Below are 71,513 nucleotides of genomic sequence, written 5' to 3'. Positions count from 1 at the left end.
CACCTCTCGGTGCGGGAAGCATGACGCCTTTTGAGATATATGTGTAAGTGTCTCACACTCACCTCTCAAGGAACAAAGCGGTAGAGAGAAATAGTCTTTCCACTGCCATCTACAGGGAAGAAGACGCAGGAAATTTCCAACGTTAAAAGCGAAGGCACAACTACTGTGCCATATACCACTGCTTGAGAACGAACTTGGGTCGAAAGCTTCTCCCAACTCAGATCTTGTTTCGGGAAGATAGAAGCGTTGTCAGTACGTTGTTTGAAAGCGCAAGGAAGATGCCACACGCTGATTTGTGAAGAAAAATGGGGCTCGAATGGGACAACCAACACACTAGTTGTCCCCTAGAGAGGTGTGTGTCTGGAAAGGGGAGGAAGCGTAAGGGACGTGCTATACACTTAAGTCTAAGAAACAACGCTGCTGTGGAGGGGCGGTCCTTCGACTGCCATCGGCTTTGCTGAGGGACGAAGCGGCTTGAAGCAAAGTGCGAAAGAAAACGGAGGGGAAGGAAGAGTGATACACCATACTCGCGGAACAACTTCTTCTGGGGGGGCTTTCCTCAACGAACACCATGTGTCACGAAGATAGAAGGGTTTTCAAAAGGATGTGACTTCGCCCAAGGAAAGGCATACACTAATCTCTGCGAACCAAGTCTGTGTCAAACGCGACTTCGAGCTTCCATCTGGGTTCCCGAGGAATCCAGAGTCACAAAATGTACGTGTCGAATCCTAAACAAAGGAAGTACTCTTCAGTCTGAAGAAACACCCCTGCCGAGAAACGAACTACTCACTAACATCTTCCCTGAACATGGTAGACTTTTCCCATGTAAGGGTGAAATCGCAAGGAATGTGCCCCATGCCTGTGCTACAGAAGTAATTAGTGTAGAATGTCTGCCGCAATTCAAATCCTGTTCCGTGGGAAGTGTTTCCAAGAGTATGAGAGAGCAGATGGAAAAGGTCACGGTTTCAAGGGTGAGAAGGAAATCCGTCAGGAAAGCCATACACGTAAGGATGAGAAGCACTTAGCATGAAATGGTGAAAGCATCTAGAATGTGCCCTGTGACGGACGGTGCTTGAGAAACCACTTGTGAAGAAGGCTTCCCTCAACTATCATATCGTTTCAGGAAAGAGGAAAGTGTTTTCCGTATTGGGTGTGAAGGCGTAAGGGACATAGACTAGACTTAGCTCTCCGTTTCGAATGTGCCTACCGTCGTGACATGAAGAAAGATGTGTATGGAAATGTATGATGTGCGGAAGCACAAGGAAGATGGCATACGCCTGTTTCCCTCTAAGAACAAATCTCGAGGGTTGGCGTCCTTCGACTACCGTCTCTTTTCGTAAGGGTGGAAGCGGCTTGTTAAACCGGGTGTGAAAGGAAAGAGATGGAACGCGCGATACCGTCCAGGGAGGAACACGTTGGGCGGAGGGTTTCTCTCCATTAAGTCCTGTGTCGTGGAGGTGGATGGGTCTTCCAATGTACGCGGGCTAGCCTCAGTGGTAGTAGCCTTACACTGAATTCTGAGAAACGAGGCCATGTCCATCAGGCTTTCGTGCTAACATCTGGGTTCTTGAAGAAAGAAGCCTTTGGAGGTATGTGTGTGTTGCTATAGAAGGTAAGTGTCTTACACTCACCTCTCAAGAAACGAAAGTGTAGGGAAACAGTCTTTCCACTACCACCTACAGGGAAGAGATGGAAGAACTTTCCACCGTTAAAAGTGAAGGCACAACTACTGTGCCATATACCACTGTTTGAGAAAGGAGTTGTGTCCCAAGCTTCTCTCAACTCAGATCTTGTTTCAGGGAGAGACAAGCGTTTTCAGGACTTCGTGTGAAAGCGTCAGGAAAATGCCATCCGCGGATTTGTGAGGAAAAATGTGCGTCGAATGTGACCACCAACGAACACGTTGTCCCCTAGAGCGGTGTGTGTCTGGAAATCGGAGGAAGCGTAAGGAACGAGCTCTACACTTAGGTCTCAAAAACAATGCTGTGGAGGAGCGGTCCTTCGACTCCCTTCTCCTTTCCGAAGGATCGAAGCGGCTTTACGCCAAGTATGAAAGGAAGCAGAGGAAAAGCCCGATAGGCCTTCCTCGTGGAACAACGTGGTATGGAGGGCTTCGCTCAATGAACACCATGGGTCACGACGCTAGAAGGGTTTTCCAAATGTACGTGAGTTCGCCAAAGGAAAGCCCCAGACTAAACTGCGCGAAACAAGTCTGTGTCGAAGGCGACTTCGAGCTGACCTCTGGCGTCACGGGGAGAACATAGTCACAACAGGTATGTGTTGAATCCGAAACAGGCGGCGTGCACTTCAGTCTGAAGAAACACCACTGCAGAGAAACCGTGTTTCTACTAACACCTTCCCTGAAAATGCTCGTCTATTCCAACGTAAGTGTGGCAGCGCGAGGAATGTGCCCCGTGCCTGTGGCACAGACATACTTAGGGTAGATGGTCCCTCGCCATTCCAATCTTGTTCCGCGAGGAACGTTTTCAAAGAGTATGAGAGACAGCAGAGGGAACAGGTCATGCCTTTAAGTGTGAGAAGGAAGTCCTGGAAAGCCATACACCACCTGCGTATGAGCGGCCTTCTGGCATGAACGTGTGAAGGCATAAAGAAGGTGCCGTGCCCTGTGACGGTGCTTGACGAACCCCTTGTGAAGAAGTCTGCCCTCAGCTATCATATTGTTTCAGGAAGATAAAAGTGTTTTCCGTCGTGGGTGTGGAGGCATGAGGGACGTACCCTAGAGTCGGCCGTCCGTTTCGAATGTGTCTACTGTTCGTTCCATGAAGAAGGATGAGTATGGAGAGGTATGATGTGAGGAAGCGTAAGGAGGCTTGCCTACGGGTGTTTGACTCTAAGAACAAATCTAGAGGGTTGCCGTCCGTCGACGACCAGCCCTTTCCGTACGGATGGAAGCACCTTGTTAAAGCTTAGGGCGAGAGAAAAGAGACGGAAAGCGCGATACACTACAGTGAGGAACACGGTGTGTGGAGGGTCCCTCTCCACGAAAGTCTTGTGTCATGAAGTTGGAAGGGCCTTCAAAGGTACGTGAGCTAGCCTCAGCAGCGCCTTCCACTGAACTCAGAGAAACAAGGCCACGTCCAACACGATTTCGTGCTCACCTCTCGGTGCGGGAAGCATGACGCCTTTTGAGATATATGTGTAAGTGTCTCACACTCACCTCTCAAGGAACAAAGCGGTAGAGAGAAATAGTCTTTCCACTGCCATCTACAGGGAAGAAGACGCAGGAAATTTCCAACGTTAAAAGCGAAGGCACAACTACTGTGCCATATACCACTGCTTGAGAACGAACTTGGGTCGAAAGCTTCTCCCAACTCAGATCTTGTTTCGGGAAGATAGAAGCGTTGTCAGTACGTTGTTTGAAAGCGCAAGGAAGATGCCACACGCTGATTTGTGAAGAAAAATGGGGCTCGAATGGGACAACCAACACACTAGTTGTCCCCTAGAGAGGTGTGTGTCTGGAAAGGGGAGGAAGCGTAAGGGACGTGCTATACACTTAAGTCTAAGAAACAACGCTGCTGTGGAGGGGCGGTCCTTCGACTGCCATCGGCTTTGCTGAGGGACGAAGCGGCTTGAAGCAAAGTGCGAAAGAAAACGGAGGGGAAGGAAGAGTGATACACCATACTCGCGGAACAACTTCTTCTGGGGGGGCTTTCCTCAACGAACACCATGTGTCACGAAGATAGAAGGGTTTTCAAAAGGATGTGACTTCGCCCAAGGAAAGGCATACACTAATCTCTGCGAACCAAGTCTGTGTCAAACGCGACTTCGAGCTTCCATCTGGGTTCCCGAGGAATCCAGAGTCACAAAATGTACGTGTCGAATCCTAAACAAAGGAAGTACTCTTCAGTCTGAAGAAACACCCCTGCCGAGAAACGAACTACTCACTAACATCTTCCCTGAACATGGTAGACTTTTCCCATGTAAGGGTGAAATCGCAAGGAATGTGCCCCATGCCTGTGCTACAGAAGTAATTAGTGTAGAATGTCTGCCGCAATTCAAATCCTGTTCCGTGGGAAGTGTTTCCAAGAGTATGAGAGAGCAGATGGAAAAGGTCACGGCTTCAAGGGTGAGAAGGAAATCCGTCAGGAAAGCCATACACGTAAGGATGAGAAGCACTTAGCATGAAATGGTGAAAGCATCTAGAATGTGCCCTGTGACGGACGGTGCTTGAGAAACCACTTGTGAAGAAGGCTTCCCTCAACTATCATATCGTTTCAGGAAAGAGGAAAGTGTTTTCCGTATTGGGTGTGAAGGCGTAAGGGACATAGACTAGACTTAGCTCTCCGTTTCGAATGTGCCTACCGTCGTGACATGAAGAAAGATGTGTATGGAAATGTATGATGTGCGGAAGCACAAGGAAGATGGCATACGCCTGTTTCCCTCTAAGAACAAATCTCGAGGGTTGGCGTCCTTCGACTACCGTCTCTTTTCGTAAGGGTGGAAGCGGCTTGTTAAACCGGGTGTGAAAGGAAAGAGATGGAACGCGCGATACCGTCCAGGGAGGAACACGTTGGGCGGAGGGTTTCTCTCCATTAAGTCCTGTGTCGTGGAGGTGGATGGGTCTTCCAATGTACGCGGGCTAGCCTCAGTGGTAGTAGCCTTACACTGAATTCTGAGAAACGAGGCCATGTCCATCAGGCTTTCGTGCTAACATCTGGGTTCTTGAAGAAAGAAGCCTTTGGAGGTATGTGTGTGTTGCTATAGAAGGTAAGTGTCTTACACTCACCTCTCAAGAAACGAAAGTGTAGGGAAACAGTCTTTCCACTACCACCTACAGGGAAGAGATGGAAGAACTTTCCACCGTTAAAAGTGAAGGCACAACTACTGTGCCATATACCACTGTTTGAGAAAGGAGTTGTGTCCCAAGCTTCTCTCAACTCAGATCTTGTTTCAGGGAGAGACAAGCGTTTTCAGGACTTCGTGTGAAAGCGTCAGGAAAATGCCATCCGCGGAATTGTGAGGAAAAATGTGCGTCGAATGTGACCACCAACGAACACGTTGTCCCCTAGAGCGGTGTGTGTCTGGAAATCGGAGGAAGCGTAAGGAACGAGCTCTACACTTAGGTCTCAAAAACAATGCTGTGGAGGAGCGGTCCTTCGACTCCCTTCTCCTTTCCGAAGGATCGAAGCGGCTTTACGCCAAGTATGAAAGGAAGCAGAGGAAAAGCCCGATAGGCCTTCCTCGTGGAACAACGTGGTATGGAGGGCTTCGCTCAATGAACACCATGGGTCACGACGCTAGAAGGGTTTTCCAAATGTACGTGAGTTCGCCAAAGGAAAGCCCCAGACTAAACTGCGCGAAACAAGTCTGTGTCGAAGGCGACTTCGAGCTGACCTCTGGCGTCACGGGGAGAACATAGTCACAACAGGTATGTGTTGAATCCGAAACAGGCGGCGTGCACTTCAGTCTGAAGAAACACCACTGCAGAGAAACCGTGTTTCTACTAACACCTTCCCTGAAAATGCTCGTCTATTCCAACGTAAGTGTGGCAGCGCGAGGAATGTGCCCCGTGCCTGTGGCACAGACATACTTAGGGTAGATGGTCCCTCGCCATTCCAATCTTGTTCCGCGAGGAACGTTTTCAAAGAGTATGAGAGACAGCAGAGGGAACAGGTCATGCCTTTAAGTGTGAGAAGGAAGTCCTGGAAAGCCATACACCACCTGCGTATGAGCGGCCTTCTGGCATGAACGTGTGAAGGCATAAAGAAGGTGCCGTGCCCTGTGACGGTGCTTGACGAACCCCTTGTGAAGAAGTCTGCCCTCAGCTATCATATTGTTTCAGGAAGATAAAAGTGTTTTCCGTCGTGGGTGTGGAGGCATGAGGGACGTACCCTAGAGTCGGCCGTCCGTTTCGAATGTGTCTACTGTTCGTTCCATGAAGAAGGATGAGTATGGAGAGGTATGATGTGAGGAAGCGTAAGGAGGCTTGCCTACGGGTGTTTGACTCTAAGAACAAATCTAGAGGGTTGCCGTCCGTCGACGACCAGCCCTTTCCGTACGGATGGAAGCACCTTGTTAAAGCTTAGGGCGAGAGAAAAGAGACGGAAAGCGCGATACACTACAGTGAGGAACACGGTGTGTGGAGGGTCCCTCTCCACGAAAGTCTTGTGTCATGAAGTTGGAAGGGCCTTCAAAGGTACGTGAGCTAGCCTCAGCAGCGCCTTCCACTGAACTCAGAGAAACAAGGCCACGTCCAACACGATTTCGTGCTCACCTCTCGGTGCGGGAAGCATGACGCCTTTTGAGATATATGTGTAAGTGTCTCACACTCACCTCTCAAGGAACAAAGCGGTAGAGAGAAATAGTCTTTCCACTGCCATCTACAGGGAAGAAGACGCAGGAAATTTCCAACGTTAAAAGCGAAGGCACAACTACTGTGCCATATACCACTGCTTGAGAACGAACTTGGGTCGAAAGCTTCTCCCAACTCAGATCTTGTTTCGGGAAGATAGAAGCGTTGTCAGTACTTTGTTTGAAAGCGCAAGGAAGATGCCACACGCTGATTTGTGAAGAAAAATGGGGCTCGAATGGGACAACCAACACACTAGTTGTCCCCTAGAGAGGTGTGTGTCTGGAAAGGGGAGGAAGCGTAAGGGACGTGCTATACACTTAAGTCTAAGAAACAACGCTGCTGTGGAGGGGCGGTCCTTCGACTGCCATCGGCTTTGCTGAGGGACGAAGCGGCTTGAAGCAAAGTGCGAAAGAAAACGGAGGGGAAGGAAGAGTGATACACCATACTCGCGGAACAACTTCTTCTGGGGGGGCTTTCCTCAACGAACACCATGTGTCACGAAGATAGAAGGGTTTTCAAAAGGATGTGACTTCGCCCAAGGAAAGGCATACACTAATCTCTGCGAACCAAGTCTGTGTCAAACGCGACTTCGAGCTTCCATCTGGGTTCCCGAGGAATCCAGAGTCACAAAATGTACGTGTCGAATCCTAAACAAAGGAAGTACTCTTCAGTCTGAAGAAACACCCCTGCCGAGAAACGAACTACTCACTAACATCTTCCCTGAACATGGTAGACTTTTCCCATGTAAGGGTGAAATCGCAAGGAATGTGCCCCATGCCTGTGCTACAGAAGTAATTAGTGTAGAATGTCTGCCGCAATTCAAATCCTGTTCCGTGGGAAGTGTTTCCAAGAGTATGAGAGAGCAGATGGAAAAGGTCACGGTTTCAAGGGTGAGAAGGAAATCCGTCAGGAAAGCCATACACGTAAGGATGAGAAGCACTTAGCATGAAATGGTGAAAGCATCTAGAATGTGCCCTGTGACGGACGGTGCTTGAGAAACCACTTGTGAAGAAGGCTTCCCTCAACTATCATATCGTTTCAGGAAAGAGGAAAGTGTTTTCCGTATTGGGTGTGAAGGCGTAAGGGACATAGACTAGACTTAGCTCTCCGTTTCGAATGTGCCTACCGTCGTGACATGAAGAAAGATGTGTATGGAAATGTATGATGTGCGGAAGCACAAGGAAGATGGCATACGCCTGTTTCCCTCTAAGAACAAATCTCGAGGGTTGGCGTCCTTCGACTACCGTCTCTTTTCGTAAGGGTGGAAGCGGCTTGTTAAACCGGGTGTGAAAGGAAAGAGATGGAACGCGCGATACCGTCCAGGGAGGAACACGTTGGGCGGAGGGTTTCTCTCCATTAAGTCCTGTGTCGTGGAGGTGGATGGGTCTTCCAATGTACGCGGGCTAGCCTCAGTGGTAGTAGCCTTACACTGAATTCTGAGAAACGAGGCCATGTCCATCAGGCTTTCGTGCTAACATCTGGGTTCTTGAAGAAAGAAGCCTTTGGAGGTATGTGTGTGTTGCTATAGAAGGTAAGTGTCTTACACTCACCTCTCAAGAAACGAAAGTGTAGGGAAACAGTCTTTCCACTACCACCTACAGGGAAGAGATGGAAGAACTTTCCACCGTTAAAAGTGAAGGCACAACTACTGTGCCATATACCACTGTTTGAGAAAGGAGTTGTGTCCCAAGCTTCTCTCAACTCAGATCTTGTTTCAGGGAGAGACAAGCGTTTTCAGGACTTCGTGTGAAAGCGTCAGGAAAATGCCATCCGCGGAATTGTGAGGAAAAATGTGCGTCGAATGTGACCACCAACGAACACGTTGTCCCCTAGAGCGGTGTGTGTCTGGAAATCGGAGGAAGCGTAAGGAACGAGCTCTACACTTAGGTCTCAAAAACAATGCTGTGGAGGAGCGGTCCTTCGACTCCCTTCTCCTTTCCGAAGGATCGAAGCGGCTTTACGCCAAGTATGAAAGGAAGCAGAGGAAAAGCCCGATAGGCCTTCCTCGTGGAACAACGTGGTATGGAGGGCTTCGCTCAATGAACACCATGGGTCACGACGCTAGAAGGGTTTTCCAAATGTACGTGAGTTCGCCAAAGGAAAGCCCCAGACTAAACTGCGCGAAACAAGTCTGTGTCGAAGGCGACTTCGAGCTGACCTCTGGCGTCACGGGGAGAACATAGTCACAACAGGTATGTGTTGAATCCGAAACAGGCGGCGTGCACTTCAGTCTGAAGAAACACCACTGCAGAGAAACCGTGTTTCTACTAACACCTTCCCTGAAAATGCTCGTCTATTCCAACGTAAGTGTGGCAGCGCGAGGAATGTGCCCCGTGCCTGTGGCACAGACATACTTAGGGTAGATGGTCCCTCGCCATTCCAATCTTGTTCCGCGAGGAACGTTTTCAAAGAGTATGAGAGACAGCAGAGGGAACAGGTCATGCCTTTAAGTGTGAGAAGGAAGTCCTGGAAAGCCATACACCACCTGCGTATGAGCGGCCTTCTGGCATGAACGTGTGAAGGCATAAAGAAGGTGCCGTGCCCTGTGACGGTGCTTGACGAACCCCTTGTGAAGAAGTCTGCCCTCAGCTATCATATTGTTTCAGGAAGATAAAAGTGTTTTCCGTCGTGGGTGTGGAGGCATGAGGGACGTACCCTAGAGTCGGCCGTCCGTTTCGAATGTGTCTACTGTTCGTTCCATGAAGAAGGATGAGTATGGAGAGGTATGATGTGAGGAAGCGTAAGGAGGCTTGCCTACGGGTGTTTGACTCTAAGAACAAATCTAGAGGGTTGCCGTCCGTCGACGACCAGCCCTTTCCGTACGGATGGAAGCACCTTGTTAAAGCTTAGGGCGAGAGAAAAGAGACGGAAAGCGCGATACACTACAGTGAGGAACACGGTGTGTGGAGGGTCCCTCTCCACGAAAGTCTTGTGTCATGAAGTTGGAAGGGCCTTCAAAGGTACGTGAGCTAGCCTCAGCAGCGCCTTCCACTGAACTCAGAGAAACAAGGCCACGTCCAACACGATTTCGTGCTCACCTCTCGGTGCGGGAAGCATGACGCCTTTTGAGATATATGTGTAAGTGTCTCACACTCACCTCTCAAGGAACAAAGCGGTAGAGAGAAATAGTCTTTCCACTGCCATCTACAGGGAAGAAGACGCAGGAAATTTCCAACGTTAAAAGCGAAGGCACAACTACTGTGCCATATACCACTGCTTGAGAACGAACTTGGGTCGAAAGCTTCTCCCAACTCAGATCTTGTTTCGGGAAGATAGAAGCGTTGTCAGTACGTTGTTTGAAAGCGCAAGGAAGATGCCACACGCTGATTTGTGAAGAAAAATGGGGGTCGAATGGGACAACCAACACACTAGTTGTCCCCTAGAGAGGTGTGTGTCTGGAAAGGGGAGGAAGCGTAAGGGACGTGCTATACACTTAAGTCTAAGAAACAACGCTGCTGTGGAGGGGCGGTCCTTCGACTGCCATCGGCTTTGCTGAGGGACGAAGCGGCTTGAAGCAAAGTGCGAAAGAAAACGGAGGGGAAGGAAGAGTGATACACCATACTCGCGGAACAACTTCTTCTGGGGGGGCTTTCCTCAACGAACACCATGTGTCACGAAGATAGAAGGGTTTTCAAAAGGATGTGACTTCGCCCAAGGAAAGGCATACACTAATCTCTGCGAACCAAGTCTGTGTCAAACGCGACTTCGAGCTTCCATCTGGGTTCCCGAGGAATCCAGAGTCACAAAATGTACGTGTCGAATCCTAAACAAAGGAAGTACTCTTCAGTCTGAAGAAACACCCCTGCCGAGAAACGAACTACTCACTAACATCTTCCCTGAACATGGTAGACTTTTCCCATGTAAGGGTGAAATCGCAAGGAATGTGCCCCATGCCTGTGCTACAGAAGTAATTAGTGTAGAATGTCTGCCGCAATTCAAATCCTGTTCCGTGGGAAGTGTTTCCAAGAGTATGAGAGAGCAGATGGAAAAGGTCACGGCTTCAAGGGTGAGAAGGAAATCCGTCAGGAAAGCCATACACGTAAGGATGAGAAGCACTTAGCATGAAATGGTGAAAGCATCTAGAATGTGCCCTGTGACGGACGGTGCTTGAGAAACCACTTGTGAAGAAGGCTTCCCTCAACTATCATATCGTTTCAGGAAAGAGGAAAGTGTTTTCCGTATTGGGTGTGAAGGCGTAAGGGACATAGACTAGACTTAGCTCTCCGTTTCGAATGTGCCTACCGTCGTGACATGAAGAAAGATGTGTATGGAAATGTATGATGTGCGGAAGCACAAGGAAGATGGCAACCGCCTGTTTCCCTCTAAGAACAAATCTCGAGGGTTGGCGTCCTTCGACTACCGTCTCTTTTCGTAAGGGTGGAAGCGGCTTGTTAAACCGGGTGTGAAAAGAAAGAGATGGAACGCGCGATACCGTCCAGGGAGGAACACGTTGGGCGGAGGGTTTCTCTCCATTAAGTCCTGTGTCGTGGAGGTGGATGGGTCTTCCAATGTACGCGGGCTAGCCTCAGTGGTAGTAGCCTTACACTGAATTCTGAGAAACGAGGCCATGTCCATCAGGCTTTCGTGCTAACATCTGGGTTCTTGAAGAAAGAAGCCTTTGGAGGTATGTGTGTGTTGCTATAGAAGGTAAGTGTCTTACACTCACCTCTCAAGAAACGAAAGTGTAGGGAAACAGTCTTTCCACTACCACCTACAGGGAAGAGATGGAAGAACTTTCCACCGTTAAAAGTGAAGGCACAACTACTGTGCCATATACCACTGTTTGAGAAAGGAGTTGTGTCCCAAGCTTCTCTCAACTCAGATCTTGTTTCAGGGAGAGACAAGCGTTTTCAGGACTTCGTGTGAAAGCGTCAGGAAAATGCCATCCGCGGAATTGTGAGGAAAAATGTGCGTCGAATGTGACCACCAACGAACACGTTGTCCCCTAGAGCGGTGTGTGTCTGGAAATCGGAGGAAGCGTAAGGAACGAGCTCTACACTTAGGTCTCAAAAACAATGCTGTGGAGGAGCGGTCCTTCGACTCCCTTCTCCTTTCCGAAGGATCGAAGCGGCTTTACGCCAAGTATGAAAGGAAGCAGAGGAAAAGCCCGATAGGCCTTCCTCGTGGAACAACGTGGTATGGAGGGCTTCGCTCAATGAACACCATGGGTCACGACGCTAGAAGGGTTTTCCAAATGTACGTGAGTTCGCCAAAGGAAAGCCCCAGACTAAACTGCGCGAAACAAGTCTGTGTCGAAGGCGACTTCGAGCTGACCTCTGGCGTCACGGGGAGAACATAGTCACAACAGGTATGTGTTGAATCCGAAACAGGCGGCGTGCACTTCAGTCTGAAGAAACACCACTGCAGAGAAACCGTGTTTCTACTAACACCTTCCCTGAAAATGCTCGTCTATTCCAACGTAAGTGTGGCAGCGCGAGGAATGTGCCCCGTGCCTGTGGCACAGACATACTTAGGGTAGATGGTCCCTCGCCATTCCAATCTTGTTCCGCGAGGAACGTTTTCAAAGAGTATGAGAGACAGCAGAGGGAACAGGTCATGCCTTTAAGTGTGAGAAGGAAGTCCTGGAAAGCCATACACCACCTGCGTATGAGCGGCCTTCTGGCATGAACGTGTGAAGGCATAAAGAAGGTGCCGTGCCCTGTGACGGTGCTTGACGAACCCCTTGTGAAGAAGTCTGCCCTCAGCTATCATATTGTTTCAGGAAGATAAAAGTGTTTTCCGTCGTGGGTGTGGAGGCATGAGGGACGTACCCTAGAGTCGGCCGTCCGTTTCGAATGTGTCTACTGTTCGTTCCATGAAGAAGGATGAGTATGGAGAGGTATGATGTGAGGAAGCGTAAGGAGGCTTGCCTACGGGTGTTTGACTCTAAGAACAAATCTAGAGGGTTGCCGTCCGTCGACGACCAGCCCTTTCCGTACGGATGGAAGCACCTTGTTAAAGCTTAGGGCGAGAGAAAAGAGACGGAAAGCGCGATACACTACAGTGAGGAACACGGTGTGTGGAGGGTCCCTCTCCACGAAAGTCTTGTGTCATGAAGTTGGAAGGGCCTTCAAAGGTACGTGAGCTAGCCTCAGCAGCGCCTTCCACTGAACTCAGAGAAACAAGGCCACGTCCAACACGATTTCGTGCTCACCTCTCGGTGCGGGAAGCATGACGCCTTTTGAGATATATGTGTAAGTGTCTCACACTCACCTCTCAAGGAACAAAGCGGTAGAGAGAAATAGTCTTTCCACTGCCATCTACAGGGAAGAAGACGCAGGAAATTTCCAACGTTAAAAGCGAAGGCACAACTACTGTGCCATATACCACTGCTTGAGAACGAACTTGGGTCGAAAGCTTCTCCCAACTCAGATCTTGTTTCGGGAAGATAGAAGCGTTGTCAGTACGTTGTTTGAAAGCGCAAGGAAGATGCCACACGCTGATTTGTGAAGAAAAATGGGGCTCGAATGGGACAACCAACACACTAGTTGTCCCCTAGAGAGGTGTGTGTCTGGAAAGGGGAGGAAGCGTAAGGGACGTGCTATACACTTAAGTCTAAGAAACAACGCTGCTGTGGAGGGGCGGTCCTTCGACTGCCATCGGCTTTGCTGAGGGACGAAGCGGCTTGAAGCAAAGTGCGAAAGAAAACGGAGGGGAAGGAAGAGTGATACACCATACTCGCGGAACAACTTCTTCTGGGGGGGCTTTCCTCAACGAACACCATGTGTCACGAAGATAGAAGGGTTTTCAAAAGGATGTGACTTCGCCCAAGGAAAGGCATACACTAATCTCTGCGAACCAAGTCTGTGTCAAACGCGACTTCGAGCTTCCATCTGGGTTCCCGAGGAATCCAGAGTCACAAAATGTACGTGTCGAATCCTAAACAAAGGAAGTACTCTTCAGTCTGAAGAAACACCCCTGCCGAGAAACGAACTACTCACTAACATCTTCCCTGAACATGGTAGACTTTTCCCATGTAAGGGTGAAATCGCAAGGAATGTGCCCCATGCCTGTGCTACAGAAGTAATTAGTGTAGAATGTCTGCCGCAATTCAAATCCTGTTCCGTGGGAAGTGTTTCCAAGAGTATGAGAGAGCAGATGGAAAAGGTCACGGCTTCAAGGGTGAGAAGGAAATCCGTCAGGAAAGCCATACACGTAAGGATGAGAAGCACTTAGCATGAAATGGTGAAAGCATCTAGAATGTGCCCTGTGACGGACGGTGCTTGAGAAACCACTTGTGAAGAAGGCTTCCCTCAACTATCATATCGTTTCAGGAAAGAGGAAAGTGTTTTCCGTATTGGGTGTGAAGGCGTAAGGGACATAGACTAGACTTAGCTCTCCGTTTCGAATGTGCCTACCGTCGTGACATGAAGAAAGATGTGTATGGAAATGTATGATGTGCGGAAGCACAAGGAAGATGGCATACGCCTGTTTCCCTCTAAGAACAAATCTCGAGGGTTGGCGTCCTTCGACTACCGTCTCTTTTCGTAAGGGTGGAAGCGGCTTGTTAAACCGGGTGTGAAAGGAAAGAGATGGAACGCGCGATACCGTCCAGGGAGGAACACGTTGGGCGGAGGGTTTCTCTCCATTAAGTCCTGTGTCGTGGAGGTGGATGGGTCTTCCAATGTACGCGGGCTAGCCTCAGTGGTAGTAGCCTTACACTGAATTCTGAGAAACGAGGCCATGTCCATCAGGCTTTCGTGCTAACATCTGGGTTCTTGAAGAAAGAAGCCTTTGGAGGTATGTGTGTGTTGCTATAGAAGGTAAGTGTCTTACACTCACCTCTCAAGAAACGAAAGTGTAGGGAAACAGTCTTTCCACTACCACCTACAGGGAAGAGATGGAAGAACTTTCCACCGTTAAAAGTGAAGGCACAACTACTGTGCCATATACCACTGTTTGAGAAAGGAGTTGTGTCCCAAGCTTCTCTCAACTCAGATCTTGTTTCAGGGAGAGACAAGCGTTTTCAGGACTTCGTGTGAAAGCGTCAGGAAAATGCCATCCGCGGATTTGTGAGGAAAAATGTGCGTCGAATGTGACCACCAACGAACACGTTGTCCCCTAGAGCGGTGTGTGTCTGGAAATCGGAGGAAGCGTAAGGAACGAGCTCTACACTTAGGTCTCAAAAACAATGCTGTGGAGGAGCGGTCCTTCGACTCCCTTCTCCTTTCCGAAGGATCGAAGCGGCTTTACGCCAAGTATGAAAGGAAGCAGAGGAAAAGCCCGATAGGCCTTCCTCGTGGAACAACGTGGTATGGAGGGCTTCGCTCAATGAACACCATGGGTCACGACGCTAGAAGGGTTTTCCAAATGTACGTGAGTTCGCCAAAGGAAAGCCCCAGACTAAACTGCGCGAAACAAGTCTGTGTCGAAGGCGACTTCGAGCTGACCTCTGGCGTCACGGGGAGAACATAGTCACAACAGGTATGTGTTGAATCCGAAACAGGCGGCGTGCACTTCAGTCTGAAGAAACACCACTGCAGAGAAACCGTGTTTCTACTAACACCTTCCCTGAAAATGCTCGTCTATTCCAACGTAAGTGTGGCAGCGCGAGGAATGTGCCCCGTGCCTGTGGCACAGACATACTTAGGGTAGATGGTCCCTCGCCATTCCAATCTTGTTCCGCGAGGAACGTTTTCAAAGAGTATGAGAGACAGCAGAGGGAACAGGTCATGCCTTTAAGTGTGAGAAGGAAGTCCTGGAAAGCCATACACCACCTGCGTATGAGCGGCCTTCTGGCATGAACGTGTGAAGGCATAAAGAAGGTGCCGTGCCCTGTGACGGTGCTTGACGAACCCCTTGTGAAGAAGTCTGCCCTCAGCTATCATATTGTTTCAGGAAGATAAAAGTGTTTTCCGTCGTGGGTGTGGAGGCATGAGGGACGTACCCTAGAGTCGGCCGTCCGTTTCGAATGTGTCTACTGTTCGTTCCATGAAGAAGGATGAGTATGGAGAGGTATGATGTGAGGAAGCGTAAGGAGGCTTGCCTACGGGTGTTTGACTCTAAGAACAAATCTAGAGGGTTGCCGTCCGTCGACGACCAGCCCTTTCCGTACGGATGGAAGCACCTTGTTAAAGCTTAGGGCGAGAGAAAAGAGACGGAAAGCGCGATACACTACAGTGAGGAACACGGTGTGTGGAGGGTCCCTCTCCACGAAAGTCTTGTGTCATGAAGTTGGAAGGGCCTTCAAAGGTACGTGAGCTAGCCTCAGCAGCGCCTTCCACTGAACTCAGAGAAACAAGGCCACGTCCAACACGATTTCGTGCTCACCTCTCGGTGCGGGAAGCATGACGCCTTTTGAGATATATGTGTAAGTGTCTCACACTCACCTCTCAAGGAACAAAGCGGTAGAGAGAAATAGTCTTTCCACTGCCATCTACAGGGAAGAAGACGCAGGAAATTTCCAACGTTAAAAGCGAAGGCACAACTACTGTGCCATATACCACTGCTTGAGAACGAACTTGGGTCGAAAGCTTCTCCCAACTCAGATCTTGTTTCGGGAAGATAGAAGCGTTGTCAGTACGTTGTTTGAAAGCGCAAGGAAGATGCCACACGCTGATTTGTGAAGAAAAATGGGGCTCGAATGGGACAACCAACACACTAGTTGTCCCCTAGAGAGGTGTGTGTCTGGAAAGGGGAGGAAGCGTAAGGGACGTGCTATACACTTAAGTCTAAGAAACAACGCTGCTGTGGAGGGGCGGTCCTTCGACTGCCATCGGCTTTGCTGAGGGACGAAGCGGCTTGAAGCAAAGTGCGAAAGAAAACGGAGGGGAAGGAAGAGTGATACACCATACTCGCGGAACAACTTCTTCTGGGGGGGCTTTCCTCAACGAACACCATGTGTCACGAAGATAGAAGGGTTTTCAAAAGGATGTGACTTCGCCCAAGGAAAGGCATACACTAATCTCTGCGAACCAAGTCTGTGTCAAACGCGACTTCGAGCTTCCATCTGGGTTCCCGAGGAATCCAGAGTCACAAAATGTACGTGTCGAATCCTAAACAAAGGAAGTACTCTTCAGTCTGAAGAAACACCCCTGCCGAGAAACGAACTACTCACTAACATCTTCCCTGAACATGGTAGACTTTTCCCATGTAAGGGTGAAATCGCAAGGAATGTGCCCCATGCCTGTGCTACAGAAGTAATTAGTGTAGAATGTCTGCCGCAATTCAAATCCTGTTCCGTGGGAAGTGTTTCCAAGAGTATGAGAGAGCAGATGGAAAAGGTCACGGCTTCAAGGGTGAGAAGGAAATCCGTCAGGAAAGCCATACACGTAAGGATGAGAAGCACTTAGCATGAAATGGTGAAAGCATCTAGAATGTGCCCTGTGACGGACGGTGCTTGAGAAACCACTTGTGAAGAAGGCTTCCCTCAACTATCATATCGTTTCAGGAAAGAGGAAAGTGTTTTCCGTATTGGGTGTGAAGGCGTAAGGGACATAGACTAGACTTAGCTCTCCGTTTCGAATGTGCCTACCGTCGTGACATGAAGAAAGATGTGTATGGAAATGTATGATGTGCGGAAGCACAAGGAAGATGGCATACGCCTGTTTCCCTCTAAGAACAAATCTCGAGGGTTGGCGTCCTTCGACTACCGTCTCTTTTCGTAAGGGTGGAAGCGGCTTGTTAAACCGGGTGTGAAAGGAAAGAGATGGAACGCGCGATACCGTCCAGGGAGGAACACGTTGGGCGGAGGGTTTCTCTCCATTAAGTCCTGTGTCGTGGAGGTGGATGGGTCTTCCAATGTACGCGGGCTAGCCTCAGTGGTAGTAGCCTTACACTGAATTCTGAGAAACGAGGCCATGTCCATCAGGCTTTCGTGCTAACATCTGGGTTCTTGAAGAAAGAAGCCTTTGGAGGTATGTGTGTGTTGCTATAGAAGGTAAGTGTCTTACACTCACCTCTCAAGAAACGAAAGTGTAGGGAAACAGTCTTTCCACTACCACCTACAGGGAAGAGATGGAAGAACTTTCCACCGTTAAAAGTGAAGGCACAACTACTGTGCCATATACCACTGTTTGAGAAAGGAGTTGTGTCCCAAGCTTCTCTCAACTCAGATCTTGTTTCAGGGAGAGACAAGCGTTTTCAGGACTTCGTGTGAAAGCGTCAGGAAAATGCCATCCGCGGAATTGTGAGGAAAAATGTGCGTCGAATGTGACCACCAACGAACACGTTGTCCCCTAGAGCGGTGTGTGTCTGGAAATCGGAGGAAGCGTAAGGAACGAGCTCTACACTTAGGTCTCAAAAACAATGCTGTGGAGGAGCGGTCCTTCGACTCCCTTCTCCTTTCCGAAGGATCGAAGCGGCTTTACGCCAAGTATGAAAGGAAGCAGAGGAAAAGCCCGATAGGCCTTCCTCGTGGAACAACGTGGTATGGAGGGCTTCGCTCAATGAACACCATGGGTCACGACGCTAGAAGGGTTTTCCAAATGTACGTGAGTTCGCCAAAGGAAAGCCCCAGACTAAACTGCGCGAAACAAGTCTGTGTCGAAGGCGACTTCGAGCTGACCTCTGGCGTCACGGGGAGAACATAGTCACAACAGGTATGTGTTGAATCCGAAACAGGCGGCGTGCACTTCAGTCTGAAGAAACACCACTGCAGAGAAACCGTGTTTCTACTAACACCTTCCCTGAAAATGCTCGTCTATTCCAACGTAAGTGTGGCAGCGCGAGGAATGTGCCCCGTGCCTGTGGCACAGACATACTTAGGGTAGATGGTCCCTCGCCATTCCAATCTTGTTCCGCGAGGAACGTTTTCAAAGAGTATGAGAGACAGCAGAGGGAACAGGTCATGCCTTTAAGTGTGAGAAGGAAGTCCTGGAAAGCCATACACCACCTGCGTATGAGCGGCCTTCTGGCATGAACGTGTGAAGGCATAAAGAAGGTGCCGTGCCCTGTGACGGTGCTTGACGAACCCCTTGTGAAGAAGTCTGCCCTCAGCTATCATATTGTTTCAGGAAGATAAAAGTGTTTTCCGTCGTGGGTGTGGAGGCATGAGGGACGTACCCTAGAGTCGGCCGTCCGTTTCGAATGTGTCTACTGTTCGTTCCATGAAGAAGGATGAGTATGGAGAGGTATGATGTGAGGAAGCGTAAGGAGGCTTGCCTACGGGTGTTTGACTCTAAGAACAAATCTAGAGGGTTGCCGTCCGTCGACGACCAGCCCTTTCCGTACGGATGGAAGCACCTTGTTAAAGCTTAGGGCGAGAGAAAAGAGACGGAAAGCGCGATACACTACAGTGAGGAACACGGTGTGTGGAGGGTCCCTCTCCACGAAAGTCTTGTGTCATGAAGTTGGAAGGGCCTTCAAAGGTACGTGAGCTAGCCTCAGCAGCGCCTTCCACTGAACTCAGAGAAACAAGGCCACGTCCAACACGATTTCGTGCTCACCTCTCGGTGCGGGAAGCATGACGCCTTTTGAGATATATGTGTAAGTGTCTCACACTCACCTCTCAAGGAACAAAGCGGTAGAGAGAAATAGTCTTTCCACTGCCATCTACAGGGAAGAAGACGCAGGAAATTTCCAACGTTAAAAGCGAAGGCACAACTACTGTGCCATATACCACTGCTTGAGAACGAACTTGGGTCGAAAGCTTCTCCCAACTCAGATCTTGTTTCGGGAAGATAGAAGCGTTGTCAGTACGTTGTTTGAAAGCGCAAGGAAGATGCCACACGCTGATTTGTGAAGAAAAATGGGGCTCGAATGGGACAACCAACACACTAGTTGTCCCCTAGAGAGGTGTGTGTCTGGAAAGGGGAGGAAGCGTAAGGGACGTGCTATACACTTAAGTCTAAGAAACAACGCTGCTGTGGAGGGGCGGTCCTTCGACTGCCATCGGCTTTGCTGAGGGACGAAGCGGCTTGAAGCAAAGTGCGAAAGAAAACGGAGGGGAAGGAAGAGTGATACACCATACTCGCGGAACAACTTCTTCTGGGGGGGCTTTCCTCAACGAACACCATGTGTCACGAAGATAGAAGGGTTTTCAAAAGGATGTGACTTCGCCCAAGGAAAGGCATACACTAATCTCTGCGAACCAAGTCTGTGTCAAACGCGACTTCGAGCTTCCATCTGGGTTCCCGAGGAATCCAGAGTCACAAAATGTACGTGTCGAATCCTAAACAAAGGAAGTACTCTTCAGTCTGAAGAAACACCCCTGCCGAGAAACGAACTACTCACTAACATCTTCCCTGAACATGGTAGACTTTTCCCATGTAAGGGTGAAATCGCAAGGAATGTGCCCCATGCCTGTGCTACAGAAGTAATTAGTGTAGAATGTCTGCCGCAATTCAAATCCTGTTCCGTGGGAAGTGTTTCCAAGAGTATGAGAGAGCAGATGGAAAAGGTCACGGTTTCAAGGGTGAGAAGGAAATCCGTCAGGAAAGCCATACACGTAAGGATGAGAAGCACTTAGCATGAAATGGTGAAAGCATCTAGAATGTGCCCTGTGACGGACGGTGCTTGAGAAACCACTTGTGAAGAAGGCTTCCCTCAACTATCATATCGTTTCAGGAAAGAGGAAAGTGTTTTCCGTATTGGGTGTGAAGGCGTAAGGGACATAGACTAGACTTAGCTCTCCGTTTCGAATGTGCCTACCGTCGTGACATGAAGAAAGATGTGTATGGAAATGTATGATGTGCGGAAGCACAAGGAAGATGGCATACGCCTGTTTCCCTCTAAGAACAAATCTCGAGGGTTGGCGTCCTTCGACTACCGTCTCTTTTCGTAAGGGTGGAAGCGGCTTGTTAAACCGGGTGTGAAAGGAAAGAGATGGAACGCGCGATACCGTCCAGGGAGGAACACGTTGGGCGGAGGGTTTCTCTCCATTAAGTCCTGTGTCGTGGAGGTGGATGGGTCTTCCAATGTACGCGGGCTAGCCTCAGTGGTAGTAGCCTTACACTGAATTCTGAGAAACGAGGCCATGTCCATCAGGCTTTCGTGCTAACATCTGGGTTCTTGAAGAAAGAAGCCTTTGGAGGTATGTGTGTGTTGCTATAGAAGGTAAGTGTCTTACACTCACCTCTCAAGAAACGAAAGTGTAGGGAAACAGTCTTTCCACTACCACCTACAGGGAAGAGATGGAAGAACTTTCCACCGTTAAAAGTGAAGGCACAACTACTGTGCCATATACCACTGTTTGAGAAAGGAGTTGTGTCCCAAGCTTCTCTCAACTCAGATCTTGTTTCAGGGAGAGACAAGCGTTTTCAGGACTTCGTGTGAAAGCGTCAGGAAAATGCCATCCGCGGAATTGTGAGGAAAAATGTGCGTCGAATGTGACCACCAACGAACACGTTGTCCCCTAGAGCGGTGTGTGTCTGGAAATCGGAGGAAGCGTAAGGAACGAGCTCTACACTTAGGTCTCAAAAACAATGCTGTGGAGGAGCGGTCCTTCGACTCCCTTCTCCTTTCCGAAGGATCGAAGCGGCTTTACGCCAAGTATGAAAGGAAGCAGAGGAAAAGCCCGATAGGCCTTCCTCGTGGAACAACGTGGTATGGAGGGCTTCGCTCAATGAACACCATGGGTCACGACGCTAGAAGGGTTTTCCAAATGTACGTGAGTTCGCCAAAGGAAAGCCCCAGACTAAACTGCGCGAAACAAGTCTGTGTCGAAGGCGACTTCGAGCTGACCTCTGGCGTCACGGGGAGAACATAGTCACAACAGGTATGTGTTGAATCCGAAACAGGCGGCGTGCACTTCAGTCTGAAGAAACACCACTGCAGAGAAACCGTGTTTCTACTAACACCTTCCCTGAAAATGCTCGTCTATTCCAACGTAAGTGTGGCAGCGCGAGGAATGTGCCCCGTGCCTGTGGCACAGACATACTTAGGGTAGATGGTCCCTCGCCATTCCAATCTTGTTCCGCGAGGAACGTTTTCAAAGAGTATGAGAGACAGCAGAGGGAACAGGTCATGCCTTTAAGTGTGAGAAGGAAGTCCTGGAAAGCCATACACCACCTGCGTATGAGCGGCCTTCTGGCATGAACGTGTGAAGGCATAAAGAAGGTGCCGTGCCCTGTGACGGTGCTTGACGAACCCCTTGTGAAGAAGTCTGCCCTCAGCTATCATATTGTTTCAGGAAGATAAAAGTGTTTTCCGTCGTGGGTGTGGAGGCATGAGGGACGTACCCTAGAGTCGGCCGTCCGTTTCGAATGTGTCTACTGTTCGTTCCATGAAGAAGGATGAGTATGGAGAGGTATGATGTGAGGAAGCGTAAGGAGGCTTGCCTACGGGTGTTTGACTCTAAGAACAAATCTAGAGGGTTGCCGTCCGTCGACGACCAGCCCTTTCCGTACGGATGGAAGCACCTTGTTAAAGCTTAGGGCGAGAGAAAAGAGACGGAAAGCGCGATACACTACAGTGAGGAACACGGTGTGTGGAGGGTCCCTCTCCACGAAAGTCTTGTGTCATGAAGTTGGAAGGGCCTTCAAAGGTACGTGAGCTAGCCTCAGCAGCGCCTTCCACTGAACTCAGAGAAACAAGGCCACGTCCAACACGATTTCGTGCTCACCTCTCGGTGCGGGAAGCATGACGCCTTTTGAGATATATGTGTAAGTGTCTCACACTCACCTCTCAAGGAACAAAGCGGTAGAGAGAAATAGTCTTTCCACTGCCATCTACAGGGAAGAAGACGCAGGAAATTTCCAACGTTAAAAGCGAAGGCACAACTACTGTGCCATATACCACTGCTTGAGAACGAACTTGGGTCGAAAGCTTCTCCCAACTCAGATCTTGTTTCGGGAAGATAGAAGCGTTGTCAGTACGTTGTTTGAAAGCGCAAGGAAGATGCCACACGCTGATTTGTGAAGAAAAATGGGGCTCGAATGGGACAACCAACACACTAGTTGTCCCCTAGAGAGGTGTGTGTCTGGAAAGGGGAGGAAGCGTAAGGGACGTGCTATACACTTAAGTCTAAGAAACAACGCTGCTGTGGAGGGGCGGTCCTTCGACTGCCATCGGCTTTGCTGAGGGACGAAGCGGCTTGAAGCAAAGTGCGAAAGAAAACGGAGGGGAAGGAAGAGTGATACACCATACTCGCGGAACAACTTCTTCTGGGGGGGCTTTCCTCAACGAACACCATGTGTCACGAAGATAGAAGGGTTTTCAAAAGGATGTGACTTCGCCCAAGGAAAGGCATACACTAATCTCTGCGAACCAAGTCTGTGTCAAACGCGACTTCGAGCTTCCATCTGGGTTCCCGAGGAATCCAGAGTCACAAAATGTACGTGTCGAATCCTAAACAAAGGAAGTACTCTTCAGTCTGAAGAAACACCCCTGCCGAGAAACGAACTACTCACTAACATCTTCCCTGAACATGGTAGACTTTTCCCATGTAAGGGTGAAATCGCAAGGAATGTGCCCCATGCCTGTGCTACAGAAGTAATTAGTGTAGAATGTCTGCCGCAATTCAAATCCTGTTCCGTGGGAAGTGTTTCCAAGAGTATGAGAGAGCAGATGGAAAAGGTCACGGCTTCAAGGGTGAGAAGGAAATCCGTCAGGAAAGCCATACACGTAAGGATGAGAAGCACTTAGCATGAAATGGTGAAAGCATCTAGAATGTGCCCTGTGACGGACGGTGCTTGAGAAACCACTTGTGAAGAAGGCTTCCCTCAACTATCATATCGTTTCAGGAAAGAGGAAAGTGTTTTCCGTATTGGGTGTGAAGGCGTAAGGGACATAGACTAGACTTAGCTCTCCGTTTCGAATGTGCCTACCGTCGTGACATGAAGAAAGATGTGTATGGAAATGTATGATGTGCGGAAGCACAAGGAAGATGGCAACCGCCTGTTTCCCTCTAAGAACAAATCTCGAGGGTTGGCGTCCTTCGACTACCGTCTCTTTTCGTAAGGGTGGAAGCGGCTTGTTAAACCGGGTGTGAAAAGAAAGAGATGGAACGCGCGATACCGTCCAGGGAGGAACACGTTGGGCGGAGGGTTTCTCTCCATTAAGTCCTGTGTCGTGGAGGTGGATGGGTCTTCCAATGTACGCGGGCTAGCCTCAGTGGTAGTAGCCTTACACTGAATTCTGAGAAACGAGGCCATGTCCATCAGGCTTTCGTGCTAACATCTGGGTTCTTGAAGAAAGAAGCCTTTGGAGGTATGTGTGTGTTGCTATAGAAGGTAAGTGTCTTACACTCACCTCTCAAGAAACGAAAGTGTAGGGAAACAGTCTTTCCACTACCACCTACAGGGAAGAGATGGAAGAACTTTCCACCGTTAAAAGTGAAGGCACAACTACTGTGCCATATACCACTGTTTGAGAAAGGAGTTGTGTCCCAAGCTTCTCTCAACTCAGATCTTGTTTCAGGGAGAGACAAGCGTTTTCAGGACTTCGTGTGAAAGCGTCAGGAAAATGCCATCCGCGGAATTGTGAGGAAAAATGTGCGTCGAATGTGACCACCAACGAACACGTTGTCCCCTAGAGCGGTGTGTGTCTGGAAATCGGAGGAAGCGTAAGGAACGAGCTCTACACTTAGGTCTCAAAAACAATGCTGTGGAGGAGCGGTCCTTCGACTCCCTTCTCCTTTCCGAAGGATCGAAGCGGCTTTACGCCAAGTATGAAAGGAAGCAGAGGAAAAGCCCGATAGGCCTTCCTCGTGGAACAACGTGGTATGGAGGGCTTCGCTCAATGAACACCATGGGTCACGACGCTAGAAGGGTTTTCCAAATGTACGTGAGTTCGCCAAAGGAAAGCCCCAGACTAAACTGCGCGAAACAAGTCTGTGTCGAAGGCGACTTCGAGCTGACCTCTGGCGTCACGGGGAGAACATAGTCACAACAGGTATGTGTTGAATCCGAAACAGGCGGCGTGCACTTCAGTCTGAAGAAACACCACTGCAGAGAAACCGTGTTTCTACTAACACCTTCCCTGAAAATGCTCGTCTATTCCAACGTAAGTGTGGCAGCGCGAGGAATGTGCCCCGTGCCTGTGGCACAGACATACTTAGGGTAGATGGTCCCTCGCCATTCCAATCTTGTTCCGCGAGGAACGTTTTCAAAGAGTATGAGAGACAGCAGAGGGAACAGGTCATGCCTTTAAGTGTGAGAAGGAAGTCCTGGAAAGCCATACACCACCTGCGTATGAGCGGCCTTCTGGCATGAACGTGTGAAGGCATAAAGAAGGTGCCGTGCCCTGTGACGGTGCTTGACGAACCCCTTGTGAAGAAGTCTGCCCTCAGCTATCATATTGTTTCAGGAAGATAAAAGTGTTTTCCGTCGTGGGTGTGGAGGCATGAGGGACGTACCCTAGAGTCGGCCGTCCGTTTCGAATGTGTCTACTGTTCGTTCCATGAAGAAGGATGAGTATGGAGAGGTATGATGTGAGGAAGCGTAAGGAGGCTTGCCTACGGGTGTTTGACTCTAAGAACAAATCTAGAGGGTTGCCGTCCGTCGACGACCAGCCCTTTCCGTACGGATGGAAGCACCTTGTTAAAGCTTAGGGCGAGAGAAAAGAGACGGAAAGCGCGATACACTACAGTGAGGAACACGGTGTGTGGAGGGTCCCTCTCCACGAAAGTCTTGTGTCATGAAGTTGGAAGGGCCTTCAAAGGTACGTGAGCTAGCCTCAGCAGCGCCTTCCACTGAACTCAGAGAAACAAGGCCACGTCCAACACGATTTCGTGCTCACCTCTCGGTGCGGGAAGCATGACGCCTTTTGAGATATATGTGTAAGTGTCTCACACTCACCTCTCAAGGAACAAAGCGGTAGAGAGAAATAGTCTTTCCACTGCCATCTACAGGGAAGAAGACGCAGGAAATTTCCAACGTTAAAAGCGAAGGCACAACTACTGTGCCATATACCACTGCTTGAGAACGAACTTGGGTCGAAAGCTTCTCCCAACTCAGATCTTGTTTCGGGAAGATAGAAGCGTTGTCAGTACGTTGTTTGAAAGCGCAAGGAAGATGCCACACGCTGATTTGTGAAGAAAAATGGGGGTCGAATGGGACAACCAACACACTAGTTGTCCCCTAGAGAGGTGTGTGTCTGGAAAGGGGAGGAAGCGTAAGGGACGTGCTATACACTTAAGTCTAAGAAACAACGCTGCTGTGGAGGGGCGGTCCTTCGACTGCCATCGGCTTTGCTGAGGGACGAAGCGGCTTGAAGCAAAGTGCGAAAGAAAACGGAGGGGAAGGAAGAGTGATACACCATACTCGCGGAACAACTTCTTCTGGGGGGGCTTTCCTCAACGAACACCATGTGTCACGAAGATAGAAGGGTTTTCAAAAGGATGTGACTTCGCCCAAGGAAAGGCATACACTAATCTCTGCGAACCAAGTCTGTGTCAAACGCGACTTCGAGCTTCCATCTGGGTTCCCGAGGAATCCAGAGTCACAAAATGTACGTGTCGAATCCTAAACAAAGGAAGTACTCTTCAGTCTGAAGAAACACCCCTGCCGAGAAACGAACTACTCACTAACATCTTCCCTGAACATGGTAGACTTTTCCCATGTAAGGGTGAAATCGCAAGGAATGTGCCCCATGCCTGTGCTACAGAAGTAATTAGTGTAGAATGTCTGCCGCAATTCAAATCCTGTTCCGTGGGAAGTGTTTCCAAGAGTATGAGAGAGCAGATGGAAAAGGTCACGGTTTCAAGGGTGAGAAGGAAATCCGTCAGGAAAGCCATACACGTAAGGATGAGAAGCACTTAGCATGAAATGGTGAAAGCATCTAGAATGTGCCCTGTGACGGACGGTGCTTGAGAAACCACTTGTGAAGAAGGCTTCCCTCAACTATCATATCGTTTCAGGAAAGAGGAAAGTGTTTTCCGTATTGGGTGTGAAGGCGTAAGGGACATAGACTAGACTTAGCTCTCCGTTTCGAATGTGCCTACCGTCGTGACATGAAGAAAGATGTGTATGGAAATGTATGATGTGCGGAAGCACAAGGAAGATGGCATACGCCTGTTTCCCTCTAAGAACAAATCTCGAGGGTTGGCGTCCTTCGACTACCGTCTCTTTTCGTAAGGGTGGAAGCGGCTTGTTAAACCGGGTGTGAAAGGAAAGAGATGGAACGCGCGATACCGTCCAGGGAGGAACACGTTGGGCGGAGGGTTTCTCTCCATTAAGTCCTGTGTCGTGGAGGTGGATGGGTCTTCCAATGTACGCGGGCTAGCCTCAGTGGTAGTAGCCTTACACTGAATTCTGAGAAACGAGGCCATGTCCATCAGGCTTTCGTGCTAACATCTGGGTTCTTGAAGAAAGAAGCCTTTGGAGGTATGTGTGTGTTGCTATAGAAGGTAAGTGTCTTACACTCACCTCTCAAGAAACGAAAGTGTAGGGAAACAGTCTTTCCACTACCACCTACAGGGAAGAGATGGAAGAACTTTCCACCGTTAAAAGTGAAGGCACAACTACTGTGCCATATACCACTGTTTGAGAAAGGAGTTGTGTCCCAAGCTTCTCTCAACTCAGATCTTGTTTCAGGGAGAGACAAGCGTTTTCAGGACTTCGTGTGAAAGCGTCAGGAAAATGCCATCCGCGGAATTGTGAGGAAAAATGTGCGTCGAATGTGACCACCAACGAACACGTTGTCCCCTAGAGCGGTGTGTGTCTGGAAATCGGAGGAAGCGTAAGGAACGAGCTCTACACTTAGGTCTCAAAAACAATGCTGTGGAGGAGCGGTCCTTCGACTCCCTTCTCCTTTCCGAAGGATCGAAGCGGCTTTACGCCAAGTATGAAAGGAAGCAGAGGAAAAGCCCGATAGGCCTTCCTCGTGGAACAACGTGGTATGGAGGGCTTCGCTCAATGAACACCATGGGTCACGACGCTAGAAGGGTTTTCCAAATGTACGTGAGTTCGCCAAAGGAAAGCCCCAGACTAAACTGCGCGAAACAAGTCTGTGTCGAAGGCGACTTCGAGCTGACCTCTGGCGTCACGGGGAGAACATAGTCACAACAGGTATGTGTTGAATCCGAAACAGGCGGCGTGCACTTCAGTCTGAAGAAACACCACTGCAGAGAAACCGTGTTTCTACTAACACCTTCCCTGAAAATGCTCGTCTATTCCAACGTAAGTGTGGCAGCGCGAGGAATGTGCCCCGTGCCTGTGGCACAGACATACTTAGGGTAGATGGTCCCTCGCCATTCCAATCTTGTTCCGCGAGGAACGTTTTCAAAGAGTATGAGAGACAGCAGAGGGAACAGGTCATGCCTTTAAGTGTGAGAAGGAAGTCCTGGAAAGCCATACACCACCTGCGTATGAGCGGCCTTCTGGCATGAACGTGTGAAGGCATAAAGAAGGTGCCGTGCCCTGTGACGGTGCTTGACGAACCCCTTGTGAAGAAGTCTGCCCTCAGCTATCATATTGTTTCAGGAAGATAAAAGTGTTTTCCGTCGTGGGTGTGGAGGCATGAGGGACGTACCCTAGAGTCGGCCGTCCGTTTCGAATGTGTCTACTGTTCGTTCCATGAAGAAGGATGAGTATGGAGAGGTATGATGTGAGGAAGCGTAAGGAGGCTTGCCTACGGGTGTTTGACTCTAAGAACAAATCTAGAGGGTTGCCGTCCGTCGACGACCAGCCCTTTCCGTACGGATGGAAGCACCTTGTTAAAGCTTAGGGCGAGAGAAAAGAGACGGAAAGCGCGATACACTACAGTGAGGAACACGGTGTGTGGAGGGTCCCTCTCCACGAAAGTCTTGTGTCATGAAGTTGGAAGGGCCTTCAAAGGTACGTGAGCTAGCCTCAGCAGCGCCTTCCACTGAACTCAGAGAAACAAGGCCACGTCCAACACGATTTCGTGCTCACCTCTCGGTGCGGGAAGCATGACGCCTTTTGAGATATATGTGTAAGTGTCTCACACTCACCTCTCAAGGAACAAAGCGGTAGAGAGAAATAGTCTTTCCACTGCCATCTACAGGGAAGAAGACGCAGGAAATTTCCAACGTTAAAAGCGAAGGCACAACTACTGTGCCATATACCACTGCTTGAGAACGAACTTGGGTCGAAAGCTTCTCCCAACTCAGATCTTGTTTCGGGAAGATAGAAGCGTTGTCAGTACGTTGTTTGAAAGCGCAAGGAAGATGCCACACGCTGATTTGTGAAGAAAAATGGGGGTCGAATGGGACAACCAACACACTAGTTGTCCCCTAGAGAGGTGTGTGTCTGGAAAGGGGAGGAAGCGTAAGGGACGTGCTATACACTTAAGTCTAAGAAACAACGCTGCTGTGGAGGGGCGGTCCTTCGACTGCCATCGGCTTTGCTGAGGGACGAAGCGGCTTGAAGCAAAGTGCGAAAGAAAACGGAGGGGAAGGAAGAGTGATACACCATACTCGCGGAACAACTTCTTCTGGGGGGGCTTTCCTCAACGAACACCATGTGTCACGAAGATAGAAGGGTTTTCAAAAGGATGTGACTTCGCCCAAGGAAAGGCATACACTAATCTCTGCGAACCAAGTCTGTGTCAAACGCGACTTCGAGCTTCCATCTGGGTTCCCGAGGAATCCAGAGTCACAAAATGTACGTGTCGAATCCTAAACAAAGGAAGTACTCTTCAGTCTGAAGAAACACCCCTGCCGAGAAACGAACTACTCACTAACATCTTCCCTGAACATGGTAGACTTTTCCCATGTAAGGGTGAAATCGCAAGGAATGTGCCCCATGCCTGTGCTACAGAAGTAATTAGTGTAGAATGTCTGCCGCAATTCAAATCCTGTTCCGTGGGAAGTGTTTCCAAGAGTATGAGAGAGCAGATGGAAAAGGTCACGGTTTCAAGGGTGAGAAGGAAATCCGTCAGGAAAGCCATACACGTAAGGATGAGAAGCACTTAGCATGAAATGGTGAAAGCATCTAGAATGTGCCCTGTGACGGACGGTGCTTGAGAAACCACTTGTGAAGAAGGCTTCCCTCAACTATCATATCGTTTCAGGAAAGAGGAAAGTGTTTTCCGTATTGGGTGTGAAGGCGTAAGGGACATAGACTAGACTTAGCTCTCCGTTTCGAATGTGCCTACCGTCGTGACATGAAGAAAGATGTGTATGGAAATGTATGATGTGCGGAAGCACAAGGAAGATGGCATACGCCTGTTTCCCTCTAAGAACAAATCTCGAGGGTTGGCGTCCTTCGACTACCGTCTCTTTTCGTAAGGGTGGAAGCGGCTTGTTAAACCGGGTGTGAAAGGAAAGAGATGGAACGCGCGATACCGTCCAGGGAGGAACACGTTGGGCGGAGGGTTTCTCTCCATTAAGTCCTGTGTCGTGGAGGTGGATGGGTCTTCCAATGTACGCGGGCTAGCCTCAGTGGTAGTAGCCTTACACTGAATTCTGAGAAACGAGGCCATGTCCATCAGGCTTTCGTGCTAACATCTGGGTTCTTGAAGAAAGAAGCCTTTGGAGGTATGTGTGTGTTGCTATAGAAGGTAAGTGTCTTACACTCACCTCTCAAGAAACGAAAGTGTAGGGAAACAGTCTTTCCACTACCACCTACAGGGAAGAGATGGAAGAACTTTCCACCGTTAAAAGTGAAGGCACAACTACTGTGCCATATACCACTGTTTGAGAAAGGAGTTGTGTCCCAAGCTTCTCTCAACTCAGATCTTGTTTCAGGGAGAGACAAGCGTTTTCAGGACTTCGTGTGAAAGCGTCAGGAAAATGCCATCCGCGGAATTGTGAGGAAAAATGTGCGTCGAATGTGACCACCAACGAACACGTTGTCCCCTAGAGCGGTGTGTGTCTGGAAATCGGAGGAAGCGTAAGGAACGAGCTCTACACTTAGGTCTCAAAAACAATGCTGTGGAGGAGCGGTCCTTCGACTCCCTTCTCCTTTCCGAAGGATCGAAGCGGCTTTACGCCAAGTATGAAAGGAAGCAGAGGAAAAGCCCGATAGGCCTTCCTCGTGGAACAACGTGGTATGGAGGGCTTCGCTCAATGAACACCATGGGTCACGACGCTAGAAGGGTTTTCCAAATGTACGTGAGTTCGCCAAAGGAAAGCCCCAGACTAAACTGCGCGAAACAAGTCTGTGTCGAAGGCGACTTCGAGCTGACCTCTGGCGTCACGGGGAGAACATAGTCACAACAGGTATGTGTTGAATCCGAAACAGGCGGCGTGCACTTCAGTCTGAAGAAACACCACTGCAGAGAAACCGTGTTTCTACTAACACCTTCCCTGAAAATGCTCGTCTATTCCAACGTAAGTGTGGCAGCGCGAGGAATGTGCCCCGTGCCTGTGGCACAGACATACTTAGGGTAGATGGTCCCTCGCCATTCCAATCTTGTTCCGCGAGGAACGTTTTCAAAGAGTATGAGAGACAGCAGAGGGAACAGGTCATGCCTTTAAGTGTGAGAAGGAAGTCCTGGAAAGCCATACACCACCTGCGTATGAGCGGCCTTCTGGCATGAACGTGTGAAGGCATAAAGAAGGTGCCGTGCCCTGTGACGGTGCTTGACGAACCCCTTGTGAAGAAGTCTGCCCTCAGCTATCATATTGTTTCAGGAAGATAAAAGTGTTTTCCGTCGTGGGTGTGGAGGCATGAGGGACGTACCCTAGAGTCGGCCGTCCGTTTCGAATGTGTCTACTGTTCGTTCCATGAAGAAGGATGAGTATGGAGAGGTATGATGTGAGGAAGCGTAAGGAGGCTTGCCTACGGGTGTTTGACTCTAAGAACAAATCTAGAGGGTTGCCGTCCGTCGACGACCAGCCCTTTCCGTACGGATGGAAGCACCTTGTTAAAGCTTAGGGCGAGAGAAAAGAGACGGAAAGCGCGATACACTACAGTGAGGAACACGGTGTGTGGAGGGTCCCTCTCCACGAAAGTCTTGTGTCATGAAGTTGGAAGGGCCTTCAAAGGTACGTGAGCTAGCCTCAGCAGCGCCTTCCACTGAACTCAGAGAAACAAGGCCACGTCCAACACGATTTCGTGCTCACCTCTCGGTGCGGGAAGCATGACGCCTTTTGAGATATATGTGTAAGTGTCTCACACTCACCTCTCAAGGAACAAAGCGGTAGAGAGAAATAGTCTTTCCACTGCCATCTACAGGGAAGAAGACGCAGGAAATTTCCAACGTTAAAAGCGAAGGCACAACTACTGTGCCATATACCACTGCTTGAGAACGAACTTGGGTCGAAAGCTTCTCCCAACTCAGATCTTGTTTCGGGAAGATAGAAGCGTTGTCAGTACGTTGTTTGAAAGCGCAAGGAAGATGCCACACGCTGATTTGTGAAGAAAAATGGGGGTCGAATGGGACAACCAACACACTAGTTGTCCCCTAGAGAGGTGTGTGTCTGGAAAGGGGAGGAAGCGTAAGGGACGTGCTATACACTTAAGTCTAAGAAACAACGCTGCTGTGGAGGGGCGGTCCTTCGACTGCCATCGGCTTTGCTGAGGGACGAAGCGGCTTGAAGCAAAGTGCGAAAGAAAACGGAGGGGAAGGAAGAGTGATACACCATACTCGCGGAACAACTTCTTCTGGGGGGGCTTTCCTCAACGAACACCATGTGTCACGAAGATAGAAGGGTTTTCAAAAGGATGTGACTTCGCCCAAGGAAAGGCATACACTAATCTCTGCGAACCAAGTCTGTGTCAAACGCGACTTCGAGCTTCCATCTGGGTTCCCGAGGAATCCAGAGTCACAAAATGTACGTGTCGAATCCTAAACAAAGGAAGTACTCTTCAGTCTGAAGAAACACCCCTGCCGAGAAACGAACTACTCACTAACATCTTCCCTGAACATGGTAGACTTTTCCCATGTAAGGGTGAAATCGCAAGGAATGTGCCCCATGCCTGTGCTACAGAAGTAATTAGTGTAGAATGTCTGCCGCAATTCAAATCCTGTTCCGTGGGAAGTGTTTCCAAGAGTATGAGAGAGCAGATGGAAAAGGTCACGGTTTCAAGGGTGAGAAGGAAATCCGTCAGGAAAGCCATACACGTAAGGATGAGAAGCACTTAGCATGAAATGGTGAAAGCATCTAGAATGTGCCCTGTGACGGACGGTGCTTGAGAAACCACTTGTGAAGAAGGCTTCCCTCAACTATCATATCGTTTCAGGAAAGAGGAAAGTGTTTTCCGTATTGGGTGTGAAGGCGTAAGGGACATAGACTAGACTTAGCTCTCCGTTTCGAATGTGCCTACCGTCGTGACATGAAGAAAGATGTGTATGGAAATGTATGATGTGCGGAAGCACAAGGAAGATGGCATACGCCTGTTTCCCTCTAAGAACAAATCTCGAGGGTTGGCGTCCTTCGACTACCGTCTCTTTTCGTAAGGGTGGAAGCGGCTTGTTAAACCGGGTGTGAAAGGAAAGAGATGGAACGCGCGATACCGTCCAGGGAGGAACACGTTGGGCGGAGGGTTTCTCTCCATTAAGTCCTGTGTCGTGGAGGTGGATGGGTCTTCCAATGTACGCGGGCTAGCCTCAGTGGTAGTAGCCTTACACTGAATTCTGAGAAACGAGGCCATGTCCATCAGGCTTTCGTGCTAACATCTGGGTTCTTGAAGAAAGAAGCCTTTGGAGGTATGTGTGTGTTGCTATAGAAGGTAAGTGTCTTACACTCACCTCTCAAGAAACGAAAGTGTAGGGAAACAGTCTTTCCACTACCACCTACAGGGAAGAGATGGAAGAACTTTCCACCGTTAAAAGTGAAGGCACAACTACTGTGCCATATACCACTGTTTGAGAAAGGAGTTGTGTCCCAAGCTTCTCTCAACTCAGATCTTGTTTCAGGGAGAGACAAGCGTTTTCAGGACTTCGTGTGAAAGCGTCAGGAAAATGCCATCCGCGGAATTGTGAGGAAAAATGTGCGTCGAATGTGACCACCAACGAACACGTTGTCCCCTAGAGCGGTGTGTGTCTGGAAATCGGAGGAAGCGTAAGGAACGAGCTCTACACTTAGGTCTCAAAAACAATGCTGTGGAGGAGCGGTCCTTCGACTCCCTTCTCCTTTCCGAAGGATCGAAGCGGCTTTACGCCAAGTATGAAAGGAAGCAGAGGAAAAGCCCGATAGGCCTTCCTCGTGGAACAACGTGGTATGGAGGGCTTCGCTCAATGAACACCATGGGTCACGACGCTAGAAGGGTTTTCCAAATGTACGTGAGTTCGCCAAAGGAAAGCCCCAGACTAAACTGCGCGAAACAAGTCTGTGTCGAAGGCGACTTCGAGCTGACCTCTGGCGTCACGGGGAGAACATAGTCACAACAGGTATGTGTTGAATCCGAAACAGGCGGCGTGCACTTCAGTCTGAAGAAACACCACTGCAGAGAAACCGTGTTTCTACTAACACCTTCCCTGAAAATGCTCGTCTATTCCAACGTAAGTGTGGCAGCGCGAGGAATGTGCCCCGTGCCTGTGGCACAGACATACTTAGGGTAGATGGTCCCTCGCCATTCCAATCTTGTTCCGCGAGGAACGTTTTCAAAGAGTATGAGAGACAGCAGAGGGAACAGGTCATGCCTTTAAGTGTGAGAAGGAAGTCCTGGAAAGCCATACACCACCTGCGTATGAGCGGCCTTCTGGCATGAACGTGTGAAGGCATAAAGAAGGTGCCGTGCCCTGTGACGGTGCTTGACGAACCCCTTGTGAAGAAGTCTGCCCTCAGCTATCATATTGTTTCAGGAAGATAAAAGTGTTTTCCGTCGTGGGTGTGGAGGCATGAGGGACGTACCCTAGAGTCGGCCGTCCGTTTCGAATGTGTCTACTGTTCGTTCCATGAAGAAGGATGAGTATGGAGAGGTATGATGTGAGGAAGCGTAAGGAGGCTTGCCTACGGGTGTTTGACTCTAAGAACAAATCTAGAGGGTTGCCGTCCGTCGACGACCAGCCCTTTCCGTACGGATGGAAGCACCTTGTTAAAGCTTAGGGCGAGAGAAAAGAGACGGAAAGCGCGATACACTACAGTGAGGAACACGGTGTGTGGAGGGTCCCTCTCCACGAAAGTCTTGTGTCATGAAGTTGGAAGGGCCTTCAAAGGTACGTGAGCTAGCCTCAGCAGCGCCTTCCACTGAACTCAGAGAAACAAGGCCACGTCCAACACGATTTCGTGCTCACCTCTCGGTGCGGGAAGCATGACGCCTTTTGAGATATATGTGTAAGTGTCTCACACTCACCTCTCAAGGAACAAAGCGGTAGAGAGAAATAGTCTTTCCACTGCCATCTACAGGGAAGAAGACGCAGGAAATTTCCAACGTTAAAAGCGAAGGCACAACTACTGTGCCATATACCACTGCTTGAGAACGAACTTGGGTCGAAAGCTTCTCCCAACTCAGATCTTGTTTCGGGAAGATAGAAGCGTTGTCAGTACTTTGTTTGAAAGCGCAAGGAAGATGCCACACGCTGATTTGTGAAGAAAAATGGGGCTCGAATGGGACAACCAACACACTAGTTGTCCCCTAGAGAGGTGTGTGTCTGGAAAGGGGAGGAAGCGTAAGGGACGTGCTATACACTTAAGTCTAAGAAACAACGCTGCTGTGGAGGGGCGGTCCTTCGACTGCCATCGGCTTTGCTGAGGGACGAAGCGGCTTGAAGCAAAGTGCGAAAGAAAACGGAGGGGAAGGAAGAGTGATACACCATACTCGCGGAACAACTTCTTCTGGGGGGGCTTTCCTCAACGAACACCATGTGTCACGAAGATAGAAGGGTTTTCAAAAGGATGTGACTTCGCCCAAGGAAAGGCATACACTAATCTCTGCGAACCAAGTCTGTGTCAAACGCGACTTCGAGCTTCCATCTGGGTTCCCGAGGAATCCAGAGTCACAAAATGTACGTGTCGAATCCTAAACAAAGGAAGTACTCTTCAGTCTGAAGAAACACCCCTGCCGAGAAACGAACTACTCACTAACATCTTCCCTGAACATGGTAGACTTTTCCCATGTAAGGGTGAAATCGCAAGGAATGTGCCCCATGCCTGTGCTACAGAAGTAATTAGTGTAGAATGTCTGCCGCAATTCAAATCCTGTTCCGTGGGAAGTGTTTCCAAGAGTATGAGAGAGCAGATGGAAAAGGTCACGGTTTCAAGGGTGAGAAGGAAATCCGTCAGGAAAGCCATACACGTAAGGATGAGAAGCACTTAGCATGAAATGGTGAAAGCATCTAGAATGTGCCCTGTGACGGACGGTGCTTGAGAAACCACTTGTGAAGAAGGCTTCCCTCAACTATCATATCGTTTCAGGAAAGAGGAAAGTGTTTTCCGTATTGGGTGTGAAGGCGTAAGGGACATAGACTAGACTTAGCTCTCCGTTTCGAATGTGCCTACCGTCGTGACATGAAGAAAGATGTGTATGGAAATGTATGATGTGCGGAAGCACAAGGAAGATGGCATACGCCTGTTTCCCTCTAAGAACAAATCTCGAGGGTTGGCGTCCTTCGACTACCGTCTCTTTTCGTAAGGGTGGAAGCGGCTTGTTAAACCGGGTGTGAAAGGAAAGAGATGGAACGCGCGATACCGTCCAGGGAGGAACACGTTGGGCGGAGGGTTTCTCTCCATTAAGTCCTGTGTCGTGGAGGTGGATGGGTCTTCCAATGTACGCGGGCTAGCCTCAGTGGTAGTAGCCTTACACTGAATTCTGAGAAACGAGGCCATGTCCATCAGGCTTTCGTGCTAACATCTGGGTTCTTGAAGAAAGAAGCCTTTGGAGGTATGTGTGTGTTGCTATAGAAGGTAAGTGTCTTACACTCACCTCTCAAGAAACGAAAGTGTAGGGAAACAGTCTTTCCACTACCACCTACAGGGAAGAGATGGAAGAACTTTCCACCGTTAAAAGTGAAGGCACAACTACTGTGCCATATACCACTGTTTGAGAAAGGAGTTGTGTCCCAAGCTTCTCTCAACTCAGATCTTGTTTCAGGGAGAGACAAGCGTTTTCAGGACTTCGTGTGAAAGCGTCAGGAAAATGCCATCCGCGGAATTGTGAGGAAAAATGTGCGTCGAATGTGACCACCAACGAACACGTTGTCCCCTAGAGCGGTGTGTGTCTGGAAATCGGAGGAAGCGTAAGGAACGAGCTCTACACTTAGGTCTCAAAAACAATGCTGTGGAGGAGCGGTCCTTCGACTCCCTTCTCCTTTCCGAAGGATCGAAGCGGCTTTACGCCAAGTATGAAAGGAAGCAGAGGAAAAGCCCGATAGGCCTTCCTCGTGGAACAACGTGGTATGGAGGGCTTCGCTCAATGAACACCATGGGTCACGACGCTAGAAGGGTTTTCCAAATGTACGTGAGTTCGCCAAAGGAAAGCCCCAGACTAAACTGCGCGAAACAAGTCTGTGTCGAAGGCGACTTCGAGCTGACCTCTGGCGTCACGGGGAGAACATAGTCACAACAGGTATGTGTTGAATCCGAAACAGGCGGCGTGCACTTCAGTCTGAAGAAACACCACTGCAGAGAAACCGTGTTTCTACTAACACCTTCCCTGAAAATGCTCGTCTATTCCAACGTAAGTGTGGCAGCGCGAGGAATGTGCCCCGTGCCTGTGGCACAGACATACTTAGGGTAGATGGTCCCTCGCCATTCCAATCTTGTTCCGCGAGGAACGTTTTCAAAGAGTATGAGAGACAGCAGAGGGAACAGGTCATGCCTTTAAGTGTGAGAAGGAAGTCCTGGAAAGCCATACACCACCTGCGTATGAGCGGCCTTCTGGCATGAACGTGTGAAGGCATAAAGAAGGTGCCGTGCCCTGTGACGGTGCTTGACGAACCCCTTGTGAAGAAGTCTGCCCTCAGCTATCATATTGTTTCAGGAAGATAAAAGTGTTTTCCGTCGTGGGTGTGGAGGCATGAGGGACGTACCCTAGAGTCGGCCGTCCGTTTCGAATGTGTCTACTGTTCGTTCCATGAAGAAGGATGAGTATGGAGAGGTATGATGTGAGGAAGCGTAAGGAGGCTTGCCTACGGGTGTTTGACTCTAAGAACAAATCTAGAGGGTTGCCGTCCGTCGACGACCAGCCCTTTCCGTACGGATGGAAGCACCTTGTTAAAGCTTAGGGCGAGAGAAAAGAGACGGAAAGCGCGATACACTACAGTGAGGAACACGGTGTGTGGAGGGTCCCTCTCCACGAAAGTCTTGTGTCATGAAGTTGGAAGGGCCTTCAAAGGTACGTGAGCTAGCCTCAGCAGCGCCTTCCACTGAACTCAGAGAAACAAGGCCACGTCCAACACGATTTCGTGCTCACCTCTCGGTGCGGGAAGCATGACGCCTTTTGAGATATATGTGTAAGTGTCTCACACTCACCTCTCAAGGAACAAAGCGGTAGAGAGAAATAGTCTTTCCACTGCCATCTACAGGGAAGAAGACGCAGGAAATTTCCAACGTTAAAAGCGAAGGCACAACTACTGTGCCATATACCACTGCTTGAGAACGAACTTGGGTCGAAAGCTTCTCCCAACTCAGATCTTGTTTCGGGAAGATAGAAGCGTTGTCAGTACTTTGTTTGAAAGCGCAAGGAAGATGCCACACGCTGATTTGTGAAGAAAAATGGGGCTCGAATGGGACAACCAACACACTAGTTGTCCCCTAGAGAGGTGTGTGTCTGGAAAGGGGAGGAAGCGTAAGGGACGTGCTATACACTTAAGTCTAAGAAACAACGCTGCTGTGGAGGGGCGGTCCTTCGACTGCCATCGGCTTTGCTGAGGGACGAAGCGGCTTGAAGCAAAGTGCGAAAGAAAACGGAGGGGAAGGAAGAGTGATACACCATACTCGCGGAACAACTTCTTCTGGGGGGGCTTTCCTCAACGAACACCATGTGTCACGAAGATAGAAGGGTTTTCAAAAGGATGTGACTTCGCCCAAGGAAAGGCATACACTAATCTCTGCGAACCAAGTCTGTGTCAAACGCGACTTCGAGCTTCCATCTGGGTTCCCGAGGAATCCAGAGTCACAAAATGTACGTGTCGAATCCTAAACAAAGGAAGTACTCTTCAGTCTGAAGAAACACCCCTGCCGAGAAACGAACTACTCACTAACATCTTCCCTGAACATGGTAGACTTTTCCCATGTAAGGGTGAAATCGCAAGGAATGTGCCCCATGCCTGTGCTACAGAAGTAATTAGTGTAGAATGTCTGCCGCAATTCAAATCCTGTTCCGTGGGAAGTGTTTCCAAGAGTATGAGAGAGCAGATGGAAAAGGTCACGGTTTCAAGGGTGAGAAGGAAATCCGTCAGGAAAGCCATACACGTAAGGATGAGAAGCACTTAGCATGAAATGGTGAAAGCATCTAGAATGTGCCCTGTGACGGACGGTGCTTGAGAAACCACTTGTGAAGAAGGCTTCCCTCAACTATCATATCGTTTCAGGAAAGAGGAAAGTGTTTTCCGTATTGGGTGTGAAGGCGTAAGGGACATAGACTAGACTTAGCTCTCCGTTTCGAATGTGCCTACCGTCGTGACATGAAGAAAGATGTGTATGGAAATGTATGATGTGCGGAAGCACAAGGAAGATGGCATACGCCTGTTTCCCTCTAAGAACAAATCTCGAGGGTTGGCGTCCTTCGACTACCGTCTCTTTTCGTAAGGGTGGAAGCGGCTTGTTAAACCGGGTGTGAAAGGAAAGAGATGGAACGCGCGATACCGTCCAGGGAGGAACACGTTGGGCGGAGGGTTTCTCTCCATTAAGTCCTGTGTCGTGGAGGTGGATGGGTCTTCCAATGTACGCGGGCTAGCCTCAGTGGTAGTAGCCTTACACTGAATTCTGAGAAACGAGGCCATGTCCATCAGGCTTTCGTGCTAACATCTGGGTTCTTGAAGAAAGAAGCCTTTGGAGGTATGTGTGTGTTGCTATAGAAGGTAAGTGTCTTACACTCACCTCTCAAGAAACGAAAGTGTAGGGAAACAGTCTTTCCACTACCACCTACAGGGAAGAGATGGAAGAACTTTCCACCGTTAAAAGTGAAGGCACAACTACTGTGCCATATACCACTGTTTGAGAAAGGAGTTGTGTCCCAAGCTTCTCTCAACTCAGATCTTGTTTCAGGGAGAGACAAGCGTTTTCAGGACTTCGTGTGAAAGCGTCAGGAAAATGCCATCCGCGGAATTGTGAGGAAAAATGTGCGTCGAATGTGACCACCAACGAACACGTTGTCCCCTAGAGCGGTGTGTGTCTGGAAATCGGAGGAAGCGTAAGGAACGAGCTCTACACTTAGGTCTCAAAAACAATGCTGTGGAGGAGCGGTCCTTCGACTCCCTTCTCCTTTCCGAAGGATCGAAGCGGCTTTACGCCAAGTATGAAAGGAAGCAGAGGAAAAGCCCGATAGGCCTTCCTCGTGGAACAACGTGGTATGGAGGGCTTCGCTCAATGAACACCATGGGTCACGACGCTAGAAGGGTTTTCCAAATGTACGTGAGTTCGCCAAAGGAAAGCCCCAGACTAAACTGCGCGAAACAAGTCTGTGTCGAAGGCGACTTCGAGCTGACCTCTGGCGTCACGGGGAGAACATAGTCACAACAGGTATGTGTTGAATCCGAAACAGGCGGCGTGCACTTCAGTCTGAAGAAACACCACTGCAGAGAAACCGTGTTTCTACTAACACCTTCCCTGAAAATGCTCGTCTATTCCAACGTAAGTGTGGCAGCGCGAGGAATGTGCCCCGTGCCTGTGGCACAGACATACTTAGGGTAGATGGTCCCTCGCCATTCCAATCTTGTTCCGCGAGGAACGTTTTCAAAGAGTATGAGAGACAGCAGAGGGAACAGGTCATGCCTTTAAGTGTGAGAAGGAAGTCCTGGAAAGCCATACACCACCTGCGTATGAGCGGCCTTCTGGCATGAACGTGTGAAGGCATAAAGAAGGTGCCGTGCCCTGTGACGGTGCTTGACGAACCCCTTGTGAAGAAGTCTGCCCTCAGCTATCATATTGTTTCAGGAAGATAAAAGTGTTTTCCGTCGTGGGTGTGGAGGCATGAGGGACGTACCCTAGAGTCGGCCGTCCGTTTCGAATGTGTCTACTGTTCGTTCCATGAAGAAGGATGAGTATGGAGAGGTATGATGTGAGGAAGCGTAAGGAGGCTTGCCTACGGGTGTTTGACTCTAAGAACAAATCTAGAGGGTTGCCGTCCGTCGACGACCAGCCCTTTCCGTACGGATGGAAGCACCTTGTTAAAGCTTAGGGCGAGAGAAAAGAGACGGAAAGCGCGATACACTACAGTGAGGAACACGGTGTGTGGAGGGTCCCTCTCCACGAAAGTCTTGTGTCATGAAGTTGGAAGGGCCTTCAAAGGTACGTGAGCTAGCCTCAGCAGCGCCTTCCACTGAACTCAGAGAAACAAGGCCACGTCCAACACGATTTCGTGCTCACCTCTCGGTGCGGGAAGCATGACGCCTTTTGAGATATATGTGTAAGTGTCTCACACTCACCTCTCAAGGAACAAAGCGGTAGAGAGAAATAGTCTTTCCACTGCCATCTACAGGGAAGAAGACGCAGGAAATTTCCAACGTTAAAAGCGAAGGCACAACTACTGTGCCATATACCACTGCTTGAGAACGAACTTGGGTCGAAAGCTTCTCCCAACTCAGATCTTGTTTCGGGAAGATAGAAGCGTTGTCAGTACGTTGTTTGAAAGCGCAAGGAAGATGCCACACGCTGATTTGTGAAGAAAAATGGGGGTCGAATGGGACAACCAACACACTAGTTGTCCCCTAGAGAGGTGTGTGTCTGGAAAGGGGAGGAAGCGTAAGGGACGTGCTATACACTTAAGTCTAAGAAACAACGCTGCTGTGGAGGGGCGGTCCTTCGACTGCCATCGGCTTTGCTGAGGGACGAAGCGGCTTGAAGCAAAGTGCGAAAGAAAACGGAGGGGAAGGAAGAGTGATACACCATACTCGCGGAACAACTTCTTCTGGGGGGGCTTTCCTCAACGAACACCATGTGTCACGAAGATAGAAGGGTTTTCAAAAGGATGTGACTTCGCCCAAGGAAAGGCATACACTAATCTCTGCGAACCAAGTCTGTGTCAAACGCGACTTCGAGCTTCCATCTGGGTTCCCGAGGAATCCAGAGTCACAAAATGTACGTGTCGAATCCTAAACAAAGGAAGTACTCTTCAGTCTGAAGAAACACCCCTGCCGAGAAACGAACTACTCACTAACATCTTCCCTGAACATGGTAGACTTTTCCCATGTAAGGGTGAAATCGCAAGGAATGTGCCCCATGCCTGTGCTACAGAAGTAATTAGTGTAGAATGTCTGCCGCAATTCAAATCCTGTTCCGTGGGAAGTGTTTCCAAGAGTATGAGAGAGCAGATGGAAAAGGTCACGGTTTCAAGGGTGAGAAGGAAATCCGTCAGGAAAGCCATACACGTAAGGATGAGAAGCACTTAGCATGAAATGGTGAAAGCATCTAGAATGTGCCCTGTGACGGACGGTGCTTGAGAAACCACTTGTGAAGAAGGCTTCCCTCAACTATCATATCGTTTCAGGAAAGAGGAAAGTGTTTTCCGTATTGGGTGTGAAGGCGTAAGGGACATAGACTAGACTTAGCTCTCCGTTTCGAATGTGCCTACCGTCGTGACATGAAGAAAGATGTGTATGGAAATGTATGATGTGCGGAAGCACAAGGAAGATGGCATACGCCTGTTTCCCTCTAAGAACAAATCTCGAGGGTTGGCGTCCTTCGACTACCGTCTCTTTTCGTAAGGGTGGAAGCGGCTTGTTAAACCGGGTGTGAAAGGAAAGAGATGGAACGCGCGATACCGTCCAGGGAGGAACACGTTGGGCGGAGGGTTTCTCTCCATTAAGTCCTGTGTCGTGGAGGTGGATGGGTCTTCCAATGTACGCGGGCTAGCCTCAGTGGTAGTAGCCTTACACTGAATTCTGAGAAACGAGGCCATGTCCATCAGGCTTTCGTGCTAACATCTGGGTTCTTGAAGAAAGAAGCCTTTGGAGGTATGTGTGTGTTGCTATAGAAGGTAAGTGTCTTACACTCACCTCTCAAGAAACGAAAGTGTAGGGAAACAGTCTTTCCACTACCACCTACAGGGAAGAGATGGAAGAACTTTCCACCGTTAAAAGTGAAGGCACAACTACTGTGCCATATACCACTGTTTGAGAAAGGAGTTGTGTCCCAAGCTTCTCTCAACTCAGATCTTGTTTCAGGGAGAGACAAGCGTTTTCAGGACTTCGTGTGAAAGCGTCAGGAAAATGCCATCCGCGGATTTGTGAGGAAAAATGTGCGTCGAATGTGACCACCAACGAACACGTTGTCCCCTAGAGCGGTGTGTGTCTGGAAATCGGAGGAAGCGTAAGGAACGAGCTCTACACTTAGGTCTCAAAAACAATGCTGTGGAGGAGCGGTCCTTCGACTCCCTTCTCCTTTCCGAAGGATCGAAGCGGCTTTACGCCAAGTATGAAAGGAAGCAGAGGAAAAGCCCGATAGGCCTTCCTCGTGGAACAACGTGGTATGGAGGGCTTCGCTCAATGAACACCATGGGTCACGACGCTAGAAGGGTTTTCCAAATGTACGTGAGTTCGCCAAAGGAAAGCCCCAGACTAAACTGCGCGAAACAAGTCTGTGTCGAAGGCGACTTCGAGCTGACCTCTGGCGTCACGGGGAGAACATAGTCACAACAGGTATGTGTTGAATCCGAAACAGGCGGCGTGCACTTCAGTCTGAAGAAACACCACTGCAGAGAAACCGTGTTTCTACTAACACCTTCCCTGAAAATGCTCGTCTATTCCAACGTAAGTGTGGCAGCGCGAGGAATGTGCCCCGTGCCTGTGGCACAGACATACTTAGGGTAGATGGTCCCTCGCCATTCCAATCTTGTTCCGCGAGGAACGTTTTCAAAGAGTATGAGAGACAGCAGAGGGAACAGGTCATGCCTTTAAGTGTGAGAAGGAAGTCCTGGAAAGCCATACACCACCTGCGTATGAGCGGCCTTCTGGCATGAACGTGTGAAGGCATAAAGAAGGTGCCGTGCCCTGTGACGGTGCTTGACGAACCCCTTGTGAAGAAGTCTGCCCTCAGCTATCATATTGTTTCAGGAAGATAAAAGTGTTTTCCGTCGTGGGTGTGGAGGCATGAGGGACGTACCCTAGAGTCGGCCGTCCGTTTCGAATGTGTCTACTGTTCGTTCCATGAAGAAGGATGAGTATGGAGAGGTATGATGTGAGGAAGCGTAAGGAGGCTTGCCTACGGGTGTTTGACTCTAAGAACAAATCTAGAGGGTTGCCGTCCGTCGACGACCAGCCCTTTCCGTACGGATGGAAGCACCTTGTTAAAGCTTAGGGCGAGAGAAAAGAGACGGAAAGCGCGATACACTACAGTGAGGAACACGGTGTGTGGAGGGTCCCTCTCCACGAAAGTCTTGTGTCATGAAGTTGGAAGGGCCTTCAAAGGTACGTGAGCTAGCCTCAGCAGCGCCTTCCACTGAACTCAGAGAAACAAGGCCACGTCCAACACGATTTCGTGCTCACCTCTCGGTGCGGGAAGCATGACGCCTTTTGAGATATATGTGTAAGTGTCTCACACTCACCTCTCAAGGAACAAAGCGGTAGAGAGAAATAGTCTTTCCACTGCCATCTACAGGGAAGAAGACGCAGGAAATTTCCAACGTTAAAAGCGAAGGCACAACTACTGTGCCATATACCACTGCTTGAGAACGAACTTGGGTCGAAAGCTTCTCCCAACTCAGATCTTGTTTCGGGAAGATAGAAGCGTTGTCAGTACGTTGTTTGAAAGCGCAAGGAAGATGCCACACGCTGATTTGTGAAGAAAAATGGGGCTCGAATGGGACAACCAACACACTAGTTGTCCCCTAGAGAGGTGTGTGTCTGGAAAGGGGAGGAAGCGTAAGGGACGTGCTATACACTTAAGTCTAAGAAACAACGCTGCTGTGGAGGGGCGGTCCTTCGACTGCCATCGGCTTTGCTGAGGGACGAAGCGGCTTGAAGCAAAGTGCGAAAGAAAACGGAGGGGAAGGAAGAGTGATACACCATACTCGCGGAACAACTTCTTCTGGGGGGGCTTTCCTCAACGAACACCATGTGTCACGAAGATAGAAGGGTTTTCAAAAGGATGTGACTTCGCCCAAGGAAAGGCATACACTAATCTCTGCGAACCAAGTCTGTGTCAAACGCGACTTCGAGCTTCCATCTGGGTTCCCGAGGAATCCAGAGTCACAAAATGTACGTGTCGAATCCTAAACAAAGGAAGTACTCTTCAGTCTGAAGAAACACCCCTGCCGAGAAACGAACTACTCACTAACATCTTCCCTGAACATGGTAGACTTTTCCCATGTAAGGGTGAAATCGCAAGGAATGTGCCCCATGCCTGTGCTACAGAAGTAATTAGTGTAGAATGTCTGCCGCAATTCAAATCCTGTTCCGTGGGAAGTGTTTCCAAGAGTATGAGAGAGCAGATGGAAAAGGTCACGGCTTCAAGGGTGAGAAGGAAATCCGTCAGGAAAGCCATACACGTAAGGATGAGAAGCACTTAGCATGAAATGGTGAAAGCATCTAGAATGTGCCCTGTGACGGACGGTGCTTGAGAAACCACTTGTGAAGAAGGCTTCCCTCAACTATCATATCGTTTCAGGAAAGAGGAAAGTGTTTTCCGTATTGGGTGTGAAGGCGTAAGGGACATAGACTAGACTTAGCTCTCCGTTTCGAATGTGCCTACCGTCGTGACATGAAGAAAGATGTGTATGGAAATGTATGATGTGCGGAAGCACAAGGAAGATGGCATACGCCTGTTTCCCTCTAAGAACAAATCTCGAGGGTTGGCGTCCTTCGACTACCGTCTCTTTTCGTAAGGGTGGAAGCGGCTTGTTAAACCGGGTGTGAAAGGAAAGAGATGGAACGCGCGATACCGTCCAGGGAGGAACACGTTGGGCGGAGGGTTTCTCTCCATTAAGTCCTGTGTCGTGGAGGTGGATGGGTCTTCCAATGTACGCGGGCTAGCCTCAGTGGTAGTAGCCTTACACTGAATTCTGAGAAACGAGGCCATGTCCATCAGGCTTTCGTGCTAACATCTGGGTTCTTGAAGAAAGAAGCCTTTGGAGGTATGTGTGTGTTGCTATAGAAGGTAAGTGTCTTACACTCACCTCTCAAGAAACGAAAGTGTAGGGAAACAGTCTTTCCACTACCACCTACAGGGAAGAGATGGAAGAACTTTCCACCGTTAAAAGTGAAGGCACAACTACTGTGCCATATACCACTGTTTGAGAAAGGAGTTGTGTCCCAAGCTTCTCTCAACTCAGATCTTGTTTCAGGGAGAGACAAGCGTTTTCAGGACTTCGTGTGAAAGCGTCAGGAAAATGCCATCCGCGGAATTGTGAGGAAAAATGTGCGTCGAATGTGACCACCAACGAACACGTTGTCCCCTAGAGCGGTGTGTGTCTGGAAATCGGAGGAAGCGTAAGGAACGAGCTCTACACTTAGGTCTCAAAAACAATGCTGTGGAGGAGCGGTCCTTCGACTCCCTTCTCCTTTCCGAAGGATCGAAGCGGCTTTACGCCAAGTATGAAAGGAAGCAGAGGAAAAGCCCGATAGGCCTTCCTCGTGGAACAACGTGGTATGGAGGGCTTCGCTCAATGAACACCATGGGTCACGACGCTAGAAGGGTTTTCCAAATGTACGTGAGTTCGCCAAAGGAAAGCCCCAGACTAAACTGCGCGAAACAAGTCTGTGTCGAAGGCGACTTCGAGCTGACCTCTGGCGTCACGGGGAGAACATAGTCACAACAGGTATGTGTTGAATCCGAAACAGGCGGCGTGCACTTCAGTCTGAAGAAACACCACTGCAGAGAAACCGTGTTTCTACTAACACCTTCCCTGAAAATGCTCGTCTATTCCAACGTAAGTGTGGCAGCGCGAGGAATGTGCCCCGTGCCTGTGGCACAGACATACTTAGGGTAGATGGTCCCTCGCCATTCCAATCTTGTTCCGCGAGGAACGTTTTCAAAGAGTATGAGAGACAGCAGAGGGAACAGGTCATGCCTTTAAGTGTGAGAAGGAAGTCCTGGAAAGCCATACACCACCTGCGTATGAGCGGCCTTCTGGCATGAACGTGTGAAGGCATAAAGAAGGTGCCGTGCCCTGTGACGGTGCTTGACGAACCCCTTGTGAAGAAGTCTGCCCTCAGCTATCATATTGTTTCAGGAAGATAAAAGTGTTTTCCGTCGTGGGTGTGGAGGCATGAGGGACGTACCCTAGAGTCGGCCGTCCGTTTCGAATGTGTCTACTGTTCGTTCCATGAAGAAGGATGAGTATGGAGAGGTATGATGTGAGGAAGCGTAAGGAGGCTTGCCTACGGGTGTTTGACTCTAAGAACAAATCTAGAGGGTTGCCGTCCGTCGACGACCAGCCCTTTCCGTACGGATGGAAGCACCTTGTTAAAGCTTAGGGCGAGAGAAAAGAGACGGAAAGCGCGATACACTACAGTGAGGAACACGGTGTGTGGAGGGTCCCTCTCCACGAAAGTCTTGTGTCATGAAGTTGGAAGGGCCTTCAAAGGTACGTGAGCTAGCCTCAGCAGCGCCTTCCACTGAACTCAGAGAAACAAGGCCACGTCCAACACGATTTCGTGCTCACCTCTCGGTGCGGGAAGCATGACGCCTTTTGAGATATATGTGTAAGTGTCTTACACTCACCTCTCAAGGAACAAAGCGGTAGAGAGAAATAGTCTTTCCACTGCCATCTACAGGGAAGAAGACGCAGGAAATTTCCAACGTTAAAAGCGAAGGCACAACTACTGTGCCATATACCACTGCTTGAGAACGAACTTGGGTCGAAAGCTTCTCCCAACTCAGATCTTGTTTCGGGAAGATAGAAGCGTTGTCAGTACTTTGTTTGAAAGCGCAAGGAAGATGCCACACGCTGATTTGTGAAGAAAAATGGGGCTCGAATGGGACAACCAACACACTAGTTGTCCCCTAGAGAGGTGTGTGTCTGGAAAGGGGAGGAAGCGTAAGGGACGTGCTATACACTTAAGTCTAAGAAACAACGCTGCTGTGGAGGGGCGGTCCTTCGACTGCCATCGGCTTTGCTGAGGGACGAAGCGGCTTGAAGCAAAGTGCGAAAGAAAACGGAGGGGAAGGAAGAGTGATACACCATACTCGCGGAACAACTTCTTCTGGGGGGGCTTTCCTCAACGAACACCATGTGTCACGAAGATAGAAGGGTTTTCAAAAGGATGTGACTTCGCCCAAGGAAAGGCATACACTAATCTCTGCGAACCAAGTCTGTGTCAAACGCGACTTCGAGCTTCCATCTGGGTTCCCGAGGAATCCAGAGTCACAAAATGTACGTGTCGAATCCTAAACAAAGGAAGTACTCTTCAGTCTGAAGAAACACCCCTGCCGAGAAACGAACTACTCACTAACATCTTCCCTGAACATGGTAGACTTTTCCCATGTAAGGGTGAAATCGCAAGGAATGTGCCCCATGCCTGTGCTACAGAAGTAATTAGTGTAGAATGTCTGCCGCAATTCAAATCCTGTTCCGTGGGAAGTGTTTCCAAGAGTATGAGAGAGCAGATGGAAAAGGTCACGGTTTCAAGGGTGAGAAGGAAATCCGTCAGGAAAGCCATACACGTAAGGATGAGAAGCACTTAGCATGAAATGGTGAAAGCATCTAGAATGTGCCCTGTGACGGACGGTGCTTGAGAAACCACTTGTGAAGAAGGCTTCCCTCAACTATCATATCGTTTCAGGAAAGAGGAAAGTGTTTTCCGTATTGGGTGTGAAGGCGTAAGGGACATAGACTAGACTTAGCTCTCCGTTTCGAATGTGCCTACCGTCGTGACATGAAGAAAGATGTGTATGGAAATGTATGATGTGCGGAAGCACAAGGAAGATGGCATACGCCTGTTTCCCTCTAAGAACAAATCTCGAGGGTTGGCGTCCTTCGACTACCGTCTCTTTTCGTAAGGGTGGAAGCGGCTTGTTAAACCGGGTGTGAAAGGAAAGAGATGGAACGCGCGATACCGTCCAGGGAGGAACACGTTGGGCGGAGGGTTTCTCTCCATTAAGTCCTGTGTCGTGGAGGTGGATGGGTCTTCCAATGTACGCGGGCTAGCCTCAGTGGTAGTAGCCTTACACTGAATTCTGAGAAACGAGGCCATGTCCATCAGGCTTTCGTGCTAACATCTGGGTTCTTGAAGAAAGAAGCCTTTGGAGGTATGTGTGTGTTGCTATAGAAGGTAAGTGTCTTACACTCACCTCTCAAGAAACGAAAGTGTAGGGAAACAGTCTTTCCACTACCACCTACAGGGAAGAGATGGAAGAACTTTCCACCGTTAAAAGTGAAGGCACAACTACTGTGCCATATACCACTGTTTGAGAAAGGAGTTGTGTCCCAAGCTTCTCTCAACTCAGATCTTGTTTCAGGGAGAGACAAGCGTTTTCAGGACTTCGTGTGAAAGCGTCAGGAAAATGCCATCCGCGGAATTGTGAGGAAAAATGTGCGTCGAATGTGACCACCAACGAACACGTTGTCCCCTAGAGCGGTGTGTGTCTGGAAATCGGAGGAAGCGTAAGGAACGAGCTCTACACTTAGGTCTCAAAAACAATGCTGTGGAGGAGCGGTCCTTCGACTCCCTTCTCCTTTCCGAAGGATCGAAGCGGCTTTACGCCAAGTATGAAAGGAAGCAGAGGAAAAGCCCGATAGGCCTTCCTCGTGGAACAACGTGGTATGGAGGGCTTCGCTCAATGAACACCATGGGTCACGACGCTAGAAGGGTTTTCCAAATGTACGTGAGTTCGCCAAAGGAAAGCCCCAGACTAAACTGCGCGAAACAAGTCTGTGTCGAAGGCGACTTCGAGCTGACCTCTGGCGTCACGGGGAGAACATAGTCACAACAGGTATGTGTTGAATCCGAAACAGGCGGCGTGCACTTCAGTCTGAAGAAACACCACTGCAGAGAAACCGTGTTTCTACTAACACCTTCCCTGAAAATGCTCGTCTATTCCAACGTAAGTGTGGCAGCGCGAGGAATGTGCCCCGTGCCTGTGGCACAGACATACTTAGGGTAGATGGTCCCTCGCCATTCCAATCTTGTTCCGCGAGGAACGTTTTCAAAGAGTATGAGAGACAGCAGAGGGAACAGGTCATGCCTTTAAGTGTGAGAAGGAAGTCCTGGAAAGCCATACACCACCTGCGTATGAGCGGCCTTCTGGCATGAACGTGTGAAGGCATAAAGAAGGTGCCGTGCCCTGTGACGGTGCTTGACGAACCCCTTGTGAAGAAGTCTGCCCTCAGCTATCATATTGTTTCAGGAAGATAAAAGTGTTTTCCGTCGTGGGTGTGGAGGCATGAGGGACGTACCCTAGAGTCGGCCGTCCGTTTCGAATGTGTCTACTGTTCGTTCCATGAAGAAGGATGAGTATGGAGAGGTATGATGTGAGGAAGCGTAAGGAGGCTTGCCTACGGGTGTTTGACTCTAAGAACAAATCTAGAGGGTTGCCGTCCGTCGACGACCAGCCCTTTCCGTACGGATGGAAGCACCTTGTTAAAGCTTAGGGCGAGAGAAAAGAGACGGAAAGCGCGATACACTACAGTGAGGAACACGGTGTGTGGAGGGTCCCTCTCCACGAAAGTCTTGTGTCATGAAGTTGGAAGGGCCTTCAAAGGTACGTGAGCTAGCCTCAGCAGCGCCTTCCACTGAACTCAGAGAAACAAGGCCACGTCCAACACGATTTCGTGCTCACCTCTCGGTGCGGGAAGCATGACGCCTTTTGAGATATATGTGTAAGTGTCTTACACTCACCTCTCAAGGAACAAAGCGGTAGAGAGAAATAGTCTTTCCACTGCCATCTACAGGGAAGAAGACGCAGGAAATTTCCAACGTTAAAAGCGAAGGCACAACTACTGTGCCATATACCACTGCTTGAGAACGAACTTGGGTCGAAAGCTTCTCCCAACTCAGATCTTGTTTCGGGAAGATAGAAGCGTTGTCAGTACTTTGTTTGAAAGCGCAAGGAAGATGCCACACGCTGATTTGTGAAGAAAAATGGGGCTCGAATGGGACAACCAACACACTAGTTGTCCCCTAGAGAGGTGTGTGTCTGGAAAGGGGAGGAAGCGTAAGGGACGTGCTATACACTTAAGTCTAAGAAACAACGCTGCTGTGGAGGGGCGGTCCTTCGACTGCCATCGGCTTTGCTGAGGGACGAAGCGGCTTGAAGCAAAGTGCGAAAGAAAACGGAGGGGAAGGAAGAGTGATACACCATACTCGCGGAACAACTTCTTCTGGGGGGGCTTTCCTCAACGAACACCATGTGTCACGAAGATAGAAGGGTTTTCAAAAGGATGTGACTTCGCCCAAGGAAAGGCATACACTAATCTCTGCGAACCAAGTCTGTGTCAAACGCGACTTCGAGCTTCCATCTGGGTTCCCGAGGAATCCAGAGTCACAAAATGTACGTGTCGAATCCTAAACAAAGGAAGTACTCTTCAGTCTGAAGAAACACCCCTGCCGAGAAACGAACTACTCACTAACATCTTCCCTGAACATGGTAGACTTTTCCCATGTAAGGGTGAAATCGCAAGGAATGTGCCCCATGCCTGTGCTACAGAAGTAATTAGTGTAGAATGTCTGCCGCAATTCAAATCCTGTTCCGTGGGAAGTGTTTCCAAGAGTATGAGAGAGCAGATGGAAAAGGTCACGGTTTCAAGGGTGAGAAGGAAATCCGTCAGGAAAGCCATACACGTAAGGATGAGAAGCACTTAGCATGAAATGGTGAAAGCATCTAGAATGTGCCCTGTGACGGACGGTGCTTGAGAAACCACTTGTGAAGAAGGCTTCCCTCAACTATCATATCGTTTCAGGAAAGAGGAAAGTGTTTTCCGTATTGGGTGTGAAGGCGTAAGGGACATAGACTAGACTTAGCTCTCCGTTTCGAATGTGCCTACCGTCGTGACATGAAGAAAGATGTGTATGGAAATGTATGATGTGCGGAAGCACAAGGAAGATGGCATACGCCTGTTTCCCTCTAAGAACAAATCTCGAGGGTTGGCGTCCTTCGACTACCGTCTCTTTTCGTAAGGGTGGAAGCGGCTTGTTAAACCGGGTGTGAAAGGAAAGAGATGGAACGCGCGATACCGTCCAGGGAGGAACACGTTGGGCGGAGGGTTTCTCTCCATTAAGTCCTGTGTCGTGGAGGTGGATGGGTCTTCCAATGTACGCGGGCTAGCCTCAGTGGTAGTAGCCTTACACTGAATTCTGAGAAACGAGGCCATGTCCATCAGGCTTTCGTGCTAACATCTGGGTTCTTGAAGAAAGAAGCCTTTGGAGGTATGTGTGTGTTGCTATAGAAGGTAAGTGTCTTACACTCACCTCTCAAGAAACGAAAGTGTAGGGAAACAGTCTTTCCACTACCACCTACAGGGAAGAGATGGAAGAACTTTCCACCGTTAAAAGTGAAGGCACAACTACTGTGCCATATACCACTGTTTGAGAAAGGAGTTGTGTCCCAAGCTTCTCTCAACTCAGATCTTGTTTCAGGGAGAGACAAGCGTTTTCAGGACTTCGTGTGAAAGCGTCAGGAAAATGCCATCCGCGGAATTGTGAGGAAAAATGTGCGTCGAATGTGACCACCAACGAACACGTTGTCCCCTAGAGCGGTGTGTGTCTGGAAATCGGAGGAAGCGTAAGGAACGAGCTCTACACTTAGGTCTCAAAAACAATGCTGTGGAGGAGCGGTCCTTCGACTCCCTTCTCCTTTCCGAAGGATCGAAGCGGCTTTACGCCAAGTATGAAAGGAAGCAGAGGAAAAGCCCGATAGGCCTTCCTCGTGGAACAACGTGGTATGGAGGGCTTCGCTCAATGAACACCATGGGTCACGACGCTAGAAGGGTTTTCCAAATGTACGTGAGTTCGCCAAAGGAAAGCCCCAGACTAAACTGCGCGAAACAAGTCTGTGTCGAAGGCGACTTCGAGCTGACCTCTGGCGTCACGGGGAGAACATAGTCACAACAGGTATGTGTTGAATCCGAAACAGGCGGCGTGCACTTCAGTCTGAAGAAACACCACTGCAGAGAAACCGTGTTTCTACTAACACCTTCCCTGAAAATGCTCGTCTATTCCAACGTAAGTGTGGCAGCGCGAGGAATGTGCCCCGTGCCTGTGGCACAGACATACTTAGGGTAGATGGTCCCTCGCCATTCCAATCTTGTTCCGCGAGGAACGTTTTCAAAGAGTATGAGAGACAGCAGAGGGAACAGGTCATGCCTTTAAGTGTGAGAAGGAAGTCCTGGAAAGCCATACACCACCTGCGTATGAGCGGCCTTCTGGCATGAACGTGTGAAGGCATAAAGAAGGTGCCGTGCCCTGTGACGGTGCTTGACGAACCCCTTGTGAAGAAGTCTGCCCTCAGCTATCATATTGTTTCAGGAAGATAAAAGTGTTTTCCGTCGTGGGTGTGGAGGCATGAGGGACGTACCCTAGAGTCGGCCGTCCGTTTCGAATGTGTCTACTGTTCGTTCCATGAAGAAGGATGAGTATGGAGAGGTATGATGTGAGGAAGCGTAAGGAGGCTTGCCTACGGGTGTTTGACTCTAAGAACAAATCTAGAGGGTTGCCGTCCGTCGACGACCAGCCCTTTCCGTACGGATGGAAGCACCTTGTTAAAGCTTAGGGCGAGAGAAAAGAGACGGAAAGCGCGATACACTACAGTGAGGAACACGGTGTGTGGAGGGTCCCTCTCCACGAAAGTCTTGTGTCATGAAGTTGGAAGGGCCTTCAAAGGTACGTGAGCTAGCCTCAGCAGCGCCTTCCACTGAACTCAGAGAAACAAGGCCACGTCCAACACGATTTCGTGCTCACCTCTCGGTGCGGGAAGCATGACGCCTTTTGAGATATATGTGTAAGTGTCTTACACTCACCTCTCAAGGAACAAAGCGGTAGAGAGAAATAGTCTTTCCACTGCCATCTACAGGGAAGAAGACGCAGGAAATTTCCAACGTTAAAAGCGAAGGCACAACTACTGTGCCATATACCACTGCTTGAGAACGAACTTGGGTCGAAAGCTTCTCCCAACTCAGATCTTGTTTCGGGAAGATAGAAGCGTTGTCAGTACTTTGTTTGAAAGCGCAAGGAAGATGCCACACGCTGATTTGTGAAGAAAAATGGGGCTCGAATGGGACAACCAACACACTAGTTGTCCCCTAGAGAGGTGTGTGTCTGGAAAGGGGAGGAAGCGTAAGGGACGTGCTATACACTTAAGTCTAAGAAACAACGCTGCTGTGGAGGGGCGGTCCTTCGACTGCCATCGGCTTTGCTGAGGGACGAAGCGGCTTGAAGCAAAGTGCGAAAGAAAACGGAGGGGAAGGAAGAGTGATACACCATACTCGCGGAACAACTTCTTCTGGGGGGGCTTTCCTCAACGAACACCATGTGTCACGAAGATAGAAGGGTTTTCAAAAGGATGTGACTTCGCCCAAGGAAAGGCATACACTAATCTCTGCGAACCAAGTCTGTGTCAAACGCGACTTCGAGCTTCCATCTGGGTTCCCGAGGAATCCAGAGTCACAAAATGTACGTGTCGAATCCTAAACAAAGGAAGTACTCTTCAGTCTGAAGAAACACCCCTGCCGAGAAACGAACTACTCACTAACATCTTCCCTGAACATGGTAGACTTTTCCCATGTAAGGGTGAAATCGCAAGGAATGTGCCCCATGCCTGTGCTACAGAAGTAATTAGTGTAGAATGTCTGCCGCAATTCAAATCCTGTTCCGTGGGAAGTGTTTCCAAGAGTATGAGAGAGCAGATGGAAAAGGTCACGGTTTCAAGGGTGAGAAGGAAATCCGTCAGGAAAGCCATACACGTAAGGATGAGAAGCACTTAGCATGAAATGGTGAAAGCATCTAGAATGTGCCCTGTGACGGACGGTGCTTGAGAAACCACTTGTGAAGAAGGCTTCCCTCAACTATCATATCGTTTCAGGAAAGAGGAAAGTGTTTTCCGTATTGGGTGTGAAGGCGTAAGGGACATAGACTAGACTTAGCTCTCCGTTTCGAATGTGCCTACCGTCGTGACATGAAGAAAGATGTGTATGGAAATGTATGATGTGCGGAAGCACAAGGAAGATGGCATACGCCTGTTTCCCTCTAAGAACAAATCTCGAGGGTTGGCGTCCTTCGACTACCGTCTCTTTTCGTAAGGGTGGAAGCGGCTTGTTAAACCGGGTGTGAAAGGAAAGAGATGGAACGCGCGATACCGTCCAGGGAGGAACACGTTGGGCGGAGGGTTTCTCTCCATTAAGTCCTGTGTCGTGGAGGTGGATGGGTCTTCCAATGTACGCGGGCTAGCCTCAGTGGTAGTAGCCTTACACTGAATTCTGAGAAACGAGGCCATGTCCATCAGGCTTTCGTGCTAACATCTGGGTTCTTGAAGAAAGAAGCCTTTGGAGGTATGTGTGTGTTGCTATAGAAGGTAAGTGTCTTACACTCACCTCTCAAGAAACGAAAGTGTAGGGAAACAGTCTTTCCACTACCACCTACAGGGAAGAGATGGAAGAACTTTCCACCGTTAAAAGTGAAGGCACAACTACTGTGCCATATACCACTGTTTGAGAAAGGAGTTGTGTCCCAAGCTTCTCTCAACTCAGATCTTGTTTCAGGGAGAGACAAGCGTTTTCAGGACTTCGTGTGAAAGCGTCAGGAAAATGCCATCCGCGGAATTGTGAGGAAAAATGTGCGTCGAATGTGACCACCAACGAACACGTTGTCCCCTAGAGCGGTGTGTGTCTGGAAATCGGAGGAAGCGTAAGGAACGAGCTCTACACTTAGGTCTCAAAAACAATGCTGTGGAGGAGCGGTCCTTCGACTCCCTTCTCCTTTCCGAAGGATCGAAGCGGCTTTACGCCAAGTATGAAAGGAAGCAGAGGAAAAGCCCGATAGGCCTTCCTCGTGGAACAACGTGGTATGGAGGGCTTCGCTCAATGAACACCATGGGTCACGACGCTAGAAGGGTTTTCCAAATGTACGTGAGTTCGCCAAAGGAAAGCCCCAGACTAAACTGCGCGAAACAAGTCTGTGTCGAAGGCGACTTCGAGCTGACCTCTGGCGTCACGGGGAGAACATAGTCACAACAGGTATGTGTTGAATCCGAAACAGGCGGCGTGCACTTCAGTCTGAAGAAACACCACTGCAGAGAAACCGTGTTTCTACTAACACCTTCCCTGAAAATGCTCGTCTATTCCAACGTAAGTGTGGCAGCGCGAGGAATGTGCCCCGTGCCTGTGGCACAGACATACTTAGGGTAGATGGTCCCTCGCCATTCCAATCTTGTTCCGCGAGGAACGTTTTCAAAGAGTATGAGAGACAGCAGAGGGAACAGGTCATGCCTTTAAGTGTGAGAAGGAAGTCCTGGAAAGCCATACACCACCTGCGTATGAGCGGCCTTCTGGCATGAACGTGTGAAGGCATAAAGAAGGTGCCGTGCCCTGTGACGGTGCTTGACGAACCCCTTGTGAAGAAGTCTGCCCTCAGCTATCATATTGTTTCAGGAAGATAAAAGTGTTTTCCGTCGTGGGTGTGGAGGCATGAGGGACGTACCCTAGAGTCGGCCGTCCGTTTCGAATGTGTCTACTGTTCGTTCCATGAAGAAGGATGAGTATGGAGAGGTATGATGTGAGGAAGCGTAAGGAGGCTTGCCTACGGGTGTTTGACTCTAAGAACAAATCTAGAGGGTTGCCGTCCGTCGACGACCAGCCCTTTCCGTACGGATGGAAGCACCTTGTTAAAGCTTAGGGCGAGAGAAAAGAGACGGAAAGCGCGATACACTACAGTGAGGAACACGGTGTGTGGAGGGTCCCTCTCCACGAAAGTCTTGTGTCATGAAGTTGGAAGGGCCTTCAAAGGTACGTGAGCTAGCCTCAGCAGCGCCTTCCACTGAACTCAGAGAAACAAGGCCACGTCCAACACGATTTCGTGCTCACCTCTCGGTGCGGGAAGCATGACGCCTTTTGAGATATATGTGTAAGTGTCTCACACTCACCTCTCAAGGAACAAAGCGGTAGAGAGAAATAGTCTTTCCACTGCCATCTACAGGGAAGAAGACGCAGGAAATTTCCAACGTTAAAAGCGAAGGCACAACTACTGTGCCATATACCACTGCTTGAGAACGAACTTGGGTCGAAAGCTTCTCCCAACTCAGATCTTGTTTCGGGAAGATAGAAGCGTTGTCAGTACGTTGTTTGAAAGCGCAAGGAAGATGCCACACGCTGATTTGTGAAGAAAAATGGGGGTCGAATGGGACAACCAACACACTAGTTGTCCCCTAGAGAGGTGTGTGTCTGGAAAGGGGAGGAAGCGTAAGGGACGTGCTATACACTTAAGTCTAAGAAACAACGCTGCTGTGGAGGGGCGGTCCTTCGACTGCCATCGGCTTTGCTGAGGGACGAAGCGGCTTGAAGCAAAGTGCGAAAGAAAACGGAGGGGAAGGAAGAGTGATACACCATACTCGCGGAACAACTTCTTCTGGGGGGGCTTTCCTCAACGAACACCATGTGTCACGAAGATAGAAGGGTTTTCAAAAGGATGTGACTTCGCCCAAGGAAAGGCATACACTAATCTCTGCGAACCAAGTCTGTGTCAAACGCGACTTCGAGCTTCCATCTGGGTTCCCGAGGAATCCAGAGTCACAAAATGTACGTGTCGAATCCTAAACAAAGGAAGTACTCTTCAGTCTGAAGAAACACCCCTGCCGAGAAACGAACTACTCACTAACATCTTCCCTGAACATGGTAGACTTTTCCCATGTAAGGGTGAAATCGCAAGGAATGTGCCCCATGCCTGTGCTACAGAAGTAATTAGTGTAGAATGTCTGCCGCAATTCAAATCCTGTTCCGTGGGAAGTGTTTCCAAGAGTATGAGAGAGCAGATGGAAAAGGTCACGGTTTCAAGGGTGAGAAGGAAATCCGTCAGGAAAGCCATACACGTAAGGATGAGAAGCACTTAGCATGAAATGGTGAAAGCATCTAGAATGTGCCCTGTGACGGACGGTGCTTGAGAAACCACTTGTGAAGAAGGCTTCCCTCAACTATCATATCGTTTCAGGAAAGAGGAAAGTGTTTTCCGTATTGGGTGTGAAGGCGTAAGGGACATAGACTAGACTTAGCTCTCCGTTTCGAATGTGCCTACCGTCGTGACATGAAGAAAGATGTGTATGGAAATGTATGATGTGCGGAAGCACAAGGAAGATGGCATACGCCTGTTTCCCTCTAAGAACAAATCTCGAGGGTTGGCGTCCTTCGACTACCGTCTCTTTTCGTAAGGGTGGAAGCGGCTTGTTAAACCGGGTGTGAAAGGAAAGAGATGGAACGCGCGATACCGTCCAGGGAGGAACACGTTGGGCGGAGGGTTTCTCTCCATTAAGTCCTGTGTCGTGGAGGTGGATGGGTCTTCCAATGTACGCGGGCTAGCCTCAGTGGTAGTAGCCTTACACTGAATTCTGAGAAACGAGGCCATGTCCATCAGGCTTTCGTGCTAACATCTGGGTTCTTGAAGAAAGAAGCCTTTGGAGGTATGTGTGTGTTGCTATAGAAGGTAAGTGTCTTACACTCACCTCTCAAGAAACGAAAGTGTAGGGAAACAGTCTTTCCACTACCACCTACAGGGAAGAGATGGAAGAACTTTCCACCGTTAAAAGTGAAGGCACAACTACTGTGCCATATACCACTGTTTGAGAAAGGAGTTGTGTCCCAAGCTTCTCTCAACTCAGATCTTGTTTCAGGGAGAGACAAGCGTTTTCAGGACTTCGTGTGAAAGCGTCAGGAAAATGCCATCCGCGGAATTGTGAGGAAAAATGTGCGTCGAATGTGACCACCAACGAACACGTTGTCCCCTAGAGCGGTGTGTGTCTGGAAATCGGAGGAAGCGTAAGGAACGAGCTCTACACTTAGGTCTCAAAAACAATGCTGTGGAGGAGCGGTCCTTCGACTCCCTTCTCCTTTCCGAAGGATCGAAGCGGCTTTACGCCAAGTATGAAAGGAAGCAGAGGAAAAGCCCGATAGGCCTTCCTCGTGGAACAACGTGGTATGGAGGGCTTCGCTCAATGAACACCATGGGTCACGACGCTAGAAGGGTTTTCCAAATGTACGTGAGTTCGCCAAAGGAAAGCCCCAGACTAAACTGCGCGAAACAAGTCTGTGTCGAAGGCGACTTCGAGCTGACCTCTGGCGTCACGGGGAGAACATAGTCACAACAGGTATGTGTTGAATCCGAAACAGGCGGCGTGCACTTCAGTCTGAAGAAACACCACTGCAGAGAAACCGTGTTTCTACTAACACCTTCCCTGAAAATGCTCGTCTATTCCAACGTAAGTGTGGCAGCGCGAGGAATGTGCCCCGTGCCTGTGGCACAGACATACTTAGGGTAGATGGTCCCTCGCCATTCCAATCTTGTTCCGCGAGGAACGTTTTCAAAGAGTATGAGAGACAGCAGAGGGAACAGGTCATGCCTTTAAGTGTGAGAAGGAAGTCCTGGAAAGCCATACACCACCTGCGTATGAGCGGCCTTCTGGCATGAACGTGTGAAGGCATAAAGAAGGTGCCGTGCCCTGTGACGGTGCTTGACGAACCCCTTGTGAAGAAGTCTGCCCTCAGCTATCATATTGTTTCAGGAAGATAAAAGTGTTTTCCGTCGTGGGTGTGGAGGCATGAGGGACGTACCCTAGAGTCGGCCGTCCGTTTCGAATGTGTCTACTGTTCGTTCCATGAAGAAGGATGAGTATGGAGAGGTATGATGTGAGGAAGCGTAAGGAGGCTTGCCTACGGGTGTTTGACTCTAAGAACAAATCTAGAGGGTTGCCGTCCGTCGACGACCAGCCCTTTCCGTACGGATGGAAGCACCTTGTTAAAGCTTAGGGCGAGAGAAAAGAGACGGAAAGCGCGATACACTACAGTGAGGAACACGGTGTGTGGAGGGTCCCTCTCCACGAAAGTCTTGTGTCATGAAGTTGGAAGGGCCTTCAAAGGTACGTGAGCTAGCCTCAGCAGCGCCTTCCACTGAACTCAGAGAAACAAGGCCACGTCCAACACGATTTCGTGCTCACCTCTCGGTGCGGGAAGCATGACGCCTTTTGAGATATATGTGTAAGTGTCTCACACTCACCTCTCAAGGAACAAAGCGGTAGAGAGAAATAGTCTTTCCACTGCCATCTACAGGGAAGAAGACGCAGGAAATTTCCAACGTTAAAAGCGAAGGCACAACTACTGTGCCATATACCACTGCTTGAGAACGAACTTGGGTCGAAAGCTTCTCCCAACTCAGATCTTGTTTCGGGAAGATAGAAGCGTTGTCAGTACGTTGTTTGAAAGCGCAAGGAAGATGCCACACGCTGATTTGTGAAGAAAAATGGGGGTCGAATGGGACAACCAACACACTAGTTGTCCCCTAGAGAGGTGTGTGTCTGGAAAGGGGAGGAAGCGTAAGGGACGTGCTATACACTTAAGTCTAAGAAACAACGCTGCTGTGGAGGGGCGGTCCTTCGACTGCCATCGGCTTTGCTGAGGGACGAAGCGGCTTGAAGCAAAGTGCGAAAGAAAACGGAGGGGAAGGAAGAGTGATACACCATACTCGCGGAACAACTTCTTCTGGGGGGGCTTTCCTCAACGAACACCATGTGTCACGAAGATAGAAGGGTTTTCAAAAGGATGTGACTTCGCCCAAGGAAAGGCATACACTAATCTCTGCGAACCAAGTCTGTGTCAAACGCGACTTCGAGCTTCCATCTGGGTTCCCGAGGAATCCAGAGTCACAAAATGTACGTGTCGAATCCTAAACAAAGGAAGTACTCTTCAGTCTGAAGAAACACCCCTGCCGAGAAACGAACTACTCACTAACATCTTCCCTGAACATGGTAGACTTTTCCCATGTAAGGGTGAAATCGCAAGGAATGTGCCCCATGCCTGTGCTACAGAAGTAATTAGTGTAGAATGTCTGCCGCAATTCAAATCCTGTTCCGTGGGAAGTGTTTCCAAGAGTATGAGAGAGCAGATGGAAAAGGTCACGGTTTCAAGGGTGAGAAGGAAATCCGTCAGGAAAGCCATACACGTAAGGATGAGAAGCACTTAGCATGAAATGGTGAAAGCATCTAGAATGTGCCCTGTGACGGACGGTGCTTGAGAAACCACTTGTGAAGAAGGCTTCCCTCAACTATCATATCGTTTCAGGAAAGAGGAAAGTGTTTTCCGTATTGGGTGTGAAGGCGTAAGGGACATAGACTAGACTTAGCTCTCCGTTTCGAATGTGCCTACCGTCGTGACATGAAGAAAGATGTGTATGGAAATGTATGATGTGCGGAAGCACAAGGAAGATGGCAACCGCCTGTTTCCCTCTAAGAACAAATCTCGAGGGTTGGCGTCCTTCGACTACCGTCTCTTTTCGTAAGGGTGGAAGCGGCTTGTTAAACCGGGTGTGAAAGGAAAGAGATGGAACGCGCGATACCGTCCAGGGAGGAACACGTTGGGCGGAGGGTTTCTCTCCATTAAGTCCTGTGTCGTGGAGGTGGATGGGTCTTCCAATGTACGCGGGCTAGCCTCAGTGGTAGTAGCCTTACACTGAATTCTGAGAAACGAGGCCATGTCCATCAGGCTTTCGTGCTAACATCTGGGTTCTTGAAGAAAGAAGCCTTTGGAGGTATGTGTGTGTTGCTATAGAAGGTAAGTGTCTTACACTCACCTCTCAAGAAACGAAAGTGTAGGGAAACAGTCTTTCCACTACCACCTACAGGGAAGAGATGGAAGAACTTTCCACCGTTAAAAGTGAAGGCACAACTACTGTGCCATATACCACTGTTTGAGAAAGGAGTTGTGTCTCAAGCTTCTCTCAACTCAGATCTTGTTTCAGGGAGAGACAAGCGTTTTCAGGACTTCGTGTGAAAGCGTCAGGAAAATGCCATCCGCGGATTTGTGAGGAAAAATGTGCGTCGAATGTGACCACCAACGAACACGTTGTCCCCTAGAGCGGTGTGTGTCTGGAAATCGGAGGAAGCGTAAGGAACGAGCTCTACACTTAGGTCTCAAAAACAATGCTGTGGAGGAGCGGTCCTTCGACTCCCTTCTCCTTTCCGAAGGATCGAAGCGGCTTTACGCCAAGTATGAAAGGAAGCAGAGGAAAAGCCCGATAGGCCTTCCTCGTGGAACAACGTGGTATGGAGGGCTTCGCTCAATGAACACCATGGGTCACGACGCTAGAAGGGTTTTCCAAATGTACGTGAGTTCGCCAAAGGAAAGCCCCAGACTAAACTGCGCGAAACAAGTCTGTGTCGAAGGCGACTTCGAGCTGACCTCTGGCGTCACGGGGAGAACATAGTCACAACAGGTATGTGTTGAATCCGAAACAGGCGGCGTGCACTTCAGTCTGAAGAAACACCACTGCAGAGAAACCGTGTTTCTACTAACACCTTCCCTGAAAATGCTCGTCTATTCCAACGTAAGTGTGGCAGCGCGAGGAATGTGCCCCGTGCCTGTGGCACAGACATACTTAGGGTAGATGGTCCCTCGCCATTCCAATCTTGTTCCGCGAGGAACGTTTTCAAAGAGTATGAGAGACAGCAGAGGGAACAGGTCATGCCTTTAAGTGTGAGAAGGAAGTCCTGGAAAGCCATACACCACCTGCGTATGAGCGGCCTTCTGGCATGAACGTGTGAAGGCATAAAGAAGGTGCCGTGCCCTGTGACGGTGCTTGACGAACCCCTTGTGAAGAAGTCTGCCCTCAGCTATCATATTGTTTCAGGAAGATAAAAGTGTTTTCCGTCGTGGGTGTGGAGGCATGAGGGACGTACCCTAGAGTCGGCCGTCCGTTTCGAATGTGTCTACTGTTCGTTCCATGAAGAAGGATGAGTATGGAGAGGTATGATGTGAGGAAGCGTAAGGAGGCTTGCCTACGGGTGTTTGACTCTAAGAACAAATCTAGAGGGTTGCCGTCCGTCGACGACCAGCCCTTTCCGTACGGATGGAAGCACCTTGTTAAAGCTTAGGGCGAGAGAAAAGAGACGGAAAGCGCGATACACTACAGTGAGGAACACGGTGTGTGGAGGGTCCCTCTCCACGAAAGTCTTGTGTCATGAAGTTGGAAGGGCCTTCAAAGGTACGTGAGCTAGCCTCAGCAGCGCCTTCCACTGAACTCAGAGAAACAAGGCCACGTCCAACACGATTTCGTGCTCAACTCTCGGTGCGGGAAGCATGACGCCTTTTGAGATATATGTGTAAGTGTCTCACACTCACCTCTCAAGGAACAAAGCGGTAGAGAGAAATAGTCTTTCCACTGCCATCTACAGGGAAGAAGACGCAGGAAATTTCCAACGTTAAAAGCGAAGGCACAACTACTGTGCCATATACCACTGCTTGAGAACGAACTTGGGTCGAAAGCTTCTCCCAACTCAGATCTTGTTTCGGGAAGATAGAAGCGTTGTCAGTACTTTGTTTGAAAGCGCAAGGAAGATGCCACACGCTGATTTGTGAAGAAAAATGGGGGTCGAATGGGACAACCAACACACTAGTTGTCCCCTAGAGAGGTGTGTGTCTGGAAAGGGGAGGAAGCGTAAGGGACGTGCTATACACTTAAGTCTAAGAAACAACGCTGCTGTGGAGGGGCGGTCCTTCGACTGCCATCGGCTTTGCTGAGGGACGAAGCGGCTTGAAGCAAAGTGCGAAAGAAAACGGAGGGGAAGGAAGAGTGATACACCATACTCGCGGAACAACTTCTTCTGGGGGGGCTTTCCTCAACGAACACCATGTGTCACGAAGATAGAAGGGTTTTCAAAAGGATGTGACTTCGCCCAAGGAAAGGCATACACTAATCTCTGCGAACCAAGTCTGTGTCAAACGCGACTTCGAGCTTCCATCTGGGTTCCCGAGGAATCCAGAGTCACAAAATGTACGTGTCGAATCCTAAACAAAGGAAGTACTCTTCAGTCTGAAGAAACACCCCTGCCGAGAAACGAACTACTCACTAACATCTTCCCTGAACATGGTAGACTTTTCCCATGTAAGGGTGAAATCGCAAGGAATGTGCCCCATGCCTGTGCTACAGAAGTAATTAGTGTAGAATGTCTGCCGCAATTCAAATCCTGTTCCGTGGGAAGTGTTTCCAAGAGTATGAGAGAGCAGATGGAAAAGGTCACGGTTTCAAGGGTGAGAAGGAAATCCGTCAGGAAAGCCATACACGTAAGGATGAGAAGCACTTAGCATGAAATGGTGAAAGCATCTAGAATGTGCCCTGTGACGGACGGTGCTTGAGAAACCACTTGTGAAGAAGGCTTCCCTCAACTATCATATCGTTTCAGGAAAGAGGAAAGTGTTTTCCGTATTGGGTGTGAAGGCGTAAGGGACATAGACTAGACTTAGCTCTCCGTTTCGAATGTGCCTACCGTCGTGACATGAAGAAAGATGTGTATGGAAATGTATGATGTGCGGAAGCACAAGGAAGATGGCATACGCCTGTTTCCCTCTAAGAACAAATCTCGAGGGTTGGCGTCCTTCGACTACCGTCTCTTTTCGTAAGGGTGGAAGCGGCTTGTTAAACCGGGTGTGAAAGGAAAGAGATGGAACGCGCGATACCGTCCAGGGAGGAACACGTTGGGCGGAGGGTTTCTCTCCATTAAGTCCTGTGTCGTGGAGGTGGATGGGTCTTCCAATGTACGCGGGCTAGCCTCAGTGGTAGTAGCCTTACACTGAATTCTGAGAAACGAGGCCATGTCCATCAGGCTTTCGTGCTAACATCTGGGTTCTTGAAGAAAGAAGCCTTTGGAGGTATGTGTGTGTTGCTATAGAAGGTAAGTGTCTTACACTCACCTCTCAAGAAACGAAAGTGTAGGGAAACAGTCTTTCCACTACCACCTACAGGGAAGAGATGGAAGAACTTTCCACCGTTAAAAGTGAAGGCACAACTACTGTGCCATATACCACTGTTTGAGAAAGGAGTTGTGTCCCAAGCTTCTCTCAACTCAGATCTTGTTTCAGGGAGAGACAAGCGTTTTCAGGACTTCGTGTGAAAGCGTCAGGAAAATGCCATCCGCGGAATTGTGAGGAAAAATGTGCGTCGAATGTGACCACCAACGAACACGTTGTCCCCTAGAGCGGTGTGTGTCTGGAAATCGGAGGAAGCGTAAGGAACGAGCTCTACACTTAGGTCTCAAAAACAATGCTGTGGAGGAGCGGTCCTTCGACTCCCTTCTCCTTTCCGAAGGATCGAAGCGGCTTTACGCCAAGTATGAAAGGAAGCAGAGGAAAAGCCCGATAGGCCTTCCTCGTGGAACAACGTGGTATGGAGGGCTTCGCTCAATGAACACCATGGGTCACGACGCTAGAAGGGTTTTCCAAATGTACGTGAGTTCGCCAAAGGAAAGCCCCAGACTAAACTGCGCGAAACAAGTCTGTGTCGAAGGCGACTTCGAGCTGACCTCTGGCGTCACGGGGAGAACATAGTCACAACAGGTATGTGTTGAATCCGAAACAGGCGGCGTGCACTTCAGTCTGAAGAAACACCACTGCAGAGAAACCGTGTTTCTACTAACACCTTCCCTGAAAATGCTCGTCTATTCCAACGTAAGTGTGGCAGCGCGAGGAATGTGCCCCGTGCCTGTGGCACAGACATACTTAGGGTAGATGGTCCCTCGCCATTCCAATCTTGTTCCGCGAGGAACGTTTTCAAAGAGTATGAGAGACAGCAGAGGGAACAGGTCATGCCTTTAAGTGTGAGAAGGAAGTCCTGGAAAGCCATACACCACCTGCGTATGAGCGGCCTTCTGGCATGAACGTGTGAAGGCATAAAGAAGGTGCCGTGCCCTGTGACGGTGCTTGACGAACCCCTTGTGAAGAAGTCTGCCCTCAGCTATCATATTGTTTCAGGAAGATAAAAGTGTTTTCCGTCGTGGGTGTGGAGGCATGAGGGACGTACCCTAGAGTCGGCCGTCCGTTTCGAATGTGTCTACTGTTCGTTCCATGAAGAAGGATGAGTATGGAGAGGTATGATGTGAGGAAGCGTAAGGAGGCTTGCCTACGGGTGTTTGACTCTAAGAACAAATCTAGAGGGTTGCCGTCCGTCGACGACCAGCCCTTTCCGTACGGATGGAAGCACCTTGTTAAAGCTTAGGGCGAGAGAAAAGAGACGGAAAGCGCGATACACTACAGTGAGGAACACGGTGTGTGGAGGGTCCCTCTCCACGAAAGTCTTGTGTCATGAAGTTGGAAGGGCCTTCAAAGGTACGTGAGCTAGCCTCAGCAGCGCCTTCCACTGAACTCAGAGAAACAAGGCCACGTCCAACACGATTTCGTGCTCACCTCTCGGTGCGGGAAGCATGACGCCTTTTGAGATATATGTGTAAGTGTCTTACACTCACCTCTCAAGGAACAAAGCGGTAGAGAGAAATAGTCTTTCCACTGCCATCTACAGGGAAGAAGACGCAGGAAATTTCCAACGTTAAAAGCGAAGGCACAACTACTGTGCCATATACCACTGCTTGAGAACGAACTTGGGTCGAAAGCTTCTCCCAACTCAGATCTTGTTTCGGGAAGATAGAAGCGTTGTCAGTACTTTGTTTGAAAGCGCAAGGAAGATGCCACACGCTGATTTGTGAAGAAAAATGGGGCTCGAATGGGACAACCAACACACTAGTTGTCCCCTAGAGAGGTGTGTGTCTGGAAAGGGGAGGAAGCGTAAGGGACGTGCTATACACTTAAGTCTAAGAAACAACGCTGCTGTGGAGGGGCGGTCCTTCGACTGCCATCGGCTTTGCTGAGGGACGAAGCGGCTTGAAGCAAAGTGCGAAAGAAAACGGAGGGGAAGGAAGAGTGATACACCATACTCGCGGAACAACTTCTTCTGGGGGGGCTTTCCTCAACGAACACCATGTGTCACGAAGATAGAAGGGTTTTCAAAAGGATGTGACTTCGCCCAAGGAAAGGCATACACTAATCTCTGCGAACCAAGTCTGTGTCAAACGCGACTTCGAGCTTCCATCTGGGTTCCCGAGGAATCCAGAGTCACAAAATGTACGTGTCGAATCCTAAACAAAGGAAGTACTCTTCAGTCTGAAGAAACACCCCTGCCGAGAAACGAACTACTCACTAACATCTTCCCTGAACATGGTAGACTTTTCCCATGTAAGGGTGAAATCGCAAGGAATGTGCCCCATGCCTGTGCTACAGAAGTAATTAGTGTAGAATGTCTGCCGCAATTCAAATCCTGTTCCGTGGGAAGTGTTTCCAAGAGTATGAGAGAGCAGATGGAAAAGGTCACGGTTTCAAGGGTGAGAAGGAAATCCGTCAGGAAAGCCATACACGTAAGGATGAGAAGCACTTAGCATGAAATGGTGAAAGCATCTAGAATGTGCCCTGTGACGGACGGTGCTTGAGAAACCACTTGTGAAGAAGGCTTCCCTCAACTATCATATCGTTTCAGGAAAGAGGAAAGTGTTTTCCGTATTGGGTGTGAAGGCGTAAGGGACATAGACTAGACTTAGCTCTCCGTTTCGAATGTGCCTACCGTCGTGACATGAAGAAAGATGTGTATGGAAATGTATGATGTGCGGAAGCACAAGGAAGATGGCATACGCCTGTTTCCCTCTAAGAACAAATCTCGAGGGTTGGCGTCCTTCGACTACCGTCTCTTTTCGTAAGGGTGGAAGCGGCTTGTTAAACCGGGTGTGAAAGGAAAGAGATGGAACGCGCGATACCGTCCAGGGAGGAACACGTTGGGCGGAGGGTTTCTCTCCATTAAGTCCTGTGTCGTGGAGGTGGATGGGTCTTCCAATGTACGCGGGCTAGCCTCAGTGGTAGTAGCCTTACACTGAATTCTGAGAAACGAGGCCATGTCCATCAGGCTTTCGTGCTAACATCTGGGTTCTTGAAGAAAGAAGCCTTTGGAGGTATGTGTGTGTTGCTATAGAAGGTAAGTGTCTTACACTCACCTCTCAAGAAACGAAAGTGTAGGGAAACAGTCTTTCCACTACCACCTACAGGGAAGAGATGGAAGAACTTTCCACCGTTAAAAGTGAAGGCACAACTACTGTGCCATATACCACTGTTTGAGAAAGGAGTTGTGTCCCAAGCTTCTCTCAACTCAGATCTTGTTTCAGGGAGAGACAAGCGTTTTCAGGACTTCGTGTGAAAGCGTCAGGAAAATGCCATCCGCGGAATTGTGAGGAAAAATGTGCGTCGAATGTGACCACCAACGAACACGTTGTCCCCTAGAGCGGTGTGTGTCTGGAAATCGGAGGAAGCGTAAGGAACGAGCTCTACACTTAGGTCTCAAAAACAATGCTGTGGAGGAGCGGTCCTTCGACTCCCTTCTCCTTTCCGAAGGATCGAAGCGGCTTTACGCCAAGTATGAAAGGAAGCAGAGGAAAAGCCCGATAGGCCTTCCTCGTGGAACAACGTGGTATGGAGGGCTTCGCTCAATGAACACCATGGGTCACGACGCTAGAAGGGTTTTCCAAATGTACGTGAGTTCGCCAAAGGAAAGCCCCAGACTAAACTGCGCGAAACAAGTCTGTGTCGAAGGCGACTTCGAGCTGACCTCTGGCGTCACGGGGAGAACATAGTCACAACAGGTATGTGTTGAATCCGAAACAGGCGGCGTGCACTTCAGTCTGAAGAAACACCACTGCAGAGAAACCGTGTTTCTACTAACACCTTCCCTGAAAATGCTCGTCTATTCCAACGTAAGTGTGGCAGCGCGAGGAATGTGCCCCGTGCCTGTGGCACAGACATACTTAGGGTAGATGGTCCCTCGCCATTCCAATCTTGTTCCGCGAGGAACGTTTTCAAAGAGTATGAGAGACAGCAGAGGGAACAGGTCATGCCTTTAAGTGTGAGAAGGAAGTCCTGGAAAGCCATACACCACCTGCGTATGAGCGGCCTTCTGGCATGAACGTGTGAAGGCATAAAGAAGGTGCCGTGCCCTGTGACGGTGCTTGACGAACCCCTTGTGAAGAAGTCTGCCCTCAGCTATCATATTGTTTCAGGAAGATAAAAGTGTTTTCCGTCGTGGGTGTGGAGGCATGAGGGACGTACCCTAGAGTCGGCCGTCCGTTTCGAATGTGTCTACTGTTCGTTCCATGAAGAAGGATGAGTATGGAGAGGTATGATGTGAGGAAGCGTAAGGAGGCTTGCCTACGGGTGTTTGACTCTAAGAACAAATCTAGAGGGTTGCCGTCCGTCGACGACCAGCCCTTTCCGTACGGATGGAAGCACCTTGTTAAAGCTTAGGGCGAGAGAAAAGAGACGGAAAGCGCGATACACTACAGTGAGGAACACGGTGTGTGGAGGGTCCCTCTCCACGAAAGTCTTGTGTCATGAAGTTGGAAGGGCCTTCAAAGGTACGTGAGCTAGCCTCAGCAGCGCCTTCCACTGAACTCAGAGAAACAAGGCCACGTCCAACACGATTTCGTGCTCACCTCTCGGTGCGGGAAGCATGACGCCTTTTGAGATATATGTGTAAGTGTCTCACACTCACCTCTCAAGGAACAAAGCGGTAGAGAGAAATAGTCTTTCCACTGCCATCTACAGGGAAGAAGACGCAGGAAATTTCCAACGTTAAAAGCGAAGGCACAACTACTGTGCCATATACCACTGCTTGAGAACGAACTTGGGTCGAAAGCTTCTCCCAACTCAGATCTTGTTTCGGGAAGATAGAAGCGTTGTCAGTACGTTGTTTGAAAGCGCAAGGAAGATGCCACACGCTGATTTGTGAAGAAAAATGGGGGTCGAATGGGACAACCAACACACTAGTTGTCCCCTAGAGAGGTGTGTGTCTGGAAAGGGGAGGAAGCGTAAGGGACGTGCTATACACTTAAGTCTAAGAAACAACGCTGCTGTGGAGGGGCGGTCCTTCGACTGCCATCGGCTTTGCTGAGGGACGAAGCGGCTTGAAGCAAAGTGCGAAAGAAAACGGAGGGGAAGGAAGAGTGATACACCATACTCGCGGAACAACTTCTTCTGGGGGGGCTTTCCTCAACGAACACCATGTGTCACGAAGATAGAAGGGTTTTCAAAAGGATGTGACTTCGCCCAAGGAAAGGCATACACTAATCTCTGCGAACCAAGTCTGTGTCAAACGCGACTTCGAGCTTCCATCTGGGTTCCCGAGGAATCCAGAGTCACAAAATGTACGTGTCGAATCCTAAACAAAGGAAGTACTCTTCAGTCTGAAGAAACACCCCTGCCGAGAAACGAACTACTCACTAACATCTTCCCTGAACATGGTAGACTTTTCCCATGTAAGGGTGAAATCGCAAGGAATGTGCCCCATGCCTGTGCTACAGAAGTAATTAGTGTAGAATGTCTGCCGCAATTCAAATCCTGTTCCGTGGGAAGTGTTTCCAAGAGTATGAGAGAGCAGATGGAAAAGGTCACGGTTTCAAGGGTGAGAAGGAAATCCGTCAGGAAAGCCATACACGTAAGGATGAGAAGCACTTAGCATGAAATGGTGAAAGCATCTAGAATGTGCCCTGTGACGGACGGTGCTTGAGAAACCACTTGTGAAGAAGGCTTCCCTCAACTATCATATCGTTTCAGGAAAGAGGAAAGTGTTTTCCGTATTGGGTGTGAAGGCGTAAGGGACATAGACTAGACTTAGCTCTCCGTTTCGAATGTGCCTACCGTCGTGACATGAAGAAAGATGTGTATGGAAATGTATGATGTGCGGAAGCACAAGGAAGATGGCATACGCCTGTTTCCCTCTAAGAACAAATCTCGAGGGTTGGCGTCCTTCGACTACCGTCTCTTTTCGTAAGGGTGGAAGCGGCTTGTTAAACCGGGTGTGAAAGGAAAGAGATGGAACGCGCGATACCGTCCAGGGAGGAACACGTTGGGCGGAGGGTTTCTCTCCATTAAGTCCTGTGTCGTGGAGGTGGATGGGTCTTCCAATGTACGCGGGCTAGCCTCAGTGGTAGTAGCCTTACACTGAATTCTGAGAAACGAGGCCATGTCCATCAGGCTTTCGTGCTAACATCTGGGTTCTTGAAGAAAGAAGCCTTTGGAGGTATGTGTGTGTTGCTATAGAAGGTAAGTGTCTTACACTCACCTCTCAAGAAACGAAAGTGTAGGGAAACAGTCTTTCCACTACCACCTACAGGGAAGAGATGGAAGAACTTTCCACCGTTAAAAGTGAAGGCACAACTACTGTGCCATATACCACTGTTTGAGAAAGGAGTTGTGTCCCAAGCTTCTCTCAACTCAGATCTTGTTTCAGGGAGAGACAAGCGTTTTCAGGACTTCGTGTGAAAGCGTCAGGAAAATGCCATCCGCGGAATTGTGAGGAAAAATGTGCGTCGAATGTGACCACCAACGAACACGTTGTCCCCTAGAGCGGTGTGTGTCTGGAAATCGGAGGAAGCGTAAGGAACGAGCTCTACACTTAGGTCTCAAAAACAATGCTGTGGAGGAGCGGTCCTTCGACTCCCTTCTCCTTTCCGAAGGATCGAAGCGGCTTTACGCCAAGTATGAAAGGAAGCAGAGGAAAAGCCCGATAGGCCTTCCTCGTGGAACAACGTGGTATGGAGGGCTTCGCTCAATGAACACCATGGGTCACGACGCTAGAAGGGTTTTCCAAATGTACGTGAGTTCGCCAAAGGAAAGCCCCAGACTAAACTGCGCGAAACAAGTCTGTGTCGAAGGCGACTTCGAGCTGACCTCTGGCGTCACGGGGAGAACATAGTCACAACAGGTATGTGTTGAATCCGAAACAGGCGGCGTGCACTTCAGTCTGAAGAAACACCACTGCAGAGAAACCGTGTTTCTACTAACACCTTCCCTGAAAATGCTCGTCTATTCCAACGTAAGTGTGGCAGCGCGAGGAATGTGCCCCGTGCCTGTGGCACAGACATACTTAGGGTAGATGGTCCCTCGCCATTCCAATCTTGTTCCGCGAGGAACGTTTTCAAAGAGTATGAGAGACAGCAGAGGGAACAGGTCATGCCTTTAAGTGTGAGAAGGAAGTCCTGGAAAGCCATACACCACCTGCGTATGAGCGGCCTTCTGGCATGAACGTGTGAAGGCATAAAGAAGGTGCCGTGCCCTGTGACGGTGCTTGACGAACCCCTTGTGAAGAAGTCTGCCCTCAGCTATCATATTGTTTCAGGAAGATAAAAGTGTTTTCCGTCGTGGGTGTGGAGGCATGAGGGACGTACCCTAGAGTCGGCCGTCCGTTTCGAATGTGTCTACTGTTCGTTCCATGAAGAAGGATGAGTATGGAGAGGTATGATGTGAGGAAGCGTAAGGAGGCTTGCCTACGGGTGTTTGACTCTAAGAACAAATCTAGAGGGTTGCCGTCCGTCGACGACCAGCCCTTTCCGTACGGATGGAAGCACCTTGTTAAAGCTTAGGGCGAGAGAAAAGAGACGGAAAGCGCGATA

Source organism: Eumetopias jubatus, unplaced genomic scaffold, assembly GCF_037043125.1.
Source record: "Eumetopias jubatus isolate StellerSeaLion01/CBP00866 unplaced genomic scaffold, mEumJub1_p1.0 scaffold_175, whole genome shotgun sequence".
In the NCBI taxonomy this organism is placed as follows: Eukaryota; Metazoa; Chordata; class Mammalia; order Carnivora; family Otariidae; genus Eumetopias; species Eumetopias jubatus.
Note: the sequence above shows the minus strand (reverse complement) of the source record.